Source organism: Bufo bufo, chromosome 1, assembly GCF_905171765.1.
Source record: "Bufo bufo chromosome 1, aBufBuf1.1, whole genome shotgun sequence".
NCBI lineage: Eukaryota > Metazoa > Chordata > Amphibia > Anura > Bufonidae > Bufo > Bufo bufo.
In genome coordinates this window covers 475,567,212-475,628,159 of record NC_053389.1, presented here as the reverse complement: position 1 = coordinate 475,628,159, position 60,948 = coordinate 475,567,212, and the positions used below count along the sequence as shown (strand labels likewise).

The 60,948-nt window shown below is 44.5% G+C and overlaps 1 protein-coding gene across 1 annotated transcript; it reads right to left on the bottom strand.

Annotated features, from left to right (window-relative positions):
• Positions 1–1,578: 1,578 nt before the first annotated feature.
• Positions 1,579–55,329, bottom strand: GNS (glucosamine (N-acetyl)-6-sulfatase). The gene is made up of 14 exons (XM_040409337.1): positions 55,095–55,329; positions 43,327–43,386; positions 38,402–38,605; positions 37,187–37,252; positions 24,235–24,333; positions 23,554–23,721; positions 21,918–22,000; positions 20,910–21,028; positions 12,832–12,935; positions 10,183–10,284; positions 8,031–8,135; positions 4,626–4,736; positions 3,902–4,062; positions 1,579–3,020 (listed from the first exon to the last, which is right to left on the bottom strand). The coding sequence occupies exons 1-14, from the start codon at positions 55,236–55,238 to the stop codon at positions 2,930–2,932; spliced, it is 1,617 nt and encodes a 538-aa protein (XP_040265271.1). The 5' UTR covers positions 55,239–55,329; the 3' UTR covers positions 1,579–2,929.
• Positions 55,330–60,948: the final 5,619 nt, after the last annotated feature.

Genomic DNA, 60,948 nt, shown 5'->3' with positions numbered 1-60,948 from the left:
AACAATGTTTCTGACAAATGTATAGAAAAGTCAGGTTGTGATCACAGATGTGCAGTGGTAGTGAATGAGAATTTTTGAATTTTATTGCATACACCATTACTTTTATCACATTTTCCCCCAAAAGCTGTGAAAAAAAATAGGCCATCAAAACTGTGATCTCAGACAACCCCCCCACCCCTTTTAAAAAAAAATTCTGGGAGAGGTGAGCACTTCATGCCTGTGTCTTTGTAGCAGGCTCTTCAAACAGCTGATTGGCAGTGGTGAAGAGCGTCAGACCCCCACTCATCTAATATTGAAGGCCTATACCCAGTGATGGCTAACCTCCGGCACTTCAGCTGTGGTGAAACTACGACTCCCAGCATGCTCCATTCAATTCTATGGAGTTCTGAGAACAACCAAGCAAGCGTACATCTCGGGAGTCATAGTTTTACCACAGCTGGAGTGCCGGACGTTAGCCACCGCAGGCCTAAACTAATGATTAGGGATGAGAGAATAGACTTCGGATGAAACATCCGAAGATGATTCGCATAAAACTTCGTTCTACTACTGTACGGAGCAGGAGCCTCGTGCAGCATTAGAATGTATTGGCTCCGATGAGCCAAAGTTATTGCTTCGCCAAGTCTCGCGGGACTTCTCACAATAACTTCATAAATTAATTTGTACTGTAAAAACAATTTTTACAGTAAAAATTTATAAAGTTATTGCGCGAAGTCTCACAAAGCAATAACTTCGGCTCATTGGAGCCAATACATTATAATACTGTACGGAGCTCCTGCTCCATACAGTATTAGAACAAAGTTTTATGCGAATCGACTTCAGATGTTTTATCTGAAGTAGATTCGCTCATCAATACTAATGATAGATCATCAATATTTCAGCCCCAGAAAACCTCTTTAAAAGAAAGGATAGAAACACTAATTATTTCCCATGTATAAAATTCACATAAAAGAATTTTAAATATAAACCTTGGCATACCCTACAGTATATAAACTCAATTCTTCTGTGTTTTGATTAAAACGTGATGCAGTATTTTAAAAGGGAAGCCATCATCCTTTATAATTTACTTAAAAAAAACATAATCAACCTGCATGTGTAACAGATCATAACAATTATATCACACAAACACACATAAATCATTAATGGATCAGGTTGATACCATAACCAAAGAGCAGTGTTTCTAGGCCATTTAGTATTAAGGAATCAACAGAGTACCATTATTAGGTCTGTGGTTATGATTCTCAATCCTGCTGATATTCGAGAATTAAACTTGCGCAAAATCATTGTCATGATAATAATACTAGCGATTATCTCTAAAAGGTGGATCTTACATTTGGCCATGCAACTGAACCTAAAAATTAGGTGTCTAGGAGCATCCCTTTAAAACAACACTGTATGCCTTGCTCAAATTTAGCGTCCATTCACACGTCCGCATGAATGGGTCCATATACGTTCCGCAATGGGTGCAGACCCATTCATTTTCAATGGGGCCGGAAAAGATGCGGACAGCACACAGTGTGCTGTCCGCATCCGCACTTCCGTTCCGCGGCCCCGCAAAAATATAGAGCATGTCCTAGTCTTGTGCACAATAAGGGACAAGAATAGGCATTTTCTATTATAGTGCAGGCCATGTGCATATGGCTGGTGTCAGTGTTTTGCGGATCCGCAAAACACTTACGGACGTGTGAATGGACCCTTATAGTGGTATTGCAATATAAATAAGCCAAGAAGAAACAAAACAAAGATGGTGGTACTGACATCTCCCATGAAGAAGTTTGTACTGCAGACCGCAGTGATGGCTTGCCACATCTGAAGGAACATGGGAAACCAACTGATCAATATACAAATAATTCATGAAACTTTAAGATCCAACAAATTTGAATTCTGTCCCAATTCAATGAAGATTTAGGGGCTCATTTTTGAACAGATATAAGCCACTTTTTGGCGACTTTTTCCTCTCCTCACGCCAGGTCTGGATGGGCTGGCAGGCCCATCCCATGTTTTAGGCATAGAAAATGGTCTAAATCTACGGCAAAAAGGGATTTAGACAAGTGTAAAGTCTGCCTACATAACTTAGGCGGATGAACCGCCAGCACAGGATAGACAAATATCGGTATCTAAATCACCAGTCTTCATAAATGTCCCCTTTAGTATATAAAAGAGTATAGCTAGGATATATGGCTACATCCTTTGAAGCAGATGATAATCAGATGAAAACAGGCCCGAATAACAGAAAAAAATATATATTTTTTTTAATGATGTGCCAATTTATGGTAGGTTACCACATATGTCTTCTGTTAGTGACTTGTCCTATACCACCAGGGCAGGGAATTATTACCGGTCTAGCTCCCACCAATGTTCTTGATACATATGACCACGCACTAGTAGACAGACCACATGATAAAGAACAGGATCAAAGTAGGATACAGAATTGTGTCATGAGACCCTAGGAGCCAATTATACTATAGAACATGATTAAATAGCATTAAACCTAGCTGCAAGGTCTACTGATGTCTTGAAAGCCTGATATGTGTTCGGCACATATATATAACAAAAATATTCTTGTTACAAAAATAATTTCATTACAGGACATTAGTGCCAAGCAATTTAGTTCATCAAACAAAGCTTCACTGCTTATCAGACTGGCTAGAAGACAATAGTAGGACTAGTTCTGTTCCCTTTATCTTGGCAAGCCTTACCCAATCTCATCCGCAAGGGGGTCTACACATGATAGATCTGGGAAGAAAATATTAACATGGGCAGAGTTGCCATAATTCACAGATTTCAACAAAGGTAGTCAGCTTTTGATTAGGTCCTGCACAAAATATGACAGCAATAAGCCAGGTCATGGAAGTCTGCAAGGTTGGTGGTCGGCAATCAAAAGACCATCTCAATCACTTCATCATAGGGGTGTATGTGAAAATCCCACCCTCTATAGTAAGGTGCTCCACTTCAATGACTTCCTCCTCAACAAATGGCCTGGGTCCCCATTTCTGAACATCCACATTGGGTCAAACTGGTACCTGCAGTAAAAACATTATTGCATCAGTCAAATGCAGCTTTAAATACATTGGAAGGTTGGTCTGTGTACTTCTGGGTCACTTTCGGTGTGGTCTACTTAGTATATTTGCAATACACATCAGTAAAATAGAGCTTGACAAAAGTGCTATGTAAATTTCTATTATAATTTGTTAATCTACATTCTGGGGCAATGTTGCAAAAAGATTGTAGGGTAAAAATTGGAACTATTTAGTTGATCCAATAAAATGGACAATTTAGACCATGTCTATATTTCCACTGCTTACAACGACTGCTTTTTATTAGAGGAGCAAATTACAACTGTGGTTCTCTAAGTAAGCCCCATAATGTGTGTTTCCAACCAAAGTATTTCTCCAATTGCTATAGATAATGAAGCAGCAGCTGAAGAGTAATACATGTAATTTTATGTTCATACAACTTTATCTAAGAAGCTTTACTTTAAGAGTGAAAGCCTGCTTAGTCCTAACAGAGTTTTCCAAGATTTTAATATTGATGGCCTATCCTCAGGATATCCCATTAATATCTCATCTACGAATCCTCAGTCCCGCCGATCAGCTGCAGAAGCTCCAGCACTGGAAGTTGGTGCCAGAACTACACAGCTCTGTCCATTGTAACTACAGCGCTGCTCCCTTTTACTTCAATGGCATCAGCACTGTAGTTACCAGCTCTATCCAATGCACAATGGATAGAGTGTGTAGTTCAGGCGCTGGAGCTACTGCAATGGGGCTGATCGGCGAGGATGAGGGTCGTCAAACCCCAACCGATCAGATATTGATGGCCTATTCTGAATATAGGCCATCAATATTAAAATCCTGGAAAAACCCTTTAATGTCCCTCTCTATTAGATATAATATAGATGTATTACCTGGGATCAAAGACCCCTGGACTTCGACAGGAAACTCCAGAACAGGACTGCAGGACCATGAGCCGATGGTTCATCTTTTCAAGGATCTCTTGGTCTATAGTCTTAGCAATGTTTGTCAACTGACTTGGATCTGCTGTCAAATTATAGACTTCAACAAAAACCTGGAATCCAATATTTAACAACATATAACGATATTTAAGAAATAAGCACAAAAGTCTTAGTCCTGTCATTTGCATAATTCATGGTAATTTTACTTAATGGAGCTGTCCCACAAAACATATTCTACATTTTTCTAACCAGACAATACCATGTCATTAAAAAATTTGTATAGTTACAGAGTCATTTAATAAAACAAAATTCTATAGTGCCACCTGCTGTTTGTTCTTTTTCTTATTTCTCTGTCAAACTCATAGAGGTGGTCACACATGCTGAGTTCCATCATTCAACTGCCTCCTGCTGTATTTAGAAGCAGTGACACTTAACAGGGAGAGACAGTTACAGGGAAAGAACTGCAGCAGAAAGGACACACCCACTGAACTACCAGCTTGAAATAATTCTATCAGAGCAATTGGAACAATGAATGGGATGGGGGGGGGGGGGGGGGGGGGGCAAAATCACTGGATCCATGTAAGGTACAGGGCTGGATTTGCTTTGCTGGAAAAAAAATTGGCATTAACATTAATCATGGCATAGCTTTTAATATAAGTTGTTCATTTCGACTTACCTCTGCATCATCAAACTCACAATATTGCAGGTCATGGTCTTTACAAATCGTCCTCACACAGGCATACGTGTTGTTATAGGCATCTTCACACACACAATCTGGGAAACATTGCTGGAAATGATAGATGAGGGAGAATTTACATGCAGCAGTATGAAATCAATAGGAGGTGCAGAGCAACGCGCCCTTAGGCCCTTTTTTTACAGGCTGAAGACCAGGCCAATTACTGGGACAAATGTTCATCCAATGCTCGTTCCCAGGGACTGTCCTGATTATTACCGCTTCTGCCTTCTGTTTTTTGGAGAATAACACTTGATGATCATGTAATATTTTGGACATTTGTGGATGTGGTGATATTAATTATGTTTTAAATCTTTCTTTCTTAACCTTTTAACAGTCACATTAAAATTGGAAAAACCCTCCCAAAAATGTCACTTTTTTAGGCCTCTTGCACAAAAAATGTTTTTTTTCCACGTATCCTTAGTTTTTCGCGTTCCGTATACGGAACCATTCATTTCAATGGATCCGCAAAAAAAACCAAAAAGGTACTCCGTATACCTTCCGTTTCCGTTTTTCTGTTCAAAGATAGAACATGTCCTATTATTGTCCGCATAACGGACAAGGATAGTACTGTTCTATCAGGGGCCAGCTGTTCCGTAAAAAACGGAATGCACACGGACGTCATCCGTGTTTTTTGCGGACCGCAAAATACTGAAAAAGCCATACTGTCGTGTGCAAGAGGCCTTAGTGTAGATTTTAAATGCGTTTCTGCAGTAGATCTTGATGGCGCACAACTCAGGGGACACAATTACATTTTTAACCCCTTAGTGACAATTCATTTTAGCCTTAAGGACCAATAATATTTTTCCCTTTGTGTTCCAGGAGTCATAACTTTTAAATTTGAACTTTTTTAATAATGCAGGATTAGTTGTAGGTTTTTAGGAACCATTTTTGGGGTATACATAGTGTAGTAAATAATTATTTTATTTTTAGGGGTTAAAATAAAAACTGCAATTTTAACATTATTTTGTGGAATTTATTTATGGCGTTAACTGTGTGGTAAAAATAACTTTATGTGGGTCAGTACAATGAAGATAATGCTACATTTCTATATATTTTTTATATTTTTCCTTTCTTCCTGCAGGCTGTCAGCACTGCAAATGCTCCCCCTCCAGACTGAAGCGTAGGGATGGGGGGGGCAGCTGCTTAAGCTGCTCATATCTCTGGTTTGGTACCAGCTAGAGATATGGGCTTTGTATTGTTTAAAAGCACATTCCAAGCTTTCAAACAATACCAGAATTACAGCAATATGTCCAGTACATGAGCAATTGAAATGAGAAATTGTTAGATGTTGAGATGCAGAAATTGAGATGCAGTGAATGTAGCTGAAAGCGAAAGTAAAAGCAGGTTTTACCACGATTATTCCTAACTCGAGTTCTAACAGTGATATCTTCTGCTGATCTTGGGCTAATGCTGTCATTTAGGTCTTGTATGAAAGCCAGCTTTCAAACAAGACCAGGCCTATGCTTCTAGCTGCTACCAATCAGGAGAGATCAGCAACTAAAGTAGCCCCCTCCTCCTTTCCACTTCTGCCCGAGTCCAGCTTGGGCAGAACAGTTAAAGGGGTTGTCCCACAAAAAATATTCTACATTTTCAAACCAGCACCTGGATCTGAATACTTGTAATTGCATGTAATCAAAAATTTTGCATAGCCACTGAGCTATTCAATAAAATGTATCTGTACAGCGCCACCTCCTGTTTTTTTATTTCCCCTGCCTCCTGAGCTGTGATAGGCAGAGCTGAGACACGCCCCCTGAGCTGCAGCAGAAAAGACACTCCCCTTGAGCTGTCAGCTTGATATACATCTAGCAGAGCAATAAATGTGGAGATCTCAGGATCCATGTGAGGTACAGGGCTGGTTCTAGCTTTGTTAGAAAGAGATTATGATGTGCTATACGATGACTGATTTTCATTTTCTTACATGGATAACCCCTTTAAGCCCTTTTCCCACAGCCCGAACTGAGCTTGAGCAAAACATATGAGAAATTTGGAAAGGGTGGTATTACATATTTTTTTTTTTTTTACTTTATTCAACAGATTTTTCCCGTTCTTATTAGTCCCTTTAGGGAACTGAACCCAAGATCATTTGATTGCTTGTACTATAAAAAGCAATAGTTCTGTCAGAGGCAGGATTTAATAGATACCCAAATATGCCACTTCTGGGGACACTCACAAGGCCCCAGGTGGTCACAACAACTGACCAGCATCTTCCAAATATGTTCCAAGGGTTGGGGGATTCTGAACGGAGGACAGAGGAGGCATGGTCCATCTGTGTAACTGCTCAGATGACACAGTCACTAGTGATCCAATGGGCGGGTTCCAGTTATGTAACATAGTTGGCACCTGCCGTGTATGAAGCAGGCTCAGCTCATGATTCTTCTCCATACATTTCTTAGTGACCAGTGACATACATTTGTGACCGCTAAGCCAACTCATAACATCTGAAAATACTGTTCCCCCTATTTAAACCAATTTAGATTTTTCCAAGTCTGATTCCATAACAATCATACAGAATGAAAAATCGTGCTAAGTTCACTCGTATGCCATAGTAAGTAGCAGTTCTGTCCCTAGAAGCATTGCTGAGTGCACCATATGGTGGGATGTGGAGTCCCTGTAGCTACACAGCCACAGGGACTCCGTGTGTCACCATATTGTTATACAACTCCAAAATGTGGATAAGTAGAGGTCCTTTGGAATCCAATAAAATTTTAATTTAATATCTATGGACATGATTTATTGTTTTAGGCTGGCAATGGAAATGAGATTTCGGCTACCTGTCAGATACAACAAACAATTGGTTCTCTAAGTGAACACGCACGCCATCAGCTACTAAACATCCAGTTATGGAAGAATACAGGCCAATAACAATTCGATATTGATTAAAGAGACTGTTTGCCATCATTTGTTCAGGGTACATTCACATGGGCGTGGATCTGGTGCGGACCCTTTGACTTCAATGGGTCCACGATCTGCAAGATGCAGCAAAGAATGGGGCATCTTTTTTGGTGCAGCTGCAACGACCTGGAAGGGCTTTTGTAGGCTTCTAGGTCTGTTCAGCTGCGTGGCAAAAAATAAGACACGTCCTTCTCCCCATGTTGAGGATCGCTGACCCATTGAAGTCGGGGTTGCGGCATGCAAACACCCTAACACAAGATGATTCTGCCATACCATTATCTCATGTCCGTGGTCAGTCTAATTATACAAGAGTAGTTTTAGCAGAGGTGGGAGCAGACCTCTGATTAAGATGTGCTAAACTGTTTTGTTCAAATTTTTCACCATATCATGACAGAAACACAAGAGATCATCCACTGAATATTTTTACAAGATCATAGACGCTACAGTACATACAGACACTCCAGGGCCAAGAGCTGGGCATGCTGGATCAGTACGGTTAACACTTTCACCTTGATATTCAACCAAAATATCTGTTCTCCAGGTTTCATTACTGTTTTTCTGAAAAAATAAAAAGCAAATATTTTCAGTCCTAAACATTTTGAAAATGAAGGTGAAATGACTAGAAGCGATATCCTTTGTGGATTCGCTTTAGGCTACTTTCACACTGGCGTTTTGGCTTTCCAATTGGGAGATCAGTTTTGCCCTTAATGCATTCTGAATGGATGCGGATCCGCTCAGAATGCCTCAGTTTGCATCAGTTCAGTCTCCATTCAGCTTTGGAGACGGACACCAAAACGCTGCCTGCAGTGTTTTTCTGTCCTTTCTGGGATGTGGATCCGTCCTGACACACAATGTAAGTCAATGGGGACGGATCCGTTTTCTCTGACACAATAGAAATGGAGTTCATGATAGATCCGTCTTGGCTATATAAGACATAATACAACCAGCTCCGTTCATGACGGATGCATGCGGTTGTATTATTGTAACCATGACGGATCCACAAAAAAACGCTAGTGTGAAAGTAGCCTTAAATAGGGTGATTTTCTGAAGATTCAAAATATTTGTATTCATGTATAAGCAGGTTTTCATATGTGCCGCGCTTTTGCTGCAGTTTTTTAAGCCAAAGCAAGGGGTGAATTATAATAAATAAAAAAATATATATAAAAAAAAAGGGGCAAAAGTCACTGGCCTTAGTAGTATTGTGTACTATGCGTAGACCAATGATTGACTGCATCTCTCACGGGAAGTATATGGCTAGGTCACCACTACAGCCATGTGAACACAGTAAGGCCTCTTGCACACGATCGTTTTTTTTTTTCCCCGTTTCCATTCCATTTTTGCGGATTCATTTCAATGGGTCCTCAAAACCAACGGAAGGTACTCCGTATGCATTCCATTTCCGTATTTCCGTTCAAAGATAGAACATGTCCTATTATTGCCCGCAAATAACAATCCTTGGCTCCATTCAAGTCAATGTTTCTGCAAAAAAAAACGGAATGCATCCATATGTCTTCCGTATCCGTTCTGTTTTTGTGGAACCATCTATCAAAGATGTTATGCCCAGCCCAATTTTTTTATGTACTTACTGTTTAAAACATTATTATCGTCTTTTTCAGTGTTTTGCGGTCTGTTTTTCATGGATCTGTTTTTTGTTTCCGTTGTGTTTCCGTTTCTGTTCCGTTTTTCCGTATGGCATATACAGTAATTACATAGAAAAAATTGGGCTGGGCATAAAATTTTCAATGGATGGTTCCGCAAAAACGGAACGGATACGGAAGACATTACGGATGCATTTCCATATGTGTTCCGTTTAGTTTTTTTGCGGACCCATTGACTTGAATGGAGCCACGGAACGTGATTTGCGGGCAATAATACGACATGTTCTATCTTTCAACAGAACGCATACAGAGTACATTCCGTTTTTTTTGTAGACCCATTGAAATGAATGGTTCTGTATACGGTCCGTATACAGAACGCAAACAAAAAACGCCCCGTAAACGGAAAAAAAATAAAACTGGTCGTGTGCATGAGGCCTAACACTGACCATAGGTTACAGTCCCCTTAACAGAAACCTCCATCATTCCTGGCCCCCTTAACAGAGACCTGCACAGCAACTGCCCCTTTAACAGTGACTGCCACAGTACCCCACTCCCTTAACAGTGACCTCCACTGTACCCCGCTCCCTGAACAGTGACCTCACAGTACCCCTTTATTAGTGCCCTCCACAGTCTCCTCCTCCCTTAACAGTGACCTCCATAGCGGCCTTTTAGTCCATGGGAAGTGGTTAAGGTAATGATAAAATCCCCCAATAGTATTTACTGTGAACAGTAGGACACCAGGCAACAAAATTTTGATGTGAAATGGCGCATCTTAAGCCACGCCCATTTGGGGGTGAGGTGCAGTGGATTATTCTTTTGGCTTAATTGCATCATTATGCCAGAATTCATCACAGCCACAAAAGTAAATCTGAGCCATAGTATTACAAGTGCATTGAGCATTCCTGAAGCACGTTACCCCCTTTATTAAGAGTATCACTGTATCACTACTACAGCATTAGTTGCAGTTTTCCAGATTTAGCTTAATACAAGAAAATGCCTCTACTTGCCAAAATGGGGAGGTATGACATCCCATCCATCTGGGTCTTATTGAGGTCATATCCGGCAATATCCAAGATAGTTGGACCAAGATCAATGTTTGCTACAAGTGCCTAAAAGAGAAGAAATAACAGGCAGCTTACAGTCAGGTAGGAGATGCACATAAACATCATTTGGCATGGCCTTCATTTACCCCTTCAGTACCGAGCCACTTTTCACCTTAAATCCCAGGCCGATTTTTGGAAATCTGACATATGTCACTTTATGTGGTAATAACTTTGGAACGCTTTTACTTATCCAAGCCATTCTGAGACTGTCTTCTCGTGACACATTGTACTTCATTAGTGTCATAAATTTGAGTAAATATATTTCACCTTTTGCAGGTTAAAGGGGGGGGGGGGGGGGGGGGTTTACTCTTCAGGGTTTATACTTTGTGTATTATTGTGCCCAAGTTGGGCATTCATTTGTTTATATCAATGTGTATTTGATGTACGCTTATCTATACAAAAGGGAAAAATGTTTTAATAAAAATTACTTGATTTAAAAGACAAAAAATATATATATATATATATTTCACCTTTATTTATGAAAAAATACAAAATTTACCTTAAATTTTCTATGAGAGTGGCGGCAATGTGCGGTCCGCAAAATATGGAGCGCACATTGCCAGTGTCCGTGTTTTACGGATCCGCAAAACACATACGGACGTGTGAATGGACCCTAAAACCTTCATAAACTTTTTTTTGGAGTGAAATGACATGTTATAAACAAAAAAAGAAAAAAATCTGTTGTTATGGGGGATCTGTGGATGACGGACACTGGTATGGGGGGGGATCTGGATGACAGACACTGTTATGGGGGGGGGGATCTGTGGATGACAGACACTGTTATGGGGGGGGGGTCTGTGGATGACGGACACTGTTATGGGGGGGATCTGTGGATGACAGACACTGTTATGGGGGGGGATCTGTGGATGACAGACACTGTTATGGGGGGGGATCTGTGGATGACAGACACTGTTATGGGGGGGGATCTATGGATGACGGACACTGTTATGGGGGGGGGGGGATCTGTTCTCCAAAATCAAAATAAACAATAAAAAACTAAACATCATGGGCATCACCGCGTCCAAAAACTCTTCAACTATTAAGGCTACTTTCACACTGGCGTTTCTGGGTCCGCTTGTGAGATCCGTTTCAGGGCTCTCACAAGCTGTCCAAAACGGATCAGTTCAGCCCCGATGCATTCTGAATAGATAAGGATCCGTTCAGAATGCATCAGTTTGGCTCCGTTGCGCCTCCATTCCGCTTTGGAGGCGGACACCAAAACGCTGCTTGCAGGTTCGCCTGACGATGTGGAGCCAAACGGATCCGTCCTGACTTACAATGTAAGTCAATGGGGACGGATCCGTTTTCACTGACACAATATGGTGCATTGACTTTCAATGTACGTCAGGACAGCTCCATTTTGACACTTTTTTTGAAAGAATAATCCAAACTGATCCGTTGTGAACGGATACAAGCGTTTGCATTATCGGTGCGGATCCGTCTGTGCAGATACAAGACGGAACCGCACCGAACGCAGGTGTGGAAGTAGCCTAAAATAGAAAAATATTTATCCCATACAGCAAAATGGGGAAACTGGAAAAAAGTCATAATGGAATATATTTCCATTTTTGGGTCTCTTCACCTCCCCCCAAAAATGTAACTGGTCATAAAGTCATACACACCCCAAAATGGTATCAATGAACAGTACAGATCGCCCCGCAAAAAAATGAGCCCTCACACAGCTCTGTACCCATAACTATAAAAAAATTTATAGGGGTCAGAATATGGTGATTTTTTTTCAACTAGTATTAAAATTCAAGAAAACTATACAAATGTGGTATTTCTGTAATCGTACAGACCTAGAGAATGAAGGTAATGAATCAGTTACAATGTATTTGTATATTTTCACCCACACACTACTCCATCTTGTGTGGGATGCCATTGTGGTGCATGTGGTCCACTGCTGACATGTTCACACACCATAGGTAGTCTAGTGGTAGTACCCATGCCACACAGATACCTTGATGGTGGTGCAAAAGGGCTCCGATGTGTTCCTGACAGCAAGTCTCAGTTTTTAGCATCAGCTTGAGGGATTAGCCAGTATTGTCAGTTGCATATCATTGTGGTGCACCTTTCGCAGTGATTTATGTATTTTTATATTTGCATCCACACATTATCCCATCTTGTGTAGGATGCCATTGTGGTCCGCTGCCGACATTTGGAATTTTTACTCCAGCTTCCCACTACTTAGTATGTAATATTAAATAGTCCCATTAGAAATTACAATTTGTCCCACAAAAAAAAAAAAAAAAAAACACACCTTATGGCTATCTGAACGGAAAAATAAAGAAAGTTATGGCCCCAGAAAGGCAGGGAGTGAAAAGTGAAAACGCAAAAACAACCCTCCGGGGGTGAAGGGAGTCAAAGAGAAATAGACATGCTCCAATTAAGTATGGTACACATGCACATTAAATTCACAAATGTCTATAGTACAATATGCAAAATGCCCTACATACAAAGCGTTTTTGATGCTTCTGTGGAACTTTTGGCTTATTTTTTTTCAAAATGCACTTTCTTTTAATTACTATTATTATTCTAGTCCACCTAATTTACCTTGCTTGTCTGGTTAGGCTTCACCCCCGGTCCCCGAACAAGTAATGGGACTTTAATGTCAAACTCATAGAGTTGCCTTTTATCGATTGGCAGGGAGAACTGCCCTGCAACACAGACAGGAAATAAATGGTATATTAGATACAATGACCCCTGCTCACAGAACATTTAGGGAATAAAGCATGTCACCTTGACAGTGGATCATATAGGGGTCAACAACTATATTTAAAAATTTTATTTCTTATATTATCTATTACTTTACTGTATAATCCATAGCTTATCCGACCCCTGAAATGCCCCCCCCATATGCCCGGGCCCCTCACACACAATGTACTTAGCTCGCTACCCAGTACCAGTGTTGGTCTTTGTCCCTGCACGGCCACCGCTGCTTCTCCCCGTGCGCGGGTGAAAACATCCGGAGTCGGGGGGTGGCTAGTTAGCCAATGGCAGACGGGGACGAGCCTACCTAGCATCACGGGCGCCGGGGAGCGAGGAAAGTACATTGTGAGTGAGCGGCCCGGGCACATGGGGGATCATTTCAGGGGTCGGATAACCCCTTTTACTCAGAGGGGCAATGCATGATATAAGCCACTTTGGACAAAATTACCTGATTTCAACTAGCATTATGAATCACCTGAAAACTTTTAGTCTTAACTTTGCAAAGCTATATGAAAAAGTAGTCTGCCTCTAGCACTACAGGGAGTGCAGAATTATTAGGCAAATGAGTATTTTGACCACATCATGCTCTTTATGCATGTTGTCTTACTCCAAGCTGTATAGGCTCGAAAGCCTACTACCAATTAGGCATATTAGGTGATGTACATCTCTGTAATGAGAAGGGGTGTGGTCTAATGACATCAACACCCTATATTAAGTGTGCATAATTATTAGGCAACTTCCTTTCCTTTGGCAAAATGGGTCAAAAGAAGGACTTGACAGGCTCAGAAAAGTCAAAAATAGTGAGATATCTTGCAGAGGGATGCAGCACTCTTAAAATTGCAAAGCTTCTGAAGCGTGATCATCGAACAATCAAGCGTTTCATTCAAAATAGTCAACAGGGTCGCAAGAAGCGTGTGGAAAAACCAAGGCGCAAAATAACTGCCCATGAACTGAGAAAAGTCAAGCGTGCAGCTGCCAAGATGCCACTTGCCACCAGTTTGGCCATATTTCAGAGCTGCAACATCACTGGAGAGCCCAAAAGCACAAGGTGTGCAATACTCAGAGACATGGCCAAGGTAAGAAAGGCTGAAAGACGACCACCACTGAACAAGACACACAAGCTGAAACATCAAGACTGGGCCAAGAAATATCTCAAGACTGATTTTTCTAAGGTTTTATGGACTGATGAAATGAGAGTGAGTCTTGATGGGCCAGATGGATGGGCCCGTAGCTGGATTGGTAAAGGGCAGAGAGCTCCAGTCCGACTCAGATGCCAGCAAGGTGGAGGTGGAGTACTGGTTTGGGCTGGTATCAAAGATGAGCTTGTGGGGCCTTTTCGGGTTGAGGATGGAGTCAAGCTCAACTCCCAGTCCTACTGCCAGTTTCTGGAAGACACCTTCTTCAAGCAGTGGTACAGGAAGAAGTCTGCATCCTTCAAGAAAAACATTATTTTCATGCAGGACAATGCTCCATCACACGCGTCCAAGTACTCCACAGCGTGGCTGGCAAGAAAGGGTATAAAAGAAGAAAATCTAATGACATGGCCTCCTTGTTCACCTGATCTGAACCCCATTGAGAACCTGTGGTCCATCATCAAATGTGAGATTTACAAGGAGGGAAAACAGTACACCTCTCTGAACAGTGTCTGGGAGGCTGTGGTTGCTGCTGCATGCAATGTTGATGGTGAACAGATCAAAACACTGACAGAATCTATGGATGGCAGGCTTTTGAGTGTCCTTGCAAAGAAAGGTGGCTATATTGGTCACTGATTTGTTTTTGTTTTGTTTTTGAATGTCAGAAATGTATATTTGTGAATGTTGAGATGTTATATTGGTTTCACTGGTAAAAATAAATAATTGAACTGGGTATATATTTGTTTTTTGTTAAGTTGCCTAATAATTATGCACAGTAATAGTCACCTGCACACACAGATATCCCCCTAAAATAGCTAAAACTAAAAACTGTTTTTTGGGTTCATTGAGAACATGGTTGTTGTTCAATAATAAAATTAATCCTCAAAAATACAACTTGCCAAATAATTCTGCACTCCCTGTAGTATGACAAAATGAACAAGCATGTGGATAATTTATAATTTTTTTTATTACCCACAAGTCATAAAAGATGCTGAAAGTGGTCCCCGTTCACCTCTATGCATCTTTGGGCATGTCGGATTATGTTGGCTGATACTGCTTGCAGCCTGTGGCGAAAATAACCTCGCCACTGGGTTTTGGAGGGGCCTGGTTGCCAGCCTCTTGCCCCAGGATTATGGGCCCTCTCATCAGCCCATGCAAAACTTAAACCCCATGGCGATTTGACTGTTTGTGGCATCTGAGCGCTCAGATCCAAGCCATATGGTGATATGTGGGGTTTTGAGGCGTGTGACAGACCCATCCATATGGACCAAAAATGATACCCAGATAGCTAATTTTATTGTATTTGTGTATTCTGAGTGCCATTCACCTAATGATATGCACTCAGACTTGAGCTATCTGGGAATATGTTAAATGTCTGTGTTTGCTGTGGGGGTGTGACATTGTGTGTTTGGGTGGTGATTCCTGTCCTGTTGTTCCCACATGTGTATTGGTGATTTCCCTTTGTCCTGAGAGATAATTGAATTGCATCTCGGGTGTCTCCAGGGCAGAGAGGAGGAAACCATGATGCATTGTGGGGATGTGTTGTGTCTGTGTATCCTGAGTGCTACATATCTGTCCTGTGTCACAGTCTTCCTTCTGGTCCCCTAGGGGCGTGTACACCAGATGGGGACCTGCATAAATACGGGCGGGTAGCCCTCAATAAAGTGTTCCTGTTTTACCTTCAACATAGAGCCTCGTCTCATGTGTGTGGGGATTGCTATACGCTGTATACTCCCCTGGCTATTACTCCTAGCTCTTGTAAGAGCTGTTCCTGGTTCCTGTGGTGGTGTCGAGCGGAGTGTGTGGAGTCCTCGGGAGGCACTGGGAGCATTTATCAACAGAGGTACCCGGTCGGGGTGCCAGGAGAGCCGTTACACAGCCCTTCAACAGTGATGCTGCAGAAGAAAAAACGTCCTGCTTTTTCCAACAAGATGGGGCAACATGCCGCACCTCACCGAACTCACTGGCACGGGTTCATGAACTATTTAAGGAGGAGCAAACTGTGAGCAAGGGGTTATGGCCACTACGTTCCCCAGACTTGTCCACAAGCGATTTTTATCTGTGGGGAAATTTAAACCAGAAAGAGTCCGCTAACAATCCATATACCCTGGAGGAACTCAAGGAGAACATCACAAACACTATCCACAGCATCACTGCTGAAGAGCTGCAAGCAGTATCAGCCAACATAATCTGATGTGCCCAGCGATGCATAGACATGAATGGGGACCATGTTCAGCATCTTTTATGACTTGTGGGTAATAAAAAACAAAACACAATGTACTTGCTCATTCATCTTGTCATACTATCGCTGGAGGCGGGCTACTTTTTCATGGGCCAACCTGTATCAGATCAGCTTGTAAATTTCAGAAAATGAGCCACAATTCAGCTCGTAATAGTCTAATCTTCCATATCTAGTGTCTCATCCGTCTCATTGGGGGACACAGGCATTGACCATGGGTATAGCTGTTGCCGCTAGGAGGCGGACACCAAAGTGTAAGCTCCTCCCTCTTCAGCTATACCCTTCCTGCAGGAACCAAGCTAATCAGTTTTAGCTTAGTGTCTGTAGGAGGCAGACTTTCCTGCGTTGCAGGTCTGCTGATTTACTAATTGTGTCTCTTTTTCTAGCGGGAAGCTTCAGGCAGTCCGGGTAAAAACTGCTTGCACTCCCACCCAGGAGACAGGAGACCAAGGGGTCACCCAAACCCCCTGCTCATTCCCGCTCTCTAGAAGAAAAGGAGGACCAGAGGTCCATGTAAAAACCTCCGTCTCCCGCCAACAAGCACATCACCACGGCCGCCCCAGTGAAAGCCCCCTCTGTTTCCGGTGTAGCGTCCCTCACCAAGAGGCCGCACACAGAAGGTGGTGATCTGGAGGGAGCCAGGGGGGCAGAAGACTTCGGACAGGTGAGTAGGAGACTGCCCACAGTGCCCCCCCCTCCAGTACCCTCTCCTCCTCCCCATGTGGTCACCCTGTACTATGGGAGCCTGGTAAATGTTTAAATAGTACCTGGTGCAGGGCTCAGGGGGCTGCTCCTGCTGTGTGGCCACACGCGCGGCGCTTCCTTGGTCCGTCCTCGTCCTCCTGAACACGCGGGGGAGAGGGGGCTGAATTTCCTCCTGAGCGCCACTTCCTGGACGGCACGTCTGCTGGGGCAGCCGGGGCCATTATTAATTGAGGCCCCGGCTTCTGTGCGGCCTACTCCAGCAGGCTCTCCACCCTGTTGGAAGCTGGAAGCGAAAATAGTGCCTTTGAAGCAGTGGGCACAGCGCTGCAGCTGGTGTTTGCCTCTACATGGGTGAGCAAGGCTATGGGAGAGTGGGCAAGTAATTTACGTCAGGGTCTCGACTCGGGAGTCCCCTCGGGGGAAATTGCAGATGTGGTCCTGCAGCTCTCACATGCCAGTGCATATATTTGTGAAGCATCTTTAGACGCAACCAGGTTTATGGCTCGCTCGTCAGCCCTGTTGGTGGCTATTCGCTATACCCTATGGCTCTCCTGCTGGGCGGCAGATAATGCTTCAAAGCGGACCCTGACGGCCCTCTCCTTTACCGGCAGCAGACTTTTTGGTAAGCGCCTGGATGAGATAATTTCGTATGCCACAGATGGTAAGAGCACCCATTTACCACAGAACAGGGGGCGGTCTAATAAGGCAAAAAAGCGGAAGCCTTTTTTTTTTTGTCCCTTTCGGAGTTTTTCCGGCCCCAAGGGAGCGTTTGATAAGTCGGCCGCAGGCCAGAAGTGCAAGCCTTCCTTTAAGCCACAGGGCTCCAAAATCCTCTAACCCCAAGAGCTCCGCTGCATGATGAGCGGCTTCCGGCGCCCTCCGTTCAGGTGGGCGGCCGGCTTCATGTGTTCTGGCATGTTTGGCTGGCTCACATCTCAGATGCGTGGGTGAGGGAGGTCATTGTAGAGGGCTACAAGCGGACTTCAAGTCCTCCCCTCCGTCCCGTTTTTTTTCGGTCGTCTCCTCCGGTTTCTCCCGCAGCTGCAGATTTTTTTTTCCGGGCAATTCACACGCAAGGTGTGTTTGTTCCGGTTCCTGCGCAAGACCGTTTTTACGGGTTTTACTTCAATCTCTTTGTGGTTCCCAAAAAAGAGGGGACAGTCTGTCCCATTCTGGACCTCAAGGCGCGCAACAGTTTCCTTTGCGTCGGCGGATTCAGGATGGAGTCACTGAGGTCGGTCATTGCGTCCATGGAACTGGGGGAGTACCTGTCCTCGATAGACATCAAGGACGCTTATCTTCACGTGCCCATATGCATCAGTCAACAGAGGTTTCTCCGGTTCGCAGTGGGTCCATTTCACTACCAGTTTGTGGCCCTCCCGTTCGGCCTGGCCACAGCTCCCAGGGTCTTTACGTTTGTTCTGGCGGCAGTCATGCTCCATGCCAGGGGGATCATGGCGATCCCTTACTTAGACGACATCCTGGTGAAGGGTCCGTCATTCCAAGGGATGGCAGACAGCCTGAGCATAGTCCTGGACACCCTGGAGCACTTTGGATGGATGGTGATCAGACAGAAGTCTTGTCTTTATCCATCGCAGCGATTGACTTATCTGGACATGGTACTTGACACTTGTCAGGCCAAGGTGTACTTGCGTCCGGAAAAACTATCCGCTCTCCATCTTCAGATTCGCTCATTTTTGTGGCAAGCTCAGATTCCCATTCGTCGCTGCAGCGCGGGCTCTGGGGTACATGGTTTCTGCCTTTGAAGCAGTTCCCTATGCTCAGTTCCATACCAGAGCGCTTCAGAGAGCCATTCTGTCCAGCTGGGATCGCTCCCCATACTCCTTGGATCGGCCAATGAGTCACCTTGCCCCAGTGCGCCGGGCCCTCAGATGGTGGATGGCCTCTCGGATGTTGACATCTGGGCGTTAGTTTCTCCATCTCCGGTGGTGGCATACATCAATCACCAGGGCGGCACCCAGAGCCCGACAGTCATGGAGGAGACGGCGCTGATTTTCAGCTGGGCGGAGAAAAAGGTTCCGGCACTATCGGCAGTTCACATTCCAGGTGTAGACAACTGGATCGCGGACTCTCAGCCAGGAGCGTCTCGATCCAGGCGAGTGGGCTCTTCACCCGAGGTCTTTCGGGAAATCTGCGAGAGGTGGGGGTCAGTCAGATGTGAATCTCATGGCCTCACGGTTCAACAACAAGGTCCAGGACTTCGTCGCATGGTCCAGGGACCCCAGGGTCCTGGCATGCGATGCACTGGTGATCCCATGGAGTCGGTTCACGTTGCCTTACGTGTTTCCCGCCTCTTCTGCAGCTTCTCAGGAAGATCAGGTCCGAGGGACTGCCCGTCATTCTCGTGGCCCCAGATTGGCCGCACAGGGTGTGGCACGCATCCCTAGTTGCACTACTCGCCGACAAACCTTAGCGTCTTCCTCTTCGGGAGGACTTGCTGTCGCATGGGCCGATTTTCAACCCGAATTTAGGGTCGCTACATTTAACGGCATGGCTGTTGAAGCCGCCGTACTGAAGGCTCAGAGTTTTTTGGATGCAGTGGTCCAGACTATGATTCATGCCAGGAAGCCGTCGTCTTCCAGAATCTACCACCGGACTTGGAAGTCCTACTTTAGTTGGTGAAAGCGGCGACAGCTGTCTCCCATTTGTTTTTCTTTGCCGCGACTTTTGGCTTTCCTGCAGTCTGGCATGGACTTAGGACTGGCTCTCAGCTCTCTCAAAGGGCAAGTGTTGGCTCTCCATTCTTTTTCAGCGAAATGTAGTTTCGCTTTCGGCGGTTCAGACTTTTCTGCAGGGGGAGGCGCATGCTGTGCCCCCTTCCGTCCTCCATTGGATCCTTGGGATCTTAATCTAGTGCTTAACGCTCTCCAATCTTCTCCGTTTATGCCTTTGCAGCAGGTCTCGCTGCGCTTCCTGTCTTATAAGGTGGCTTTTTTGGTTGCAATTACTTCTATCCGTAGAGTGTCGGAACTCGCGGCTCTGTCATGTCGGTCGCCCTTCCTGATCCTCCATCAGGATGAGGTGGTCCTTCGCCATGTGCAGTCCTTCTTGCTGAAGGTGGTGTCGACATTCCATCTAAATGAGAAGATTATTCTTCCTTCATTTTGTCCGGACCCGTCTCATCCTCGAGAACAGTTGCTCCATACTCTGGGATAAATAGATACGCACCAGATCCAGACGGCATCTTTCAGACGCTTCTCTGGGGCGCACAGTTTTGCAAACAGAGGTTCTCTGATTGGCAGGAGAGGGGGGGTTGTAGTCAAGCCCACCCTCAGGGACTGCTCTGGAACATCCCATGGTCAATGCTTGTGTCCCCCAATGAGATGGATGAGAAAACTAGATTTTTGTACTTACCATAAAATCTGTTTCTCTTCCGTTCTTTGGGGGACACAGCTCCCACCCAGTTTTTTGTTTATGGGCCTTTTCGGGCCTGTGTGGTTCTGGGTTTGCACATAGTGCGATATTCTTATGTCTGGCTTCTCCTACTGCTTTTGCACTAAACTGATTAGCTTGGTCCCTGCAGAAAGGGTATAGCTGAAGAGGGAAGAGCTTACACTTTGTGTTCTTAGTGTCTGCCTAATAGCGGCAACAGCTATACCCATGGTCAATGCCTGTGTCCCCCAATGAATGGAAGAGAAACAAATTTTACGGTAAGTACAAAAATCTAGTTTTTGTATTGGATCACTGGAATTTCTAGACTACCATTAGCTGGACTGCTGAGATTATTTTCTAGTATCTTTTCTTATAATGGCTTCTAAAATTATTCCAATCCCCTTTTACAATTCCAGTATGAGAGACCAACGTGACAGAACTGATTAGGTTACCTGTGTGGTATCCATTGTCAGATGTGAAGAAAATAAAGGTGTTATCCAATTCTCCACGGGCCTGAAGTTGCTTTAGGAGCTTCTCCACCAGGTCATCCACAGAGAGCAGAGTTTGCCACCTGTTCAGAGCACCAAAATGAAATGACAGTGATCCTTCAGGTTACAATATTAATTAGTTCCAGGACAGCCATTGTATTTTAAAATCATTGTAACCTGAATTAATAAATCTATGGAAAACTAGTAATTGGTTCCAAAGCTTCAAAATCTCATCCCAAGATCATAGAAACGAAGATTTATGAAACATAATACAAAAAGGCAATTCCTTAAATATAAAATTCATACAACAGTAATAGATGCTTGAAGCTGTCTATGATGAGGGCAGGAGCTTCTTCCATCACCTGGTGTCTAAAGGAGCAGCTCATCCTGGTACAGACAGAGGGCAGTACTTGACATGTAGTACCGCACTGTACTGTAAAGATCTACTAGCCACCAATACAAGTGTTTTACCAGAGAAATGGCCATATTGATTGGTTGGATCCGAGTCATTGTACATTGAGTCTAGTTTCAACATATGATGACCTAGGAAAAACTATTGTAAGTTCCTGAGGCCATTATACCTTGAGGGACCACTGTACAGGTATGGCTCGGTAAATAGCAGTGAGCCAAATGCAGATCCTGCTGTCGGGCCATATGGTGTACGGGCACCCTTAATAGTACCTGTGAATCATCAATTACCTATTCCAATCAAAATGCGTAAAAGATTGGAAAGTGCATAAACTATTACAACTGATAAAGGATAATAGAGGGTAATCAAGAACCACAGTTTTTACATTTGGTTCGCTCATTTCAGGTGAACAAGTTTCCTGGACCTCAGCTAAATGTAAATAAAAAATTATTATTTTACATCATATAGAAGCTGTACAATGAGTTATTGACATTTCTGTCAGTTCTCTCCTCATGACAAAAAATAAAATAAAAATTAGGCAAGGCCGTACTATAATAGCCTACCTCTTGCGAAAAGCATTGTCCAGGAACTGTATGGAAGTATTAGACATAGGGGTCTTGGCTTGTCGTATTAGCCAGTGTTTATCCTGGAAAAGATTAGATCAAATTTTTTTCATTAAAAGCAAAATAAAATTTCCACTTCATATGGTACATATACAAGTAAAGGGCCCTTTACAAGGGCCGAGAATCTGCAAGAAAATCGATAACGAGCGTTCATAGGAACGTTCGTTAGTGATTATCTGGCGGTGTAAAAGTCCCGCCAATTACCCGATGAACTAGCAAAACGCTCGTTCACAGAGGAAAAGATTATTCATGCGGACACAAAAATCGCTGTTTGCTCGCAGCAGATCGTATTGTGTAAACTGCATTTCCTCACCATACTGTGGAGGAGATCGCTGCGTGTAATAGCAGCAGTTTCCTCTGCTGATGCTTCCTTACCGACAATCTGCTGCTGTATGGTCACGTGTAAAGGGACCTTTAGATATCTGATTGGTTTCCTAGGGTACAGCCCCACACTGCCAGGTCCATTGAAAATCTGCACCAAATTAAATGGATTTTGTTGTGGTTGTGCGAGATCCACAACAGATCCATACCGTATCAAGTTATGTAAGTATATTACTGCAGACTGTTGATTACCATTTTTAAATCCCATCCACTTTGGGGTCACTATAAAAGACCGGCTGCACATGGTGCAGATTTACATGCAGAAAATCTGCATAAAATACGCACCAAAACTGCACATACAAAAAAAGAAAAACGCACATAAATCCAAACTATTTAGGGTCCATTAACACGTCCGTAGTGTATTGCGGATCCGCAATACACTCGGCTGGCACCCCAATAGAACTGCCTATTTTTGGACAAGAATAGGACATGTTCTATTTTTTTCCGGAGCCACGGACCGGAAGATCAGGGGCACGCTCCAGAAATGCGGATGCAGACAGCACAAAGTGTGCTGTCTGCATCCATTCCTGCCCCATAGAGAATGAATGGGTCCGCAGACGTTACGCAGAGTTGCGGAACGGATGCGGACCCATTCTACGGACGTGTGAATGGACCCTTATTGCGTTTTTTGGCACGTATTTGATGCAGATTTTTCACCCTTCCATTGAAAACTCAGATCCGCACAAGAATTTTTTTTAACAATTGACATGCTGATTTTAAAATCCACACAGCAGGTCAGTTTCTGCACACAAGAAAAAAGCAAAGTGTACATGAGATTTGTCTGGTACTGTACCACGCTCCATTTTTTTAGCACGAAAGTCCACGTGGGAAAAAACACATGTAATCCACATTGTGTGCAGCCACCCTAAATGCTGCAAGAGTTTCCACAGCATATTATTGTCACAGTTTGCTTTCTTATGCCACCAATCCATGTGGGACACTGACAGCACCCCTATCATTCACCTACGGTATTTAAAAGAGCGCCATCAAAATAATCTATTCAATATATGGCAACCACACCTGCAGCAAATCTCCAACAAAAACCTGCATCATGAAAATACTTGTGGATCTGGCCTCCTGTGCTAGCTCAGCAACCCTTGGAATGTAAAAGTCAGAGATATAGATGCATAAAGGACAGTCAAAACATTATTCCTGGCCTCCTGTTCAGGTTCCCCATGCTCCCGTTGACACAAACCTTGCCATGCACATTGAAATTGCTGTTCCTGGGTGCAGCGACATCATGGAAAGAGCTTTCATATTGAGGAGCAGCTGTCCATGGAGAGTGCGGGGCTGGAGTGGCAATCATCATGAAGAAAGGTTCATTATTTGATTTGTAGTTTAGAAAATCCAAGGAGATATTGGCCTAGTAATAAAGAAACATAATACAAAAATGTATATAATACAACATCTAAATGTTTATATCCTCAAACGACCTACATGGTGGTCAGCTCTTTAACTAATACCATCACATTACCGATGGAGCCTCCATAGCGGTTTCAGTCGTATTGAGGGTGTTTTCACATACAAGTTTTTGCTACTGTTTTTCTTCACTTTGTTTTTAGAGGCAGTTTTTGCAGCTGCATGTTTTTTTTCCAATAAATGCACCAACACATATGAAGGGGCCCCTGCCAATCACAAGAGCAACAGACATTTCCATTCTACTGTACAAAACTGCTGGAGAAAGCTGAATACAAGTGTCCAGCCATCTCTGGCAGCCCTACCGCTGTTCCAATCAAATGGGGGCGATGGGCCTCGTTCTCATGATTAGGGCCCCAATGATCAGACACTTATCCCCTATCCTGTGGAGATAAGTTATCTTAATGGGACAACCCCTTTGGTTTTTTAATAAAACGAATGAAAAGGCATTGATTCTCACCAAGACATCAGTCAGGTAATCCACACTGTAGTTTTCTCCATAATTCCGCGCCCGTCCATTTTCTGATAGGGTATAGTTGTAGTACTTTGAATTTTTTTCCTAGGGGAAACAGAAAAAGAATAAAAACACTATGTATTAAAGAGGTCCTCCCGCTATCTAAGGCTACTTTCACACTCGCGTTTGGTGCGGATCCTTCATGGATCTGCACAGACGGATCCGTTTAGATAATACAACCGCATGCATCCGTTCAGAACGGATCCATTTGTATTATCTTTAACATTAGCCAAAACTGATCCGTCTTGAACACCATTGAAAGTCAATGGAGGACGGATCCGTTTTCTATTGTGCCATATTTGTCAGTGAAAACTGATCCATTTGGCTCAGTTTCTTCAGACGGACACCAAAATGCTGCAAGCAGTGTTTTGATGTCGGCCTCCAAAGCGGAACGGAACCAAACTGATGCATTCTGAGCGGATCATTTTCCATTCAGAATGCATTAGGACAAAACTGATCCGTTTTGAACCGCTTGTGAGAGCCCTGAACGGATCTCACAAACGGAAACCAAAACACCAGTGTGAAAGTAGCCTAAAGTACGTGCGTCCTCTGAAGAGCTGGTCTATGAGTAGTCATATAAGTGGCACTTTAATCACAGCAATCTACACCTCCCAGCAGGCACACCCATACAGTTTGGCTTCATTCCAACTGAGTTTCTGTTCACCCAATGTATGGGCCAAATAAGCCTAGAATTACATGAAATCCAACTACGTACACATGGTGCAGACTAATGACCAGACCAGTGCAACCTGCTGCTATACTGTAAATGAATTCATTATACATGACCTATCTCAGCAATGTATCTTCCTCTCTCCTACAAAGATTTGTCTTGTGATTTGAAATCTCATGGCAATCCAGATATTAAGCACAGTTTTCAATGTGAATGCATTAGCTGAATAGCCACTACCGAAATTTTAAGAAAATGCACCAGGATTCTAATGCGCATGCAGTATGCCACATTTAGTATGCGTCTTAGACACTTTTCCTGCTGCATCCGGCAAGAGACGTGGTCTAGGAAGGATGGGTGTGGCTTGTTGAGAAAGGGTGTGGCTTAACATGCAAATCTGCAATGTAAAGTAAGCCAACCAGTCGGTGGTGTAAAGTTTACAAAAATGTCTAACCATGCGGCAAATATATCACCCAGTAGGAGATACATTTGGTGCCTTTAGGACCGTTCTGTCTACAGGATTAGTAAACTGCCCCACTAAGATAAGGAAAAAAAGAGAAATTGTGCCACCAGTATATATGGCTGTGGAGCAACACTGGAAAATGTCGCGCTCATCCACAGGAAGCCAGGAGCCCGGACCTCGCCCTGAACCTTAGGCGCACAGCAGATTCAAATAGAAAGAAAGACGGTCCAGCTTCACTGAAAAATACTTGAGGCTTTATTTAATCCCGTGCAGATAAAAAACCAACATACAGCAATGCAGAAAATCGACCGGTTTCGGATCACTATAGATGTGGATCCTTAGTCATGATGTGCATCAGTAGGAGGTGAAGTCGAGACTAAATAGTGAACCACTGAGAACAGGTGATCACAATCAGGTACAGGACATACCTCCTGATGACATCATCCACAGATAAAGTGCATAACAATTACAACATGCCAAAAAAGACATAGAAAGTAAGATAAAATTTACAAATTACAATAATAAAAGAGAAGTAAAAATATTAGTAATGTAGAATAGTATCATGACGCCTGTTCAATCCTGACGGTATCCGTGAGCCTAATTTGAAAATCCAAAAGCACTCACGATTGAGCAGCTTTTTCTTGTGATCACCGCCTCTGCTTGGTCTATTAACCCTCTCCACTCCTTGTACTGACATGCTATCTGTATTACCATTATGAACCGCAGCGAAATGCAAACTTGCGGCGGAAACATTTTTTATTTTAGCATGGGGTACATCAGAGAGATGACGGCAAACTCGAACTTTTAAGCAGTTTGATGTGCACCCGACGTACTGTAGATTACACAGAGAACATGTTATACAATATACCACATATGTGGTGTTGCAATTAATGTATTGCTGAATGGTGTGAGTAGTGTGATTACTTGTAGACAGAATATGCCGGCCCATCCTCATATGTGAGCAACATGTAATTTTTTATGTCCACATTTGAAATTACCTATGTGTCTCAGCCAGGTAGGCTGGGACCCAGGTTTATCCTGGTAAAGAGAGGGGCTCACCATATTAGCTATAGTAACAGCACGTCGGGCAACACATTTAACACCGCTTTTTGCAACATCACCCCAGACTTGGTCATATTTGAGAAGATGAAAATGTCTTTTGACAATGTTACATATTTGTGAGTATTCACAGCTATAACTTGTGGAAAAAAATCACTTGCTTCTCTTTATGACCAAGTTTGGGCTTATTGTTTGGGAAAATGAGATTATCCTGAGACATAGTGGAAACCATATTTTTGGATCGGTTTAAAAGTCTGCTGGGATAATTCCTGGCTAGGAGACGGGTGGTGACAGTATTCATTTCTTCAATGCAGGTTTCACTAGAGGAGCAATTGCGCAAAGCGCGAATATATTCACCCCTGGGGATGTTGTGGACAGTATGTGCAGGATGACAGGATCCCGCATGCAGGATGGTATTTCCTGCGGTTGCTTTTCTGTACGTGCAACTCTGTACACGGCCATCCCCCACGTCCTCCACCAAACACAAATCCAAAAAGGATATTAGGGTCTTATGCGAATTTAGAGAAAAACGTAAATTGCAATTATTAGCATTGAGGAAGGATCCGAATGATGGTACGGCCGCTACATCGCCCGACCAAACAAAGAGCAGGTCATCGATGTAGCGACCGTACCACCGGACGGATCCACTCCATGGGTTGGAATCAGAGAATAAAAAAATGATGTTCCCACCATGCCATATAAATGTTTGCAAGCGATGGTGAGAAACGGGCCCCCATAGAGACTCCTCTGCATTGGAGAAAAAACCTCCCATTGAACATAAAATAATTATGCTGCATAAGAAATAATACAAGTAATTTCTAAAGGGTAATGAGAAATTGGAATAAAGACTCAAAAACCAACCCAAGGAGATAATGGCGAGATCCTGGGGGATAGCCGTGTACAAAGAAGCGACATCAGCAGAGATCCAAAAAAGATCAGAGGACCACTGGAAAGAATGGAAGGCCTGTAAGACTGAAGCAGTGTCCCGCAGAAAACCAGGAATACACTGTACCAGTGGCTGCAACATACTGTCCACCCAGGATGACAGATTCTCTGAGAAAGACCCAATACCGGAGACTATAGGGCGCATAGGGGGGGGGGGGGGGGGGGAATCCCTCTTTATGTAATTTGGGGAGGGAATGGAAGATGGGGACCACTGGATAAGAGACAAAAATATATTCAAATTGTTTTTGGTCCAAGTATCCACTATCCTGTCCCTCCTCCAAGATACTCCTCAAAAGGGTTTGGAAAGGAGCGGTGGGATCCTGTTTCAACTCAGTATAGGTGGCGGAATCAGAGCATAAGCTCATTTTGTGCGGCATACACGAGTCTATCCAAGATAACCACCGCTCCCCCCTTATCAGCCTTTCTCACAATTATGTCAGACATACTTTTCAATTCTTTTAACGCTCTGCGTTCACTGGCCATAAGATTATTTTTACTATCATTTGTATCCCTACTCTGAGAAACCCTATCAAGTTCAACCAAATCACGTTCTACATTATCTTGGAATTGATCAAGAGCGGGGGTGCGTGACTGAATGGGATAAAAGTCTCTGTTATAGGTGCGAAAATTATTCGCAAAGTCACTATGCACCTGCGGCTCTGGATCAATCCCAGAGAGAAAACGCATAGTCTGCATAGAAGCAATGTGTGATAATTCCTGAAAGGAAAAGGAAGACATCTGATCAACAGAAAAATTTGACTGCGTTGTATCAGCCTCTGCAGAACCTATACCAACATTATCTATATATCAGAAAAGTGTTTTTTAATGGTAAGATTGCGTGCAAAACGGTTGACATCAAGTAAAGTGCGATATACATCAAAGTGCACTGTGGGAGAAAAAGATAAACCTTTGGCAAGTACATTAATTTGCAATTGTGAGAAGACCTTGGCTGATAGGTTAATGACTTGAATGCTGTTTAAGTCTTTCTGTGGTGTGACGGATAGCGACCTCCTCCTTGCATGCTTCCGCCCTGCACGGCGTTTTTTGCAGGCCTTATAATAGCATTTGTATTGGGATTGGTGTCATGTGCAGTGCCCGAATGGTTAGCAGAGGATAACACAGATGATTCTGGGGCAGAATCAGAGGATTCAGCGTCAGTGGAGCTAAAAGCCACTTTGTTACCTCTATTCTTTTTATAGTACTGACGTCGTTTCATAATAGAGCGAGGTGTATAGGTACGCGTATCAGCCCAATTGTACACATTATTTGACCTATAATCCTGCAAGTCACGGTTGTATTTCTCTTGTTTGATGTGAGTCAAACTGTCCTCCATTGTATTTAAACTCTTTTGGAGTTTCTGATCCAGTTCTATGAATGTCTCAGTATTAGGGCTCATTCAGACGGCCGTATGCTGTCCGCAAAAATACTGAATGCTATCAGTTTTTTTGCAGATCCGCAAAAAAACGGATCTGCAAAAAAACGGATAGCATTCAGTATTTTTGCGGACCCATAGACTTCAATGGGGCCATGTCCTGATTTTCACGGACAAGTATAGGACATGTTTCATTTTTTTTGCGGATCCGCAAAAAAACGGATAGCATTCAGTATTTTTGTGGACAGCTTACGGCCGTCTGAATGAGCCCTTAGCCAGAGGGGTTATCAATTCCTGTGTAACCTTAATTTACTCACGAAAGTGGATAGTGATTGTTCCTCATAAGAAATAATAAGTTCCATAAGTTTAAATGAACAGTCAGATAAAATGAGTTGCCACTTGCTAGTGAAGAAGTCATCAGAGTAGACGGTAGTAGGTTTTTTTCGTAGGCGCAAGCCGCACGGTATCATCTGCTTGTCCAAATACTTAGTTAGGCTTGTTAAATCCCACCAGGTTCTCATCTCCTTGGTGAGCAGTTTTTCCAAGGATAACATTTGGATCTTCAGATTCAGAGTATCCTGCGTATCTTTGTTATCCACATCAAATATAGTATTCATTTTTAGCAATTATCTCCTTGGGTTGGTTTTTGAGTCTTTATTCCAATTTCTCATTACCCTTTAGAGATTACCTCTGCAAAGTTGTATTATTTCTTATGCAGCATAAATTATTTTATGTTTAATGGGAGGTTTTTTCTCCAATGCAGAGGAGTCTCTATGGGGGCCCATTTCTCACCATCGCTTGCAAACATTTATATGGCATGGTGGGAACATCATTTTTTTATTCTCTGATTCCAACCCATGGAGTGGATCCGTCCGGTGGTACGGTCGCTACATCGATGACCTGCTCTTTGTTTGGTCGGGCGATGTAGCGGCCGTACCATCATTCGGATCCTTCCTCAATGCTAATAATTGCAATTTACGTTTTTCTCTAAATTCGCATAAGACCCTAATATCCTTTTTGGATTTGTGTTTGGTGGAGGACGTGGGGGATGGCCGTGTACAGAGTCGCACCTATAGAAAAGCAACCACAGGAAATACCATCCTGCATGCGGGATCCTGTCATCCTGCACATACTGTCCACAACATCCACAGGGGTGAATATATTCGCGCTTTGCGCAATTGCTCCTCTAGTGAAACCTGCATTGAAGAAATGAATACTGTCACCACCCGTCTCCTAGCCAGGAATTATCCCAGCAGACTTTTAAACCGATCCAAAAATATGGTTTCCACTATGTCTCAGGATAATCTCATTTTCCCAAACAATAAGCCCAAACTTGGTCATAAAGAGAAGCAAGTGATTTTTTTCCACAAGTTATAGCTGTGAATACTCACAAATATGTAACATTGTCAAAAGACATTTTCATCTTCTCAAATATGACCAAGTCTGGGGTGATGTTGTAAAAAGCGGTGTTAAATATGTTGCCCGACGTGCTGTTACTATAGCTAATATGGTGAGCCCCTCTCTTTACCAGGATAAACCTGGGTCCCAGCCTACCTGGCTGAGACACATAGGTAATTTTAAATGTGGACATAAAAAATTACATGTTGCTCACATATGAGGATGGGCCCGCATATTCTGTCTACAAGTAATCACACTACTCACACTATTCAGCAATACATTAATTGCAACACCACATATGTGGTATATTGTATAACATGTTCTCTGTGTAATGTACAGTACGTCGGGTGCACATCAAACTGCTTAAAAGTTCGAGTTTGCCGTCATCTCTCTGATGTACCCCATGCTAAAATAAAAAATGTTTCCGCCGCAAGTTTGCATTTTGCTGCGGTTCATAATGGTAATACAGATAGCATGTCAGTACAAGGAGTGGAGAGGGTTAATAGACCAAGCAGAGGCGGTGATCACAAGAAAAAGCTGCTCAATCGTGAGTGCTTTTGGATTTTCAAATTAGGCTCACGGATACCGTCAGGATTGAACAGGCGTCATGATACTATTCTACATTACTAATATTTTTACTTCTCTTTTATTGCATTTTGTAAATTTTATCTTACTTTCTATGTCTTTTTTGGCATGTTGTAATTGTTATGCACTTTATCTGTGGATGATGTCATCAGGAGGTATGTCCTGTACCTGATTGTGATCACCTGTTCTCAGTGGTTCACTATTTAGTCTCGACTTCACCTCCTACTGATGCACATCATGACTAAGGATCCACATCTATAGTGATCCGAAACCGGTCGATTTTCTGCATTGCTGTATGTTGGTTTTCATCTGCACGGGATTAAATAAAGCCTCAAGTATTTTTCTTTCTTTCTATTTGAGTATATATGGCTGCTTCTGATATTGCAGTCCAGTTCCATTCAAAAGAATGGGGCTGATCTGCAATACAAGAACACCCCACTTCACTAGTGACTGATGATAACAGGAAACAATGTATAAATAATAAAAATTTCTAAAAGCCTTTAATCTGAAAATCAGTGTGTGATGCAAGTCGATCTGCGTCATTCCCCAAGCTGTGCTCAAGAGCAGCAAACACTAATGCAATCACGTGTGCCAATGGTACACAACGTTCTCTTGGCTTTTTAATAGATGCTTCAATCTCTTGGCTTTCCCACTGAGGAGGAAGCACTCACTGTTTAGAAACCCTCTAATCTTTGTATGCTTCCTTACATATTGTTGCACTAAAGGGATTTTCCTGTAATGCCGATTTTTAAGCAAGTGCCTGCAGCCTGTCTCCTGATAGAAGATTCGTACTAACCTGCTCCGGTCCTCCTCGCTGCCTCCGTTTTCTCCATATTCCAGCAGTGCATAGACATGGTCACATGCACCGCTCCAGCCAATGACTAGCTTCAGTGGTGATGTGGTCCAAGCGGCATGTTACAATGCATATGCACTGCCAGATTGAAACAGTGCCGAGACCGGAAGATGGAGACAGCGGAGACATGAATCCTCGAATCGAAGATTCGTTTGTGCCATGTGACCACAGAGTGCGAGTGAAGAGCTTGCTATTACTCACGCTCCGTGGCCACCCGCCTGCTCGCACAACGCTGCTTTGGATCCTGACGTGCACACATCGTCAGGACATTTTAGTTCACTGGAGCTGCAGCTGGGCACGAATGGCACTGGGGTGGGGGGAGAGCTGAAGGCACTGGGGTGGGGGGAGAGCTGAAGGCACTGGGGTGGGGGGAGAGCTGAAGGCACTGGGGTGGGGGAGAGCTGATGCACTTGGGCTGAACGCACAGGGAGGAACGAAGAGTGTTGGGGACTGATGGCAGGGGGTCTGATGAGTTTTTATAAAGTTAAACAGTCTATTAATTCATTTGTTCTTACGAATAATCGGTAGAATACTCGATTACTAAAATAATCGTTTACTGCAGCCCTACTGTAAAACTCCTTTAAAGGGATTCTGTGATTTTAATATTGATGACCTATCCTCAGGACAGGTCATCAATATCAGATTGGCGGGGGTCAGACACCCGGGACCCCCAATCAGCTGTTGAAGAGAAGGCCGTGCTCCGTGGTAGCACAGCCTTCACTTCACTGTTTATCTGCTCGTCGTCAACATCAGCGGTGATCAGGTGTAATTACAAGCCGTCCCATTCACTTCTATGGGACGGGTCTTTCCCATTCAAGTACAGAGCCGTCCCATAGAAGTGAATTGGGCGGCTTTTTGTAAGTACACCTGCTCACCGCTGCGATTTCAACAGTGAGCAGGTAAACAATGAAGGGAAGGCTGCACTTGCAGCTGATCGGGGGGTGCCGGGTGCAGACCCCCACCGATCGGATATTGATGACCTATCCTGAGAATAGGTCATCAATATTAAAATCCTGGAAAACCCTTTTAAAGAAAAAAAAGTTGGGGGATGTACCAGAATAGACACAATTTGTGGATTAAAATAGGGTCAACCACAAGGAGAATTCAACAATTCAATATTGTGTCCACATTGTATTAGACCCTGCTGGATACATCGGAATCCGTTCCCCAAGTCTACCTCCAACATATGCCAAACATAGAATGTCCCCCCACATTAAATAAATAAAATAAAAAAAACTTACTCCATGAAGTATACTTTATTTTACTTAATACCTCTGTATGGAATAGCGCAGTTGCTTGGCTGTCCTCAAAACCCCGATGGATGGAGAGAGCCAAACATGATTGGCCACATCTCCATACACTGCAGCCTCCAAATTAATCCCCGTTCGAGACAGATACGGGGGTCCCAGAGGTGGGACCTGCATCTATCAGACTTCTATGGCATATACTGTGGATATGTCATAAAAGTCCACTATGGGAATATCCCTTTAATGTGAATCTCCACGTCTGGAGCCACATTAAAGGGATTCTGTCACCTCGTTTTCGGTTATAGAGATGCGGACATGCATGGCTAGATCGCCGCTAGCATGTCCGCAATATACCGGTCCTATAGGGCTCCTTTTATTTTGTTTAAAAAATGATTTTAGAGATATGCAAATGAGCCTGGTAAGGTGCCCAAGGGGCTGTACTAACCTTCCTGGTGCCCAGCCACGCCCCCCCTGTGAAGGAGCCCAGTACCGCCTGCGTCCTCCGAATCTCCTCCTTTCGTCACAGTTAGATTGCCGTAATCTTGCGATGCCCGAGCTCGCGCATGCGCAGGGCCAGAATGGTGTTTCTTCCCTGTGCTGGCATCAGCCTCAGGGAAGGAACTGCGCATGCGCGAGCTCGCGCATCGCGAGATTACGGCAATCTGTGACGAAAGGAGGAGATTCGGAGAACACAGGCGGTGCTGGGCTCCTTCACAGGTGGGCGTGGCTGGGCACCAGGAAGTTTAGTACAGCCCCTTGGGCTCCTTACAAGGCTCATTTACATATCTCTAAAATAATTTGTTAAACAAAATAAAACGACACAGCTTTATGGGACAGATATAATGTGGACATGCTAGCGGCGATCTAGCCGTGCATGTCCGCAGCTCTATAACCGAAAACGAGGTGACAGAATCCCTTTAATGTGGCTCCAGACGTGGAGATTCACATTAAAGGGATATTCCCATAGTGGACTTTTATGACATATCCACAGTATATGCCATAGAAGTCTGATAGATGCAGGTCCCACCTCTGGGACCCCCGTATCTGTCTCGAACGGGGATTACAAGGGTCCATTCACACGTCCTCAACTGTTTTGTGGTCCGCAAAACACAGACACCGGTTATGTGTGTTCCACATTTTGCGGACCACACATAGCCGGCACTATGATAGAAATGCCTATTTTTGTCAGTGGCTACGGACAAGAATAGGACATGCTCTATTTTCTTGTGGGGCCGCGGAACGGAAGTGCAAATGCGGACAGCACATGGTGTGCTGTCCGCATATTTTGTGGCCCCATTGAAAATTGAGGAACAGATGCGGATTCCTTATGCAGATGTTTGAATGGACTCTTAGTTTTGGTCCGTGGTGGCTTTTTTGACCCAGGCCCACTTGGTTCTTGCAGATCTAGTGGTCTGATGGCTCTATAATACACTGCAGTACACTGTATAGTGTACTGCAGTGTATTTTTAATTACACTTAGCCTAATCAGGCTCAGATACACCATGGCCCGATGGTTAGCCCTTTCCATACAGCTGGCCCTAAGTACCACGGCATGGAAGGGGTTAAACGGCTGACATGGGTGCCAGCACCATTGTCGGCCGTTTCAAACAGATTGTCAGCTGTGTATTACAGCTGACACTCTGCTCCCCTTGGCCATCCTGAACAGGGGAGGGGGCGGGCGTCTTGGCTGCTGCGCCGTCCTGAGGGGGGTGGTTCGGGGTCTCCGCTCGGCCATCCTGAACAGGGGGTTTATAAAATGATTATATGGCACTTACTAAATATAAGCTTTGTTGAGATTCTGCACCATTTTCTATATTTCATAAGGACAAGGTTTCCTCTTATTTACAAAGTCTTTTGTGTTGCCCACACCTAGGTCCTGTCCATAAGATGGCCGCTGGTGGAGGGTCATGTGACCGGGCAAATCACCTCCATGTAATGTCTCCTCCATTCATACACTCTGCACTTGCAGTGTTGGGAGTTTAGTGCAGATGCAGACGGCAGGTGCAGTATATTTGAAAGGAGGAGACATCTCATGGAGGTGATTTGCTTGGTCACATGTCCCTCCATCAGCAGCCATTTTATGGACAAGACCTCTGTGTGGACAGCAGCAAAAGACTTGGCAAACAAGGTAGAATACCCCATGAAATATAAAATATGGTGCAGAATTTCAACAATGACTATATTAGTAACGGCAATATTGACATCTCACAAACACAATGGTCAACGGCAGGCAGCAAGTGGCCAACTCCTTTAATATACAGCTACAATGCAAATAATTTACTTTCATATCTACCGTATTTTTCGCCCCATAAGACGCACTTTCCCCCCCCCCCAAAAAAAATGGGGGGGAAATGCCCCTGCATCTTATGGGGCGAATGCTGACAGTTTAACATCGCTGGATGCGATGTACGAGCGAGCGGGGGCCGGGGGAGGGACTGGGAGGAGGAGGAGCTGGGGAATAGCGGCGGGGCGGTGCAGTCAGTCAGTGTACTATAGCCCCGCCGGTATAGTAATATAAAATGTCTTATTCAATTAAAATGTATTACATATGCCCCCTCACTCCTAAATTCCTAATAGTACCTTACATCCTATTCCTAACAGCTTCAGTACAATGCCGGCAGCGTAACTCCCTGATGTCACGTGCCTGCACCGCCTACTTTATGAATGAAGCAGGCGGCGCAGGCAAGTGCCTGCCAGCATTGTACAGAACCTATTAAAAATAGGATGTAAGGTACTATTAGGTATTTAGGAGTGAGGGGGCATATGTAATACATTTTAATTGAATAAGACATTTTATATTTGTATACTGGGGGGGCTGATCCGTGGATGGCACAGTTAAGGGGTGGGGGGGGGGGGTCTGTGGATGGCACATATATAACAGTGCCAGCCACAGATCCCCCCCCCTGTAACAGTGCCAGCCACAGAGCCCCCCCCTGTAACAGTGCCAGCCACAGAGCCCCCCCCTGTAACAGTGCCAGCCACAGATCCCCCCCCTGTAACAGTGTCAGCCACAGATCCCCCCCCTGTAACAGTGCCAGCCACAGATCCCCCCCCTGTAACAGTGCCAGCCACAGATCCCCCCCCTGTAACCGTGCCAGCCACAGATCCCCCCCCTGTAACCGTGCCAGCCACAGATCCCCCCCCTGTAACAGTGCCAGCCACAGATCCCCCCCCCCTGTAACCGTGACAGCCACAGATCCCCCCCCCCCTGTAACCGTGACAGCCACAGATCCCCCCTGTAACCGTGACAGCCACAGATCCCCCCTGTAACCGTGCCAGCCACAGATCCCCCCCTGTAACCGTGCCAGCCACAGATCCCCCCCCTGTAACAGTGCCAGCCACAGATCCCCCCCCTGTAACAGTGCCAGCCACAGATCCCCCCCCTGTAACAGTGCCAGCCACAGAGCCCCCCCCTGTAACAGTGCCAGCCACAGAGCCCCCCCCTGTAACAGTGCCAGCCACAGATCCCCCCCCCCTGTAACAGTGCCAGCCACAGATCCCCCCCCTGTAACAGTGCCAGCCACAGATCCCCCCCCTGTAACAGTGCCAGCCACAGATCCCCCCCCTGTAACAGTGCCAGCCACAGATCCCCCCCCTGTAACCGTGCCAGCCACAGATCCCCCCCCTGTAACAGTGCCAGCCACAGATCCCCCCCCTGTAACCGTGACAGCCACAGATCCCCCCCCCTGTAACCGTGACAGCCACAGATCCCCCCTGTAACCGTGCCAGCCACAGATCCCCCCCTGTAACCGTGCCAGCCACAGATCCCCCCCTGTAACCGTGCCAGCCACAGATCCCCCCCCTGTAACCGTGCCAGCCACAGATCCCCCCCTGTAACCGTGCCAGCCACAGATCCCCCCCGTAACAGTGCCAGCCACAGATCCCCCCCCCTGTAACCGTGCCAGCCACAGATCCCCCGTAACAGTGCCAGCCACAGATCCCCCCCCTGTAACAGTGCCAGCCACAGATCCCCCCCTGTAACAGTGCCAGCCACAGATCCCCCCCTGTAACAGTGCCAGCCACAGATCCCCCCCTGTAACAGTGTCAGTCATCCACAGATCCCCCCTGTAATAGTTTCCTTCACAGATCCCCAGTAATAGTGCCATCCACAGACCACCATTAGTTCCAAACCCACCAAAAGCACACCTTTTGGTTAAAACATTTTTTTTTCTTATTTTCCTCCCCAAAAACCTAGGTGCGTCTTATGGGCCGGTGCGTCTTATAGGGCGAAAAATACAGTATGTTTAGATACATAATTAGAAGATATTAGTTATGCAGTAATTTTGTTAGTTACTAATATGTTACTCACCAAAGCAAACCAGTAGCTCCATCCAGGAGGTACATGACTGATTCCACCCGCATCTTCTGAGCCATACTACACAAGAATAATACATTATGACATGTAAAACAGATAATGGTATCATAATTCCTATCCACTTCACTCTTTTGGATATGACAAGTTTCCCATCACAAGTGAACCTGATTTAAAGGGATTCTGTCACCTGCTTTTACCATTTTAAGCTGGCACCATCGCTATGTTGACTAAAGTACTTTCCTGTTGTACTAACCGCCAGCTCAGAAGTGACCACACACTGAATTCAGTGAGGTCAGCATAGTACAGGCGACAGGTTCCTTTTCATCTAATTTCCTACTAAAGATAAGGCAGAGGAGGAGGCTCCCACTCCCTCCAGTTGTCTTATAGTGAGGAGGAGGGAGAACATGGTAGACTACATCCCTAAGGGCTCTTTCACACTTGCGTTGTCCGGATCCGGCGTGTACTCCATTTGCCGGAATTACACGCCGGATCCGGAAAAACGCAAGTGAACTGAAAGCATTTGAAGACAGATCCGTCTTCAAAATGCGTTCAGTGTTACTATGGCACCCAGGACGCTATTAAAGTAGTAGTAGTGGGGAGCTGGGGAGCAGTATACTTACAGTCCGTGCACCCGGGGCGCTCCAGAATGACGTCATAGCGCCCCATGCGCATGGATGACGTGTCCATGCGATCACGTCATCCATGCGCGTGGGGGCGCCCTGACGTCACTCTGGAGCGCCCGGGGAGCCGCACGGGCGGTAAGTATACTGCTCCCCCGCTCCCCACTACACTTTACCATGGCTGCCAGTACTTTAGCGTCCTGGCAGCCATGGTAACCATTCAGAAAAAGCTAAACGTCGGATCCTGCAATGCCTTTCAATGGGCATTAATTCCGGATCCGGCCTTGCGGCAAGTGATCAGGATTTTTGGCCGGAGCAAAAAGCGCAGCATGCTGCGGTATTTTCTCCGGCCAAAAAACTTTCCGGTCCGGAACTGAAGACATCCTGATGCATCCTGAACGGATTTCTCTCCATTCAGAATGCATTAGGATAAAACTGATCAGGATTCTTCCGGCATAGAGCCCCGACGACGGAACTCTATGCCGGAAGAAAAGAACGCAAGTGTGAAAGAGCCCTTAGCCAGTAAAATGAAATCAATAAAAATATACATTCTAAATGTATTTACATTATATAAACTGATTTGATATACCTGATTTAAGTACTTTCCAGCAAAGAATGTCTGGTAACCAGAGGAATGGAGGAGAGCAGGGAAGGTATATGGCTCTTGTGCCTTCTGCCACGCTTTACTGCTGCAGTTTCCTTCTATTGTGTTGTTGACAACATGGTGGTTATGTGGATACCGGCCAGACAGAATACTGGCTCTGCTTGGACAGCAAAGAGCACTACCAACATACTAAAAAGAAAAATGTAAAGTTTTCATACACAGACTGAACCTCTTCAGCTTCAAATACATACATACTGCTGGTAATCCAACAGTTACTTAACAACTGTCTTGTCTGATCTATGGTAAATCAGTTTGTCAAGTTGTTATCTATTCATACAGTTATCAGGCCACATCCTCCATACATCATCTTTGCTTCCCCCAACATTCTAGTTGACAACCCTCCTATTTCTAATAGCTTAAAGTCATCACATTCCTCAGTTAATGGGGTTTTCCAGTTTTAGCATATTCCTTAGGACAGACCATTAGAAGGGTTCTCCAGGAATTTGATTGCCTATCCTCAGGATAGGCCATCAATATGAGACTGGTCATGGTCCAACCCCCGGAACCCCCCACCGATCAGGTGTGTGAAGAGGCTGTGGTGCTCTGTGAGTGCTTAGGCCTCTTCCTAGGCCACATGACGTCACATTCATTGGTCATATGGCCTAGCTGCTGCTCAGTCCTCAAGTAAATGGGGCTGAGCTGCAACACCAAGCACAGCTGCTATACAATGGACTTAATATAGAGAACTCCCAGCAGCGTCTCAATGTTCTTCAAGATTTATTGCATTCTTCACAATATAGGTTACATACAGACAGGGCGTGTTCCAGCCTGTCCTGGCCTTTTTCAACTGAGTTGGGGGGGCAGCCAATAACAGGCCACGACGGGAAAGAGCGTCCCTAGCATAGCAAGTGCAGCTAGGGAGGCTTGTTCCCATCGCGGCCTGCTATTGGCTGCCTCCCCTCCCGACGCCGGATGTTTTCATCTGCGCGACAGGGAGATGCAGCGTCAGCTGTGCAGACGTCAGAAGCAACGCGGGAGCCGGGTAATTCTAACCTCTGTCAGGGGCCAGGGGTTGGATAACCCCTTTAACCACCTCAGCCCCCCTAGCTTAAACACCCTTAATGACCAGGCCACTTTACACTTCTGACCTACACTACTTTAACCGTTTATTGCTCGGTCATGCAACTTACCACCCAAATGAATTTTACCTCCTATTCTTCTCACTAATAGAGCTTTCATTTGGTGGTATTTCATTGCTGCTGACATTTTTACTTTTTTTGTTAATCGAAATTTAACGTTTTTTTTTGCAAAAAAATGAAATTTTTCACTTTCAGTTGTAAAATTTTGCAAAAAAAACAACATCCATATATAAATTTTTCTCTAAATTTATTGTTCTACATGTCTTTGATAAAAAAGATGCTTGGGTAAAAAAAAAAAAAAAAAAATGGTTTGGGTAAAAGTTATAGCGTTTACAAACTATGGTACAAAAATGTGAATTTCCGCTTTTTGAACCAGCTCTGACTTTCTGAGCACCTGTCATGTTTCCTGAGGTTCTACAATGCCCAGACAGTAGAAAAACCCCACAAATGACCCCATTTCGGAAAGTAGACACCCTAAGGTATTCGCTGATGGGCATAGTGAGTTCATAGAACTTTTTATTTTTTGTCACAAGTTAGCGGAAAATGCAGATTTATTTTATTTTTTTTTCTTAGAAAGTCTCATATACCACTAACTTGTGACAACTTTGTATAAAAAAAAAAAATGGGAAAAGTTGTCTTTTGCCAAGATATTTCTCTCACCCAGCATAGGTATATGTAAAAAGACACCCCAAAACACATTGCCCAACTTCTCCTGAGTACGGTGATACCAGATGTGTGACACTTTTTTTGCAGCCTAGGTGGGCAAAGGGGCCCACATTCCAAAGAGCACCTTTCGGATTTCACCGGCCATTTTTTACAGATTTTGATTTCAAACCACTTCTCACGCATTCGGGCCCCTAAAATGCCAGGGCAGTATAACAACCCCACAAGTGACCCCATTTTGGAAAGAAGACACCCCAAGGTATTTCGTGATGGGCATAGTGAGTCCATGGAAGTTTTTATTTTTTGTCACAAGTTAGTGGAATATGAGACTTTGTAAGAAAAAAAAATTGCCAAGACATCACTGGGGGACGCACTATAAGGTAGTGTAATAATTAGATTATGGATATTCAGGTGAAAGGTCCTCTTTAAAGGGAATCTGTCACCTGGTTTGACCATATTAAGCTCTCACCATTGCCATGTGTAATAAAAATACTTTATCTCCTGCAGTGGTTTTCTTTCTTATAGTCATGCTTTCATTTTGATAAAGCGATCTTTGTATTATGCAAATTAACCCTGTATGAATTAGCTGACGTAGAAGAGGGGGCGGTTAAACTAGGGTGTGGGATGATACTGCATAATGAGGAGGTGTGCTTGGGCTCTAAATAAAAGGCGGTCTAGGCACTGCAGGGGGGCGTTACTGGGCTCAGAGGGTGAAGAATAACGCCCCTCTGGGCATCTTCAGGGTTCATTTGCATAACACAAAGATCGCTTTTTTAGCAAAATGAAAGCATGAATATAAGAAAGAAAACCACTGCAGAAGATAAGGTATTTTATTACACATGGCAATGGTGAGAGCTTAATATGGTCAAACCAGGTGACAGATTCCCTTTAAAGGGAACTTGTTACGTTGAACTTGGTGTTTGAGCTTCCGGCAGCGTGTTATAGAGCAGGAGGAGCTGAGCAGATTGATATATAATTTTATGGGAAATGATTCAGTAAAGTGTGTCATTTATACATTTATATTCCTGCTCATTCTGGGCTTTGCAGTCCAGGTGTCGGTCCCATCAATGATGACAGGCTTCCCTCTAGGACTGTGTATACAGAGATAGCCGGCAGTCACTGATAGGGCCGTCTCCTTGGTTTCAAAGACCAGAACGAGCAGGAATTTACCGTAAATGTATAAATGACACACTTTACTCAATCTTTTCCCATATATCAGTCTGCTCAGCTCCTCCTGCTTTATAACATGCTGCTGGCAGCTTACATCGCATTTTCATGGTGACAAGTTCCCTTTAAATAATATAGATAATGACATGGAAAATACCAAAAATTCTTAAACTTGTTTTAAAGAATGCGCAGAAGGTATGAAGAAAGACTGCTTCAGATTCAATATGCGTCCTCTAAAACTTCTCCTTTATTTGTATAATAAATAGTACAGCAGACACATCCACTTTGCATACAGTGATTGTTAACGCGTTTCAGACAACTTGTCCTTAGTCGTAACAAAGTATCACGATGGAGAGCATGAATTTAAATGTGCACTAATGCGCACTAACTAGGGGAGGGAAAAGCCTCCTCCATTGGTCACTCCATCATGATCACACACATCCTCAAGTCATAGATGCTCATCACACCGTGCTGAGGTCTTTTCCCCAGATTAACCCTTGTTCACCTCAGATCATGGGACAAAACATAGTCTCCACCCTTGGGCTTCGAAATTCTAACTGGACAAAAACCGCACCGTGTGAATAGCAGGCTACCTAATAAAACATTTGGTAACTATTACTTATATGGCCTAAACCCTACACTATAAAAAAACCTTCATACAGAGATCTATATGACCAGCTTGGAAAGAATATCTGATCACTAACCTTCACCACATATTATTGATAGATATACATAAGCTCTTTTTTCAGGTTCAGACCCGCAGGAACTAAATATCCAGTACGCCTCACGAAGGAGGAGTTTTTTGCGGTGGTCACCACCTCTCAAAGGTGCAAAGACCTTTTCTATTGCAAAAGCACAAAAGCCCTTTGTCCTGCGGGCATGGACCTGCACAAAATGTCTCGATACACTGGAGATATTTACAGCATTAGGATTACTAATATAATTGAGATGTTCCAGTATTCCATTTTTAAATTTACGTATGGTGCTTCCTATGTAAATGAAATCACATTCCGTGCAGCGAATAATATATACCACACCAGCGGTGTTACAGTTGATGTAGCTCTTAATTGGAAAGAGCTACAAGAGTGATCAGAACTCTCAAAGATTTGTATTGGAACAACGTAATTGCATGTTTTGCAGGGGCTACCACCACATTTAGTAAACCCTCTATAGCTGAGCCAGTTATGTCTCTTGTTGGCAGTTTTATTGGATGAGAATAATGACGGTGACATGGAGCTGGACAGCGTTGGAGCCCTCCTTGGCACTATTTTGCATCCAGAATGTCATCTTCTGATAACATATTCAATTTAAAGGGGTTGTGCGAGATACCCAAAATCTCAGACAGGCTCCTGAATGTTCTAAAATTTTAAAAAAAATGTGGTTATATTACCTCTCTGCACCACCGGTCCATCTGCTGCTGCTTGTTTACAAACTGAAGCCATGATGTATTGGTATATGACACGTGACCGCTGCAGGAAATCACTGTCTACAGCAGCCTACCGCTGCAGACAGTGAATGGCTGTAAAGGTCTCATGCCATAGTCACTGTAATGTGCAGGTGTATGGCAAGTGACCACTGCATCCAATCTCTGTCCTCGGCAGTAGACAGATGAGGAGACAGTGATTGGCTGCAGGGGCCATGTGGTGTATACTGGCACAATGCTGCTGCAGTTTGTAAACAGGCAGTGACAGGAGGACCAAACCAGCGCCCAGAGAATGGCACTGGTTAAAGTGGCGATTATAGCATAATTTCTTTTTTTTTTTTCATTTTAGACCATACTAATTTATTTTGGACAACCCCTTTAAAAAAGGTACAGTTATAACTGTTTTTCACAAAATCATGGGGAAAATATATGCAGTGAAACGAAGAAGTGATTATGACAATATTAATAAATATGTATAGGCATTTCTACAGAACTGTAAAGCAGAACAAAATACTTACTGCATTTGTAAAAGTTACACCGAGATCTGCAATCAGTGCTTTAGTCTTCGTTAATGGAGTCTAGAGAAAAACACAAAAACACATTTCTGATATCTCAGGATTAAACCCATGCTTGTACTACATGACAGGTTTACTAATAGTTCTATATAATTGCATTGCACTCCAACAACTGGTGCACAGATAGGATCCCGCAATAAAGGAGAACTGGCACTCAAAGCTTGATGTTCAGAAAAATGTATTATCTGCTATTATCCTCAGGCTAGGCCATCAGTATCTGATTGGGGAGGGTCTGGCACCACACATCGCCGCTGATCAGATGACCCAGAGTCGTGTCAGAATTACACAGCTCAGTCCATTGTGTGGTGGACGGAGCAGTTTATTGCAGCGTTGCATTTATCAACTCCACCCACTACATAGACGGAGCTGTGTATTTCCAGGACCAACTTCCAGCACTGGAGTTTCTTAAACTAAACTATCTCCTGAGGTGACTGGTTTCAACCCCCCCACTAATCAGATATTGATGGCCTATCTTTAGGATAGGCCATCAATATTAAAATCCTGAAATATCCCTTTATGGGAGTATTCTGATCACTAGGATCTGCCATCATTTTATGATCTGTGGTAGTCAGACATCTTGGACCCCCGCCCATATGTCAGTCTTCCCTGAACTACTGAGTGAAAACTAGCTGCTATGACATGTTACATTCACTGCACATGGAGAGACAGGTTATTCTGATCCCTTAACTCTGTGCGGCTTCAACACCTTCATAAGAGGCAACAGTAATGGATGACTGAGCAGTAGTACTGAGCAGTTCAGCTGTGACTCCAGCACTAGGAGGAGATAGAAAACTTACAGGCAGTAGTAGCAGCTTCTCTGTGCAACTCGACCACAGTGTCCATCCAGCAACTAACTCATCCTCCCATTCCCTCCTATCCCCATAGATTTCCATGGGCGGCATGTCACCTGATCCCTCAGTAAAAGCTTAATCTGTCTCCTCTCTTAATATAGATGATAGCAGTGAATTATCAGTTTAGGAGGGAAGGGGGCACAGTGGCTGAAAAGTGGAAAAAGAGGCATTTTCCACCTAATAAGATACACGGTCGTGTCACATTATTTTGACCACCAACTAATAACCAGAGTAACTGCTGTATGCAGAACAGACGGCAGCTAGCAGTGTTCAGAATGACTCACTAAGGTCCTGGTAGGTTGTCACAGGTATCTGGAGCAATGCCGACTGCAGTGCATCCCACCACTGCTGGAGGGTGTGTGGGGGAGCATTCATAGAGTGGAAATGATGATCGAGGTGGTCTCACAGATGCCCAGTTGGGTTCAAGTCTGGGAAATTAGGGGGCCAGGATAGTACTGGGAAGTCTTGGTCATGCTCTTCCAACCAATGTTGGACATGTCCAGCCGTGTGAGATTTTGCACGGTCTTGCTTGAAGATCCCATCCGTACCAGAGAAGACAATCAGCATGTATGGATATACGGGATCTGTAAGAATAGATTCATACCCGAATCAGTTGAGAGTGCCTTCCACCTGGATGAGGGGGCCCAGAGAATGCCACATAAACATTCCCGAGACCAAAACGCTGCCATAATATGCCACGTCCATCCATTCAATGAAGCAGAAAACATGACTAATCTGAGAAGGCAACCCCTTGCCCATTAGCTGAATTTTGAAGCCTTTTTATCTGATGCAACTTTGTAGCGTTGCAGAGACCACCCGTCTGCATCCGACACCCATACGCAGTGGGGTTTGTTGAACTGTTGTTCTAGATGCAAATCTGGTAGCCCCTGGTTTATTTTGGTAGTAAGCTGCTTCTCTGTAGCGTGTTGGTCCACCCTCGCAGCTAATGTTCACGTCTAATATCAATGGCATGTGGTGCTTCAGTTTCCATGTTACTTATTCGCAATGGTATCATTTGTCCATTTCACCACAGCAGCACATGAACAGTTCACAAACTGCGCAGTTTCAGAAATACTGCCATCCATGGCCCAAAAGCCAATAATCATCCTTTTTGCAGCTCTGATAAATTGTCCCTTTTACCCATGACAGCAAAGAGGGTTACGTGTACAGACAGCCAATCTCACACCTTACATACCCACCAAGCCAGCTCACAACAAGTGACTCCCTTCATAAGCTACGTGCTGCCAACATCGAAAGTAGAAAGGGGTCATAATAATTTGATTCGACTGTGTATATTTCAAAGTTTCTTATATTTGCTTGCACTATAGGCTTCTGCAAAGTTTTTGGAAAAGTGACCATTTAATCATATTCTCCACAACATGCCACAATTTGTATGCAGGGTTACGTGTTAGATCTTAGGCCCGAGGATAGCCAGTATAACAGTGATAACATTGATAATGCAGGTGACAGATTCTGCTCAGTGATACATTTTATGCAGTTTGTTAGGCTACTTTCACACTCACGTTTGGTGCAGATCCGTCATGGATCTGCAGACGGATCCATTCAGAACGGATCCGTTTGTATTATCTTTAACATAGCCAAGACGGATCCATCTTGAACACCATTGAAAGTCAATGGAGGACGGATCCGTTTTCTATTGTGCCACATTGTGTCATAGAAAACGGATCCGCCCCTATTGACTTACATTATGTGTCAGGACGGATCTGTTTGGCTCAGTTTCGTCAGACGGACACCGAAACACTGCAGGCAGCGTTTTGGTGTCCACCACCAAAGCGGAATGGTGACGAAACTGAGGCAAACTGATGCATTCTGAGCGGATCCTTTTCCATTCAGAATGCATTAGGGAAAAACTGATCCGTTTTGGACCGCTTGTGAGAGCCCTGAACGGATCTCATAAAACGGAAAGCCAAAACGCCAGTGTGAAAGTAGCCTAAGTTAGGACAACATGGACAGAACAAGTCTAGGTTACACATAAATTCTTCTTGCTAGGTTTTCAACAGTAACCAGGCCTTGTCTTCAAGATAAAAACTGAAATTGTTGGCATTACTCCAAACAGCTTCATAAGCACTTTCAAGTGAATGGGTATTTCCATTCATGTGCCATTAGATGCATCTTTCTACACGTTCCTATAGGACAAAATCCAGCTGCAATTAATTTATTACATAATTAGATGTTTATTTTGGCCAACAAAACAGGTTTATGACTTGAAATGTAAAAACTCTAGTTAATAATGAGGAAGCTAGAGAACAGGAATTAGGTGGCCCGGCTAGTTGTGTAGTTTCATGTCTCCGATTGCTGGTCTTCACTAAATATAGAAGACCTTGTGATGTACTATGCATGTAGAGTCATTCCTGAAGTGGCTAATAATCATCTCCAAGCTACACAACCAGCACTACAACACCAACGTCCTACATTCCAGCCATTTGCTCTTCATGTTGTAAAAAGTTGTAATAAAGTCCAGGATAGCTGTTACAGGCTGACCTAGACACAATGGGGCAGATGTTCGAATGAAAACTATGTCTATGTTCACATATACCGAATAGCCACTGCAGATTAGTATGTGGTATAGCCACAGGATTTTCCAGTACCAGCAAAGTGGATGAAATGTTAAGAAATGCTGTGAAATAAATAAATAAATAAATAAAAATCTGCAGCATGTTAATTTTGGGCTCAGCATGATAGACCCTAATAAACCAGGTGTACTGCCTGATAGGGTTGATCATGCTAAATGAAACGAGCCCTCTCTTATTGAAATTCTTGGGCCCATTTTTGAGAAATCTGCAGATTACTTCCTATGCAAATAAGGTGCGCCCGGGCAGACCTACGCGATGATGTTCATATCTCAGCATCAGTCGAATGTGATGTAGTAGGCATGAGCTGACTGAACATTTACCGGTACATGTGGAGGGTTACAGGACCAGGCAGGAAGTCAGTGGAAAGGGGGGGGGGGGGGGGGGGGGGGGGGTGGCTAAGTAGGAAAGGCGGTTGTGAAGCAGTGCTCTGTGGGCTAGGCCTGCCCCTTGGAACACTGAGGATCCTTTAGATTGCATACAATAGTATGTTTTTCCATCTATTTAATGGGTCGATTAACAAAAATAAAAATATAATAACAGCTTTCATTAATGTCCTCTGTCCCTTTCCACTGCTCCCTTAACCCTTTAAGGACCGGGCTCATTTTCACCTTAAGGACCAGGCCATTTTTAGCAAATCTGACCAGTGTCACTTTAAGTGCTGATAACTTTAAAAACGCTTTGACTTATCCAGGCCATTCTGAGATTGTTTTTTCGTCACATATTGTACTTCATGACACTGGTAAAATGGAGTAAAAAAAAATAATTCTTTTTTATTTATAAAAAAAATTACCAAATTTGCCAAAAAATTAGAAAAATTTGCAAATTTCCAAGTTTCAATTTCTCTACTTCTATAATACATATTAAAACCTACAAAAAGTTATTACTTTACATTTCCCATATGGCTACTTCATGTTAGGATCATTTTGGGAATGACATTTTATTTTTGGGGGACGTTACAAGGCTTAGAAGTAAATCTTGAAATTTCTCAGAAATTTTCAAAAACCAACTTTTTAAGAACCAGTTCAGGTCTGAAGTCACTTTGTGAAGCTTACATAATAGAAACCACCCAAAAATACACTACACCCCTGAAGGTATTCAAAACTGATTTTACAAACTTCGTTAACTCTTCAGGTGTTCCACAAGAATTAATGGAAAATAGAGATACAATTTCAAAATTTCACTTTTTTGGCAGATTTTCCCCTTTTAATATTTTTTTTCCAGTTACAAAGCAAGGGTTAACAGCCAAACAAAACTCATTATTTATGGCCCTAATTCTGTAGTTTACAGAAACACCCCATATGTGGTCGTAAACTGCTGTACGGGCAGATGGCAGGGCGCAGAAGGAAAGGAATGCCATACGGTTTTTGAAAGGCAGATTTTGCTGGACTGGTTTTTTGACACCATGTCCCATTTGAAGCCCCCCCTGATGCACCCCTAGAGTAGAAACTCCAAAAAAGTGACCCCATTTTAGAAACTACGGGATAGGGTGGAAGTTTTGTTGGTACTAGTTTAGGGTACATATGATTTTTGGTTGCTCTATATTACACTTTTTGTGAGGCAAGGTAACAAGAAATAGCTGTTTTGGCACCGTTTATTTTTTTGTTATTTACAACATTCATCTGACAGGTTAGATCATGTGGTATTTTTATAGAGCAGGTTGTCACGGACGCGGCGATACATAAATAAATAAAAAAGTATACATATTGGGTAAGTTTTACACAATGATTTCATTTTTGAAACAAAAAAAATCATGTTTTAGTGTCTCCATATTCTGAACCATAGTTTTTTTTTTTTTTTGGGCGATTGTCTCAGGTAGGGGCTCATTTTTTGCGGGATGAGATGACGGTTAGATTGGTACTATTTTGGTGGGCGTACGCCTTTTTGATCGCTTGCTGTTGTACTTTTTGAGATGTAAGGTGACAAAAAAATTGTTTATTTAGCACAGTTTTTATTTTTTACGGTGTTCATCTGAGGGGTTAGGTCATGTGATATGTTTATAGAGCTGGTCGATACGAACACGACGATACCCAATATGTCTATATGTCTTTTCCCTATTTTTTTGAAACTTAAATTTTTTTTTGTAAAACTTTAATTTTATAAACTTTTTTTTTTTTCACTTTATTATTTGTCCCACTCTGGGACTTCAACATTACAGGGTCTGATCCCTGTTTCAATGCAGCACAATACATCTGTATTGAACTGTTAGTGCAAGACGCTAACAGTTGCCTAGGAGACCCAGCCTGGGGGCTGGGCCTCTTAGGCCTCCATACATGCTTGTCTTGGGGCTGCCATGGCAACCATCGAGTCCCCGCCACAGCAGCGCGGGGACCGATGGATGAGGTGAGGGAGCGCAAACCTCCCATATGCCGCGGTCAGCGCTGAACGCGGCATATGAGGGGTTAATCCACCGGCATCGGCGTTATCGCCGATGCAGCAGGGATCCGGCTGTCAGTAACAGCCGGATCTCTGCCGCTAATCGCAACACCGCACGCGGGGGAGGGGTGGAGGAACGACTGCAGGACAAGAACGCTTGTCATCTAGCGCTAATTGCTGGCGATTTAGGATGAGCATTCTCATCCTGGGTCGTTAAGGGGTTAAAAGACAGTTGCTATGGCTTGTCTGTCTCCGGCTAGGAAGACGGAGGGGTGGTCCTTCAGACTGCATTAGGCTTTAAAGTGAGGAGGCGTGTCTCTCAGTAATCCAATCTGATTGGCTGGCAGGGAGCTGCAGGCTACAGCAGGTGTGTATGGGAAGTGAGGGATAGCAGTTTTGGCCTCAGAGAACTGGCAAAGGAGCCATCTTGAGAAGGTCCTCATATTGTAAATGTTTAAACAGCCTTAACTAAGGGAAAACTCAAGGAAAACAGTGGTATGTGAAGAAACTAAAGATTGCTTTATGCATAATGCTGCTGCAGCAGTAACATATGCTAAAATAGATTTTTGTATGAAAATATGACAGTTACCCTTTAAACAGACTTTTCAGAATGTAAAAGCCACCATGCGAAAAATACCCTAGAATTCTTTAAAATGAGTGAGTAAACTGGTGGTGTTTTTGTGTAAAAGATCAGGAGGTGTATATCGGATGACCAGTAGTGGTTAACAGTAAAACAAAAGTGCTGAAAAACAGAATTTCTTCAGAAATTATTAACTAGTGGGTTACTCTGCAAGAAGCACATCAACTGAGTGAAGCATTTACCCAACTCTCAAAAAGATCTGTGCGATTCTCGGTTACCGCTAAAAAGTATGTCTATGACTTTTCTCAAGAGATGCCAACCTAAATGACAGAAAAAGTACCGAGTGATTATGGAAGGCCGAAAGGCAATATAGACCACACTGACCATCAACAAGCATGACAGATGCTGAAAGTAGCAGATATACAAGGCTTTCTTGGTTATTGTTGTACGGCAGCGGTCAGAATCTCCAGCTCTCAGAATAGTGGCCATCATCAGTCACGTCATTTTATGCCTGTTCACACGTAACTTCCATTTTCTCAGTAACCATGTTGGTTTTGAGTCGCCTCTTATGATCCAGCTTTGTATTTATTCTCTCTGACTAATGAGATGTTTTACTCTGAAAGGATAAGTGGCTGGTGGAGGATCAGAGAAGAGACTGGCTCCAGTGAGGATCGTATAGACACCGAGCAGGTGACTAGGAAGTCACTGGAGTGCCATCATGCTTCGATGCTCTCCTAAATTACGCAGGAAAAAGGCATTTTATGGACTTCCGGTGACATATCAGGTTCTCTATAGGGACTGCCAGGCGGAGGCTTCCGCTCAGCAGTGAGCCCAGTGACGTTACCGGCACTGATCGGCAGGCTGTAGCGCTGCCCTAGCATGTAAAACGGCTAGGGCAGCGCTAAAGCTGGCCCTTCAGAGCCGGTGACGTCACAGAACACACTGCTGGGCGGAAGCCTCCGCCTAGCAGTGTGCAGAGGTAAACAAACAAGCCCTTGCACTGCGCAATCCAGCACAGGGCAAGAGAGGGCATCGGGGCATGAAAAGCTCCAATTCTTTATAAATACCCAGACAAGTCTAACCTTGTCCCAAAATAAAAGCAGCCATGGGTTCTTCTAGGCAGCTGCCTAACCTTCTGAAAATGATTGAGGCCCACAAAGCAAGAGAGAGCTGTAAGAAGACAGAAAAGAATCTTTAGGTTGCCATTTCCTCAGTTCAAAATGTAATCAAGAAATGGCCGTTAAAAGGAGTCGTGGTACACTGTTCAGCGACACCTGCACCAGCGACAAGTCCTATGGACCGATCAGTTTAAAATATAACTCTTTGGCCACAACGAGCAAATGTTGGGAAAAAAAGGGGCACAGAATTTGATGACTAGAACACCTCTTCAACCATTAAGCATGCGGGGTGGATCAATCATGCTTTGGGGTTGTGTTGCAGCCAATGGCATGGGGAACATTTCACGGGTAGAGGCAAAAATGGATTCAATGAAATTCCAGCAAATTCTGGAAGCAAACAGAACACCAAATGTAAAAAAGCTGAAGTAGAAAAGAGGATGACTTCTACAAATGGATGAAGATCGTAAACGCAATTCAAAATCCTCAAAAAAGCTCAAAATCTGAACATCACTGAAAATCTGTGGACCTCAAAAGAGCAGTACATGCAAAATGGCCCAGGAATCTCACAGAGCTGGAATACTGCAAGGAACAATGGATGAAAATCCATCAAAAAAGGCTGGCCACACAAAGTGTTTACAAGCTGTGATAGTTGCCAAAGGGGGTGTTACTAGGTACTAACCATGCATACTGCCCAAAGTTTTGCTTCAGGCCCTTTTTCTTTTTTGTTATTTTGAAAAAGTAAAAAGTTGAAGATACTTTTTTTTCTCCAGCAGTAAATTCGACAGACTGTTCTGGAAAAGAACATCCTGCCGGAATTCCCCAGATCTGTCCGCAATCCCGCAAATATGGATCGGGCTACCGGATCACAACTGGACATGTGAAACTAGCCTAGTAATTGTGTCCAGGGGTGCCCAAACTTTTTTATGCCACTGTATATATGACCTGTACACTGCATATTATGGGATGTCTATGTGTAAGGTATAGTGTGTGGAGCTGTTCTTGCATATGACCTGTACACTGCATATTATGGGATGTCTGTTATGCATAGTGTGTGGAGCTGCTCTTGTACATGACCTGTACACTGCATATTATGGGATGTCTGTGTTATGCATAGTGTGTGGAGCTGCTCTTGTATATGACCTGTACACTGCATATTATGGGATGTCTGTGTTATGCATAGTGTGTGGAGCTGCTCTTGTATATGACCTGTACACTGCATATTATGGGATGTCTGTGTTATGCATAGTGTGTGGAGCTGCTCTTGTATATGACCTGTACACTGCATATTATGGGATGTCTGTGTTATGCATAGTGTGTGGAGCTGCTCTTGTATATGACCTGTACACTGCATACTATGGGATGTCTATGTGTAAGGTATAGTGTGTGGAGCTGTTCTTGCATATGACCTGTACACTGCATATTATGGGATGTCTATGTGTAAGGTATAGTGTGTGGAGCTGTTCTTGCATATGACCTGTACACTGCATATTATGGGATGTCTGTGTTATGCATAGTGTGTGGAGCTGCTCTTGTATATGACCTGTACACTGCATATTATGGGATGTCCATGTGTAAGGCATAGTGTGTGGAGCTGTTCTTGCATATGACCTGTACACTGCATATTATGGGATGTCTATGTGTAATGTATAGTGTGTGGAGATGTTCTTGCATATGACCTGTACACTACATATTAAAAGCACTTGTCCATGTGTCAGTGGTCAGGGAACGGGTGATGTTACAGGACACATGCTGGTGTAAGGCTGGAACTGCACACCGTGAAAAGTATTGGCGGCTGGGGACAGAGTACCGCAGGACAGCGGCGGAAAGCCTCAGTGTCCACAAGCCTAAGGCCTCATGCACACAATCGTTTTTTTTGCGGTCCACAAAACGGATTTCCGTTGTTCCGTTACCGTTTTTTCTTCCGTGGGTCTTCCTTGATTTTTGGAGGATCCACGGACATGAAAAAAAAGTCGTTTTGGTGTCCGCCTGGCCGTGCGGAGCCAAACGGATCCGTCCTGACTTACAATGCAAGTCAATGGGGACGGATCCGTTTGACGTTGACACAATATGGTGCAATTGCAAATGGATCCGTCCCCCATTGACTTTCAATGTAAAGTCGGGAGTCCCTATTAATATACCATCAGATCGGAGTTTTCTCCAATCCGATGGTATATTTTAACTTGAAGCGTCCCCATCACCATGGGAACGCCTCTATGTTAGAATATACCATCGGATTTGAGTTAGATCGTGAAACTCAGATCCGACAGTATATTCTAACAGAGGCGTTCCCATGGTGATGGGGACGCTTCAGGTTAGAATATACTAAAAGAACTGTGTACATGACTGCCCCCTGCTGCCTGGCAGGTGCTGCCAGGCAGCAGGGGGCAGACCCCCCTCCCTCCCCCTGTATTTAACTCATTGGTGGCCAGTGCGGCCGCCCCCCCCCCCCTCCCTCCCTTGTATTTAACACATTGGTGGCCAGTGAGGCCGGCCCCCCCTCCCTTGTATTTAACACATTGGTGGCCAGTGCGGCCGGCCCCCCCTCCCTTGTATTTAACACATTGGTGGCCAGTGCGGCCGGCCCCCCTCCCTTGTATTTAACACATTGGTGGCCAGTGTGGCCGCCCCCCCTCCCTTGTATTTAACACATTGGTGGCCAGTGCGGCCGCCCCCCCTCCCTTGTATTTAACACATTGGTGGCCAGTGCGGCCGTCCCCCCCTCCCTTGTATTTAACACATTGGTGGCCAGTGCGGCCGCCCCCCCCTCCCTTGTATTTAACACATTGGTGGCCAGTGCGGCCCCCCCTCCCTCCTTCTAATTAAAATGACCGACCCCCTCATCATTGGTGGCAGCGGAGAGTTCCGATCGGAGTCTCAGTTTAATCGCTGGGACTCAGATCGGTAACCATGGCAACCAGGACGCTACTGCAGTCCTGGCTGCCATGGTTACTTGGCCACCAATGTGTTAAATACAAGGGAGGGAGGGGGGGCCGGCCGCACTGGCCACCAATGAGTTAAATACAGGGGAGGGAGGGGGGCCGCACTGGCCACCAATGAGTTAAATACAGGGGGGTGGGGAGGGAGGGAGGGGGGGGGGGGGGGTCGGTCTGCCCCCTGCTGCCTGGCAGCACCTGCCAGGCAGCAGGGGGCAGTCATGTACACAGTTCTTTTAGTATATTCTAACCTGAGGCGTCCCCATCACCATGGGAACGCCTCTGTGTTAGAATATACTGTCGGATCTGAGTTTTCACAAAGTGAAAAATCTGATCTAAAAAGCTTTTATGCAGACGGATCAGCGGATCCGTCTGTGTGAAAGTAGCCTACGGACAAGGATGGCAATCTTGTGTGCATCCGTGTTTTTTCACGGACCCATTGACTTGAATGGGTCCGTGAACCATTGTCCGTCAAAAAAATAGGACAGGTCATTTTTTTTTACGGACAGGAAACACTGATCGCGGCTGCAAAACGGTGCATTTTCCGATTTTTCCACGGACCCATTGAAAGTCAATGGGTCCTCAAAATAAAAAACGGAACGGCCGCACACAACGGTCGTGTGCATGAGGCCTAAATGGCAACATTTCCAGGGCCAGCAATTTGGAAAGGTGCGCATTTAGTTCTATGGCCTGTAGGTGGGTGGCTGGCTATTTGTGCTTTCGTTCAAAGGCCTGGGGTATAGACAGCTGTACGCTGCGCTGGGACAGGGAAGTGGATGTGCTAGCTGATGGTGTTTGCGAAGGTCCAGGTGCAGGTCGGGAGGCATCCAGGCCTGCGTTTTGGACAGGGGATTGGCCAGCACATAACACAGGGGAAGAGGAGGCAGTGGTGTGACTCGCAGACACAGATTGTGGACCCAGGCGTTTGTCCCACCTATTAGGGTGCTTTGATGACATGTGGTGGATCATGCTGGTGGCAGTGAGGTTGCTAGTGTTCACGCCCCTGCTCATTTTGGTACGGCACAGGTGCCCCACACGTTAAACAGGAGGTATAGCGCAAGTAATGTCGCTGTCACCAGTGGCTAATAAAAAATTTGACTGCGTATTATGGGATGTCTATGTGTAATGTATAGTGTGTGGAGCTGCTCCTGTACAGTGCATATTATGGGATGTCTGTGTGTAAGCTGCTCCTGTACACTGCATATTGTGTATATTCACACTACGGTGTACGTACACATGCACACATCTGTTACACTAATTACCATGCCACCGAGGGAGACATCCTGGTCATCCGTCAGGATCAGCACTACGTTCGGTCTCCGGGATTCCCCTCCCGCTGGCACAAGCGCCGGGCACAGGAGCAGCAGCAGCGGGAGCCATGCTGGGGGTGAGCGGCGGGCACACATCGTCAGCCTCTCCGGTTACTGCATAGTATACCTTCTCCTAGAAGAGGAAGTGAAGCCGCGCTGGTCAGCTGCTCTCTCCAGTCACATGCCCGCTCACCACAGGAAGGGCGGAGCCAGCAGGGGGAGTGTCGCCTCAGGCTAGTCGCACATGTCGCACATGTCGCACCTGCTTATGGGGGGCGCCTTGACAGCGGTTTCCCTGGGGCTGCGTTCATTATCAGAGACGATTCCAGATACTATTCACATTTCCAGGCTTTGACACGTGTTTATCTCAGTTTAGGAAAGTATAGTGGTCATTGGACTGCAGATAACTGTTCTGGGGCTGCAGCCTTTCACCGCTTTTCTCTTGGCCAGGAATACGCTTTTCCAGGCGCAGGATTTGCTGATGTTTTCTCCATGCCACCTGTCCATGGGCAGACTGGCTGTAGACCCTACAGGGAAACGTCTGAGTGGGCAAGTACCCAGAGAGCCCCCAGCCAGGTAATACAAATCTGATGCACTCAGCATTAAAGGGATTCTGTCATCAGAAATTAGTCCTATAACCTAAACATATAGCGATGTCCCTAGTAATACACTGAATCCTAAAGTGACCTTATCAAATGCGCCTGTGGCTCTATAATCATATAAAACAGGTTTATATCACCTGTCACTCACGTCACAAATGTGTCCAAGGGGACGTCTCATGATGCAGGGTGCCCGGCGCCGCCTTCTGAATTGAAATCGCCGCCCTCCCTTTCATTAGAGCCGCCTACCTCAGTTCATCGCCGCCTCTCTAACGTCCGCTCGAACCTGCGGGATCTGGCTAAGTGCGCCGGCCGGCGCATGCGCACTTCGCTAAACGAGGCCGCTGCCAGTAGTCCGCACGGGCGCATCAGGTTATACCTAGTGCGCACGCGCAGGATCTGGCTAAAGAGAGCGGACGTTAGAGAGGCGGCGATGAACTGAGGTAGGCGGCTCTAATGAAAGGGAGGGCGGCGATTTCAATTCAGAAGGCGGCGCTGGACACCCTGCATCATGAGACGACCCCTTGGACACATTTGTGACGTGAGTGACAGGTTATATAAACCTGTTTTATATGATTATAGAGCCACAGGCGTATTTGATAAGGTCACTTTAGGATTCTGTGTATTACTAGGGACATCGCCATATGTTTAGGTTATAGGCCTAAATTCTGATGACAGAATCCCTTTAATTAATGTAGGCAGTATTTTGTTCTGCTCTGTGGTATTTGGTTCTGCTAAGGCCTCTTTCACACGAACGTAAGGGCTCCGTGGCCGCGCTGTGGACCGTATACGGCGGTTCCGCAATACAATGGTCACCAGCCATGTGCATTCCGCATCACGGATGCGGTATGGAGCAGAAGCACTACGGAGTGCTTCTGTGGTGTTCCGTGCTTCCGTTCCGCAAAAGGATAGAACTTGTTCTATCTTTTTGCGGGACAGATCGCGGACCCCATTCAAGTGAATGGATGTGCGATCCGCATGCGGCTGCCCTATGGTCGGTGCCCGTGCAGCATGGGCACGGAGCCCTTATGTTTGTGTGAAAGAGGCCTCAGGCAGTATTTTGTGCTGCACTGTGTGATTTGGTTCTGCTGAGGGTTTTTTTTGTGCCGCACTGTGGTATTTAGTTCTGCTGAGGCAGTATTTTGTGCAGCACTGTGGTATTTGGTTCTGCTGTGGTAGTATTTTGTGACGCACTGCAGTATTTGGTTCTGCTGAGGCGGTATTTTGTTCTGCTCTATGGTATTTGGTTCTGCTGTGGTAGTATTTTGTGCCGCACTGTGGTATTTGGTTCTGCTGTGGTAGTATTTTGTGCCGCACTACGGTATTTGGTTCTGCTGAGGCGGTATTTTGTTCTGCTCTATGGTATTTGGTTCTGCTGTGGTAGTATTTTGTGCTGCACTATGGTATTTGGGTCTGCTGAGGCAGTATATTGTGCTGCACTATGGTATTTGGTTCTGTTGAGGTAGTATCTTGTGCCGCACTGTGGTATTTTGTTCTGCTGAGGCAGTATTTTGTGCCGCACTGTGGTATTTTGTTCTGCTGAGGCAGTATTTTGTGCCGCACTATGGTGTTTGGTTCTGCTGGGGTGGTATTTTGTTCTGCTCTATGGTATTTGGTTCTCCTAAGGTGGTATTTTGTGCTGCACTACAGTATTGTTAGCCATGCCTACTTATTTTGCCCTGCCTTTTGTCAGTTTGGACCCTCCTACAAAATGGGCAACTTCTCGTTTTTTTTCCAAGGCCACTTTAAGTTCCCAGTCCGCCTCTGGAAGTGTCCTTCTTTGCTCTGTAAGGCTAGGTCTACAGGACAACATTTGTTGCACGACAATTTTTATAATGGCAGTCTATGGTGTTGCGCTGCGACATGCAATATGCTGCGACTGTCACAGTGCGACACCATAGACTGCCATTATAAAAATTGTTGTGCAACAAAATGCCGCACGACAAATGTTGCAGTGTAGTTGTGCCCTATCTGTCGCACGACAAATGTCGTTGTGTAGACCTAGCCTAAATATCCCTCCTTTTGACCTGAGAAATAAGTGTGCATTAATAAACGTAGTCTGTCTGGTTCTCACCTCTATATTAGACCTCAACTTCTGGCATTATTTGGTGCAGTTTGGGCTTTTAACCCCTTAAGGACCGGGCTCATTTTCACCTTAAGGACCAGGCCATTTTTTGCAAATCTGACCAGTGTCACTTTAAGTGCTCATAACTTTAAAACACTTTGACTTACCCAGGCCGTTCTGAGATTGTTTTTTCGTCACATATTGTACTTCATGACACTGCTAAAATTGGGTCAAAAAAGTTAATTTTTTTGCATAAAAAAATACAATTTTTACCGTAAATTTTGAAAAATTAGCAAATTTCAAATTTTCAGTTTCTCTACCTCTGTAATACATAGTAATACCCCCAAAAATTGTGATGACTTTACATTCCCCATATGTCTACTTCATGCTTGAATTGTTTTGGGAATGATATTTTATTTTTTGGGGATGTTACAAGGCTTAGAAGTTTAGAAGCAAATTTTGAAATTTTCAGAAATCTTCAAAATCCCACTTTTTATGGACCAGTTCAGGTTTGAAGTCATATTGTGAGGCTTAGATAATAGAAACCTCCCAAAAATGACCCCATTCTAGAAACTACACCCCTCAAGGTATTCAAAACTGTTTTTTCAAACTTTGTTAACCCTTTAGGTGTTCCACAAGAGTTAATGGCAGATGGAGAAACAATTTTGAAATTTATATTTTTTGGAAAATTTTCCAATATAATCAATTTTTTCCAGGAGTAAAACAAGGGTTAACTGCCAAACAACACTCAAAATGGGTTGCCCTGATTCTGTAGTTTGCAAAAACACCCCATATGTGGTCGTAAACTACTGTTTGGCCGAACGGTAGCACATAGAAGGAGGGGAACACCATATGGGTTTTGGAAGGCAGATTTGGCAGGACTGGTTTTGTTTATACCATGTCCCATTTGAAGCCCCCTGTTGCACCCCTAGAATAGAAATTTCAAAAAAGTGACTCCATCTAAGAAAGTACACCCCTCAAGGTATTCAAAACTGGGTTTACAAACTTTGTTAACCCTTTAGGTGTTCCACAAGAGTTAATGGCAGATGGAGAAACAATTTTGAAATTTATATTTTTTGGAAAATTTTCCAATATAATCAATTTTTTCCAGGAGTAAAACAAGGGTTAACTGCCAAACAACACTCAAAATGGGTTGCCCTGATTCTGTAGTTTGCAAAAACACCCCATATGTGGTCGTAAACTACTGTTTGGCCGAACGGTAGCACATAGAAGGAGGGGAACACCATATGGGTTTTGGAAGGCAGATTTGGTAGGACTGGTTTTGTTTATACCATGTCCCATTTGAAGCCCCCTGTTGCACCCCTAGAATAGAAATTTCAAAAAAGTGACTCCATCTAAGAAAGTACACCCCTCAAGGTATTCAAAACTGGGTTTACAAACTTTGTTAACCCTTTAGGTGTTCCACAAGAGTTAATGGCAGATGGAGAAACAATTTTGAAATTTATATTTTTTGGAAAACTTTCCAATATAATCAATTTTTTCCAGGAGTAAAACAAGGGTTAACTGCCAAACAACACTCAAAATGGGTTGCCCTGATTCTGTAGTTTGCAAAAACACCCCATATGTGGTCGTAAACTACTGTTTGGCCGAACGGTAGCACATAGAAGGAGGGGAACACCATATGGGTTTTGGAAGGCAGATTTGGCAGGACTGGTTTTGTTTATACCATGTCCCATTTGAAGCCCCCTGTTGCACCCCTAGAATAGAAATTTCAAAAAAGTGACTCCATCTAAGAAAGTACACCCCTCAAGGTATTCAAAACTGGGTTTACAAACTTTGTTAACCCTTTAGGTGTTCCACAAGAGTTAATGGCAGATGGAGAAACAATTTTGAAATTTATATTTTTTGGAAAATTTTCCAATATAATCAATTTTTTCCAGGAGTAAAACAAGGGTTAACTGCCAAACAACACTCAAAATGGGTTGCCCTGATTCTGTAGTTTGCAAAAACACCCCATATGTGGTCGTAAACTACTGTTTGGCCGAACGGTAGCACATAGAAGGAGGGGAACACCATATGGGTTTTGGAAGGCAGATTTGGTAGGACTGGTTTTGTTTATACCATGTCCCATTTGAAGCCCCCTGTTTGTCATGGTCTTACCTGCTTGCTGCTCTCCTTCGTTTGACATGTGCTGGCGGCCATCTTGGGTCCTGGGTTTCTTGTAGCCTTCCACCCTGCGGCTCCTCCTTCCCCTGGGAGGAGCTGGATGCCTAGCTCATATATATAGGAGGTCTGTGGCTTCAGTTCCTTGCTTGGTCCTCTTGTGTTCACATGCTTCTAGACTGCTGCTGCTTCTGGTTCCTGATCCTGGCTTCGTCTGACTACCCTGCTGGTTCCTGATCCTGGCTTCGTCTGACTACCCTGCTGGTTCCTGATCCTGGCTTCGTCTGACTACCCTGCTGGTTCCTGATCCTGGCTTCGTCTGACTACCCTTCTGGTTCCTGACCTCTGGCTTCGCTAAGACTCTGCTCGGTTTCACCATCCGTTTGGACTTTTGCTTTACAGCTTTATTTTCAATAAAGCCTTCTTATTTTCACTTATCTCTGTTGTACGTCTGGTTCATGGTTCCGTGACATTAGGACCAAGCCATGAATTCTGACGGTACAGGGCCATCCTCGCTACCCACGCTGGTTGCCAGACTTGATCAGCAGGATCACCTGTTGGGTCGGTTCGCTGTGGCGTTGCAAACCCTGCTTGAACGCACGGCTCATTTCGCTCCCGTTGCCGATGGGTCGGTTGTCTCTCCTGGGCTCGCTCCTACTGCCGCTCTGGTTGTTGCGCCAGAGTCTACCCCGACACCTGTTGTTGCGCCTGCGGTGTTTCGGGGTATGACCGGTTCTGCCCCTCTTCCACAGCGCTTTGGGGGAGAGCCAACTCAGTGCCGAGGTTTCCTTAACCAGGTGGGCATTTATTTTGAGTTGCTGCCACATGCCTTTCCTACTGAGAGATCAAAGGTGGGCTTCTTGATCTCGCTGCTCTCGGACAAGGCCTTGGCCTGGGCCAGCCCTTTATGGGAGAACAACAATCCGGTGGTTGCCGAGTTTTCCGGTTTTGTTGCTTCTCTTCGGAAGGTATTCGATGTGCCGGCTCGTGCTGCCTCTGCTGCGAAGCTCCTTATGTC

Excerpts from the sequence above, each read along its gene's own strand:
- GNS (XM_040409337.1), bottom strand. The coding sequence starts at position 55,238 with ATGTGTGCCCGCCGCTCACCCCCAGCATGGCTCCCGCTGCTGCTGCTC. Across the intron at positions 24,334-37,186 it reads GGAGCTACTGGTTTGCTTTG|GAAAAAAATTCAAAGTACTA; the intron begins GTGAGTAACATA and ends TGTTTCCCCTAG. Across the intron at positions 22,001-23,553 it reads ATTTCAATGTGCATGGCAAG|GATAAACACTGGCTAATACG; the intron begins GTTTGTGTCAAC and ends AATCTTTTCCAG.